Raw genomic sequence first — 54796 nt, forward strand, 5'->3', positions numbered from 1 at the left:
CAATGTAAGTCTTTTAGGGAAACCATGTTTTTAATAGCCTTCTTATTATATTGAACTTGAGAAATATGACCATTGTAAAAATCCAGCTCAGATTTTTCTTTTTCACGCTGAACATTGCTTTAATGTAACGATTAGTAATCACGACCGCGGTTGAACGGCAAACTGCCTCATGGCATGAAGGGATCCAACCGGAAGCGGCATCTGATTTTTAATTTAACAAAACTAACAAACTAATATGTATGTATGTATGTATGTATGTATGTATGTATGTATGTATGTATGTATGTATGTATGTATGTATGTATGTATGTATGTATGTCTGACTGAATGTATGTACAGTTACGTGAGTTGGCACATTGCTCCCTCTGGTGGTTAACAACATTTACGACCCACTTCCGCCTTTTCTTACGTAATTTCCGGTTGTGCAGCAGCCATTTTGTCTGTTCGGAGAAGTCTACCCCGACGACTGTGAACTGCAGTTCCACCTTAGGAAACAATTTAATGTGTTCCTGTGAAATTTTTATTTCACGCTATGTATTTAAGAGAACATCCAAAAATTTGAACGACATTATAACAAGTCGAGGAGGACCAACCTCTTCGATATTAATCTGTAATCCAGCGTGTAAAACGCGGCTCAGCTGAGACATGTCGTGTGAGGAGAGCTACTTGGCCATCATACGCTACCTGACAAACGAACGGGAGCCGTACGAGCGGGGGACTCCCGGCAACACCAAAAGAAAGATCCGGAAAGCGGCTGCCTGCTATGTCGTGCGGAATGGAACCTTGTTTTATCAGCGTCGGCTGAAGGGCCTGAATAATTTTACAGAGCTGGAGGTGGTGCTGCAGGACAGCCGGAGGAAGGAACTTATCAACGAGGCGCACATCATGGAGGGAGGGGAGCACCTCAACCAGCAGCTGACCTGGGAGATCATCTCCCAGAAGTACTGGTGGAGAGGTAACCCACCACACTCATGCACCGACACTTTCACAAACTATTCCAGTCGCTCTGGGCTGTTTTACTGCGGTTGAAGAGTCGCCGTGAAGACAAACACGAAGCAAATATTCAGACGTCATCAAACGTCTCCGGTTATTTACTCGTTGTCGCCATCTAGTGGTTGTGTTGAGTCATGTCCCTACAGAGTTAGCTCTGTTCACTAGTCTTCATCCCCATTGTGTGTTGTTTTTGTTCTTTTCCTAAACATATTACTTGTTGCATCAAGACATTTCTTGCAAAGAATTAACATTTAAACACTTTGATGCAGTCATAAACACAAGCACATAAGCACAAGCACAACTCGGATACATGCGACATACAGAAGTACTCCGATTACACTGTGATAGTGGCATGTACCCGGGAGGGTGATGAGGGGGGGTACAGGGCACTTCCTGAGGAGGCTGGCCTCCTTTAACATCTGTCCTAAGGTACTTCTCATGTTCTATCAGTCCGTAGTTTATACTGTTTATATTTGAATGTTATACTGTTTATATTTTAGTTATAGTTTAGTAAATACGTCCTGTTAATGCTACATGAGTCAGTGTAGTGTATGTCTTGTGGTATGTCCTGTGATGTCAGTGTTTTTTCTTTGTTGTTGTTTTTTCCTGGTGTTTACCCAGTATTTATTCATTTATTCATTATGTAATGCCTGAGCAGTGGATATGTGCAATTTCCTCCGGGATTATTAAAGTATCTATCTAAACTGATTCAGAATATATTCCCTCATAACTGACACATGTCGTTGAAGCATCGTGACAAGTTTTTTTTTAAGGTTTTATTTTAAATCAGGGCTTCAGGCCTAAATTCTCAGACCCTACCGGCTGCTGGCACAGTGTGAAAAGTTGGCTCCAGTTATTCAGAACCATCCAGAGAAGACACAGAACCTTGGAATTAAACTAGACCATAGCCTTTGGGGTCGATGGATGACTGATGTGTTTGAAGGAGGAAAGATTGAAGCTGCTGCTTCAATCTTTCCTGTGCTGCTTCCTTTGGTGCTGGAATGATGGGGTATCAAGGATCGCTGCCAGAAGTTGGTGTCTGGATATGAATCATGTTTACAGCAGCTAAAGGGTCCCTATGAAGAACTAGAGAACTTATAAGTCAGTGAAAGTATCAAAAAACACTTATAAAACTGTTGTATTGAGTATTTTGTAATAACTAGTAAATCTAATATTTTATCAGTAAATTTAATATTCTAAAATATTTGTCTTTTCAACTGTAAAGGCTGCTGCGCAAACAGGAAGTTGCCAGATTAAATTCAGTTCACTGTGTATCCAATTACGTGTGAATGTACCAAGTATAAGCTTCAAAACATTTCCACTCTGATAGGAAGAAAACATGAACACAAAAAAATGCACTGGAACGTGGGGCAAGTATAAAAGTAAAAATGTTAGAATAATCAGGTTTCTGTTCCTCCAATGTTTTTTCAATTGGTTTCTTTGATAACTCATTAGATATTATTTTATCTTGAGCCAAAGTAACAGAAGACCTTGTGGTTCTTTGTCTAGCGGAGCAGTCTGTGATTATAACCTCCCTCTTGTGACGCTCTCAGGCATCCTGAAGCAAGTCAAAGACTTCACCAGAGAATGTTCCCACTGTCAGAGCAAACGGAACGCCGACGACGGCTCCGGACCTCGGCTGCTCTCCCGGCCGGGGAGACGCAGAGCTGGTGTCAGTGATGACATGGATGAGGAAGAGGAAGAGGGTGCAGATGATGGTGTGTACCTCACTGATGGTCAACCACGACCCAAGATGACCAAGACAATGGCGGCCAAGCATGAGCTAGTCTTTGTAAGTTTCTGACATTTTTCTGCCCTGAGGTGTGAGATCTGGTTCCCCATAGCTCAGCTGTTAACGGTGGTCCCCCCCCCCTACCCCCACAGGTGGACAGCAAAGGTGTGGTGAACCAGTTCCTGCCAAAACACAGTCAGACGATGTTGGATAATCTCAACCAGCAGCGCCTCAACAACCACTTCTGTGACATCACCCTGCTGATTGAGGGAGAGGAGTACCGGGCGCACAAAGCGGTGCTCGCTGCATGCAGCAAATATTTCCACGAGCTTTTCTTTGAGAAGGGGGCCGTCGCCACCCATGAAGCCGTGGTCGACCTCACCGGTCAGATTTATTTTGCTCCGCACAGATTGTTTCCTGCACTTGTCTGATTTTAACTCTCAATCCTCTCTCCCTCTCTAGGTTTCACCAAAGACAGCTTCCTACCGCTGCTGGATTTTGCGTACACCTCCCTGCTCACCTTTAATTTTTGCATCATGGCGGACATCGCTAACCTGGCTCGTCATTTACTGATGACCGAGGTGCTGCAGATTTGTGAGTCCGTGCACAAGAAGGTGGAGGAGCAGAAACTGACGGTGTATCAGAAAGGAGACGTGCACACGGTGTTGGCGAGCCAGCCGGCGGATCAGGGGGGCTCTAAGGATGAGTCTGGAGCCTACATGGTCACCATTCAGAGCGACGGTGGGGGGGTGGTCACCCACCGCGCTGTTACCGTAACAGGCGAACCTTTGACTTTTGTGGCGGGCCCTGAAGAGGCTTACATTCAGCAGCCGGTGGCGGTGGTCACAGGAGCCCCAGAGGGGGACAAAGAGCCTCCCACCGAACCCGAGGCGACTGAAGCTGTGACTCTGATCGCTCACAATGGATTAGCCGAGCCCGGAGAGACCGTCACCTTCATCTCAGGTGGCGCAGAGGGACTGGAGGGGGGCGGCATGACTGTGGTGACACACAGCGGACAGGCGGGGGCCAGCGAGTCTCTGGCCGTGGTGTCGGCCTGTCTGGCAATGGAGCAGCCTCAGCCCTCTGAGGCAGGAGCCTTCATCATAAACGTGGAGCCAGACAAGGTGAGTTCCTCAGAAGTCGTTGACCTGGCATCGGCAGCTGCCTCCGAAGCCACGCCGCCGCCTCAGGAGCCCACTGAACCGGTGGCGCCAGCTGAACCGGCGACACCCGCCCCCGCACCCCTGAAACGCAAACGAGGGCGACCGGCTAAGGTGAAGAAGGAAGTGGAGGTTGAGGAGTTTGTGCCACAGGAAGAGGAGGATCCTTCTGCTGATGAAGGGTTAGGTGACAAGCAGGACCTAACGTCTGATGACCCCAACAAGAGACGACTCAGGCAGCGCTCGATTGCTGAGGGGGGGTACGCACGCCTACACATGGGGCTGGAGGAGGGAGAAGAGGAGAAGAAGGGTTCTACCCCCCCTCGTGCCGTCACGCCTAAGGTACTGCACACGTGAATGTAACTGCTTTCTGGCGTGTGTGTTCAGAGTGATGAGTTAGGTTGTAACCTGGTCGTTGCAGGCGGGGGTGAGGCCAGCTAAGAGAGGACGGCCACCAAAGCAGCCGCCGGAGAGTCAGAGCGAAGCGCCGTCCGATTTGGGGGGCGATCCAGAGACCGGCGCCGTGGCAACAGGAGAGCCCGTCACAGATGCCGCTGAGATGATGGAGGCGAAGCAGGAGGAGGCGACCAAAGAGGACCAACCACCAGCAGAGGGTGTCGCCGACGGAGAACACACGTGCTCCGACTGCGGCATGTCCTTCCCCAGACGCTACGCTCTCATCATGCACACACTGAAACACGAGAAGGCGCGCGGATACAAGTGCAGCGTACGTGTGAACATCAGTCAGCGTGTCGTGGGGTTGTGGCGGCGCTTTGTTCTCATCACACTTCTTTTGGGCCTTTTGCAGCTGTGCAGTAAGGAGTTCCAGTACGCCGCGTCGCTCCGCGCCCACCTGGCCCGACACAAGCAGCAGAGCAGCCAGCGAGCGCCAGTCGGCAAACGCTCCGGGGAGCAGAGCTCCGACGGGAAGGCCGAGAACCAGCTGGACGACGCCGCCGCGTTACCGCACACCAAACGGGAGTTTGTGTGCGACATCTGCGGGAAGACGTTACCCAAGCTGTACTCCTTGAGGATCCACATGCTGAACCACACGGGCGTCAGGCCTCACTCCTGCAAGGTCTGCCTCAAGACCTTCACCAACAAACACAGCCTGAAGATGCACCGGGCGCTGCACGACGTCACCAAACAGTTCCAGTGCGAGTTCTGCAAGAAGTGCTTCGTCAGCAAGCGGAGCATGGAGGAGCACACCAGCCTCCACACAGGTCAGGACACACTGCACACACACCTACAAGACTAACGGGTGTTTTTGGTCTGACAGCAGATTGAGCAGCTTTCATACCAGATAAATTAGTACCTCGAGATACGAGCCGTCGATCTGTCAATCCTTCTGTTCAACATACGAGAAAATTCCGAGATACAAGCTGTACTTCAGGACCCCATTGCTAGTTGGGGGATGGATACAACATCAGCTGAGCAGGGCTTTGAACAGGTTTATGGAACAAAAACGACCCAAAACAAAATGTTTTAATTTTGGTTTATTTCCCTCCTCCCTATGGTTACTATTATTCAAGTAATAGTAACCAATTAATACTGTTTTTTTCATTCCTTAAAAAAATATCTGATATCATGTTTCTCACTGTGTGATGCGAGCGGGGAGTAGTTGAGGCAAATCAAGAGCAGCCAAGGAAAAGGCAGTCTCCCTGCCTTGATTATATTAACAATTTTGTACACTCAGGAATCGGATAACATAGAAAGAAAAGGGAGAAGGCCAGTGTGAGTAAGACCATAGATCAAAGCTAGTTCTTTGATCAATGACAGTAGGTCAGAGCACTAGCTTTGATCCTTGACCTGTGCAAGTAGGTCACGGTAAAAATTTTGAATTCAGGGGTGTCGCGGGATGTTGCAGTGTCTGACTGCATTGGTTCTTGTTTAGACATGAACTCATTGCCTGCCAGTCATCTTCAAAGCAGAGTTCCCGGACTCTGCTCTGAAACTTTGAAGCTTTGAAACTTTGTTGCATTATAAACTACCACAACTTCTCCGTCTCCCTCTGATTCTACATCCTCTGTTCCATTACTGGAGGGACAGGTCTACAGCTACCTACCTATTTGTATTTACAAGGAACGTTATTAACCGGTTCGGGAACATCGGTTCATGGGTGGAACATAAAACCAGAAATGTTATACTATGTAATTTAGAAATGTAATACTGTTTCTATTCGGAACGAACCGACTGACAGAAAATTCTAGTTCAAAGCCCTGCAGCAGAGACCTGGATCTCATTCTTTATCACCTGTTGACGGATGGATATAACATCAGTGAGACCGGATCTCGTTCTCGTTGGTGAAGTAAAGACGTAGCTCGTGTGTTCTCCTGACTTCAGCATTTCTTTTCAATCTTTATCATTGTTTCCGTAACTTATATATAATTAATTGCACACAGGTAAAGTCTGCACGTCTATTGGTTGATAACAAAAATGTTTGTTTTTTTTAATTAGGGAGTGTGGAGCTTTTTTTCCAATGGTGTAACAGATTAAAATAATTTTAGTTTTTATAAATGGGAAAATGTTTTGACTAATGAGCTTAATCACGGAATAAATTAAACTCATATCTCGAGGTTCGACTGTATCTGTCTTTGAATCTCAGTGAAGGGTCAGCAGATTAATTGAGACTGGTTGCTCTTTATTAGCAGATGTTTGTGACGTCTTCCAACATAATGTGCTTTAACAGGCGAATCAAAGTATCTATGCAACACATGCGGAGCTACTTTTCATCGAGCTTCAGCGTTGAGCAAACACCTGAAGAAGCACCAGCCCAAACCTGAAGTCCGTCCATTCGCTTGTTCTCAGTGAGTAACCGTTGGTCCTGCTGTGGTACGACTGAAGGCCCCTGACTCACACTCATGAACACTGTTGTCTCCAGCTGTGATAAGAGGTTCTATGAAGCCAAAGACCTGCAGCAGCACATGAACAAACACATGGGCCTGAAGCCGTTCCAGTGCCTGCTGTGTGGGAAGTGCTACAGCTGGAAGAAGGACTGGTATTCCCACGTCAAGTCCCACAGCGTGGCCGAGCCGTTCAAGTAAGTCCACGCGGGGCTGGTGTGGTACCCAGGAAGTTGGCTGAGTGGGTTGTGTTGATGGTGTTTGTCTGTCAGGTGTAACGTGTGTGGGAAGGAGTTCTTTGAGAAGGCTCTGTTCAGGAGGCACGTGAAGAAAGCCACGCATGGGAAGAAGGGCCGCGTAAAGCAGAACCTGGAGCGGGAGTGTGAGCAGTGTGGAAGGAAGTTCACTCAGCTGAGGGAGTACCGACGCCATGTCAACAACCACCAGGGTGAGACTCCCCACTCGGCCACAAAGCAATGTGTGTGTGTGACAATCTGTTTCATTTAACGCCATCGTAGGGAGGAGGGAAACCAATAATCAGAACCTGTCAAGTCAAGTCAAAGCCTTTATTGTCAGAAATCTATGTAACAAGACTGTTAGCACAGACATTGAAATTTCGTTTCACCAGTCTCCAATGTGCAGATGAGATAAAATAATAATAAAAGGAAACAACAAATGGATGAACAGACGTTGATGCAACTCTGACAACCAGAAATATATATACCATGTGTGCACACACACACTCAACACACACACACACACACACACACACACACACACACACACACACACACACACACACACACACACACACACACACACACACACACAGTGTAGTAAAGTGACCAAAAATAAAAACAGTGTGCAATGGGATTAAAAACGGTGAATTGCATGACATGGTCTGCTAATAAATGATGTAATGTCCTGAACAGTGATCACGTGGGTTGCTTCAAGCTGTTGATTAGCCTGATGGCTGGTGGGAAGAAGCTGTTTAACAGTCTACTGGTGTGGCACTGCATGCTGCGGTATCGCTTCCCTGATGGTAGAAGGGAAAACAGTTTTTGTGCTGGGTGGGTGAGGTCCTTGATGATGTGAGGTGTGAACACCTGTGAGGTGTGAACAGACCTGCTGTCTCCTCAGAGACTCCGACACAAACAGATTAATGCGGTGAATGAATGCAGTGACCAAAACGGCTCAACGCGGGAGTCCCAACTCCTCAGGACAAGAATCAGTCCACTCCTCTGAGGACAGTCATGTCCAGGTTTTAGTCAGGGATGACAGAAGCGATTTTAGTCAACCTGGAGAAACATAGGAGGAGGATCAGACACCTTCTATCAGCCCCCTGATGTTCTACGGACCCCTGTCTCGTGTCTTTGTACTATTGACTTCTAATTTTACCTTTATATTTAGTTCCCCTCTGACTTTGGCTCGAGCTCATTTGTCTCTTTCTTCTAGGAGTGAAGCCGTTTGAGTGCCTGACCTGCGGCGTTGCCTGGGCTGACGCCCGTTCTCTCAAGCGTCACGTTCGGACGCACACGGGGGAGCGGCCGTACGTCTGTCCGATGTGTCAGGAGGCACACATCGACGCACGCACCCTCCGCAAGCACATGGCCAAATACCACAGCGACAATCTTCCCGGGAAGATTATGCTGGAGAAAGACACCCTCCAGTTCCACAACCAGGGCACTCAGGTGGAGCACGCCGTCAGCATCCTGGCGTCAGAGCTGCCCCCGGAGCTGCGTCCGGCTCAGCAGCAGCCGTCTGAGGAGATCGAGACGGTGCTGATCACGGAGGAGACGGTGGAGGCAGTGGAGGCGGTGCAGGCGGCGGGGGACAGCGCTGTGTCGACGCTCTCGGATCAAGGCATCATGCAGGTGGTGAACTACGTCCTGGCCCAGCAGGCGCTCACCGGGACCAAGGTGGACGAGACTCCAGAGGGGATCCAGACCATGGAGGTGGAGGTGGCTCAGGTCGCTGACGTGGAGTGACCATCAGACGTGTCACAATCAAGTATAACTCAGTGTAAAACTGGTTTGTTTGTTTTTTTTGTGGTTGGGGTTGGGGGGTGTAAATAGTGTTTGTGAAGCATGAGTGTAGTATTTACTGTACAGACAGGTGCTGTTGGACCCTTTGTGTGCAGTCATGTATCTATGTAAATAGCTGGAACCAATTCAACTGATTTGTTTCACGTGTGTAAACTCTGACACTCAGGAGAATGAAGACTCGACTTGTGCTGCACGTGTTTCACATCATCTTACGGGGTTAGGACTTGGGGAAACCTTGATGTGATTTTTGGTGAAGATCTTTACCACCACTGATGGGGAAAAATAAATAAAATACTACAAACTTGTTGGGCGCTTCAGTCTCATTGTTATTTTCACGTCTGTGTAGAAATCAGTTCTCCGCTCAGAGCTACTTCAGAGTCAATGTTCATAAACATGTTCTGAAATCTTAAATGTTCCACAGTGAACTAACTCATCTACAGAAGCCAGTTGAAATAATTTCACACAGAAGTATTGACATGCAATACAGCAAGTGTGGATATTTATTTCATATTTATATCAAAATACCCTTGGTATATTGCAACATATTTACAATACATTGTACAAAAATATGAAAATGCAGTTTCTGCTTTTTAACAATTCGGGCTACCTAAAACAAGGTTGAATGTGAGCTATGGGCTGGTGCAGAGACACACACTGCATGCATAGCTCTCTGGTGAAGAGACCGGGGAAGAGTTACATCATTCTGCTGTGTTCCATGATGACGATCATACTTTTTTTAGGGAGACTTTCAAAAAAGAGATCTATACAAATGTATATACATTTATATCATAGGTTCTGGCCAGTTATCAAATGAAATAAACCTCTACCAAAACACGGTTCATTATTTAAAAACAAAAAATACTTGTACTAAGCATCCAGCAAGAGCAAAACTGCTCTTTAAATGCAATCAACCACTTACGCGCGGCAGTAAAAATGAGCAACAAAACGACATCAGTCATCATAATTCACTGTAAAACACTGAGTCAACAAAATTAGGTCTATGTATGGCTACATCAAATGAAAGACCGTCTGTCACTTAAACACTCATACTTCACAACCTGACATGAAAATTTGATGCATTGGTCTCACAACAGACATTAAAAAAAAAGCAAGATACAGAAAGAACAGAAAACATAATACTTCTGACAGGAAATGTTTGAAATGTATACAATCAACTCTGACTTCTGCCACAAATGAAAACCAGTGGACTTCACTAACTTTACCAGCATAATGGTGAAAAAGGTAGAAGTCTGAAACACACCTTCTATGGCCCATAGCAGGAATATAAGCCTAACTACACCCTCTAATGCAAGTTTGTTTCCAGTCATGCTTTAACATGGGAATGAGTCGTGAGCACGTAAAAACAAAGCAATCTCGACAACCAAAACATTTCTTAAGTGCTCTCAAGAAATTAGAACATAATAAAATGCACCTTTGCTCAAAAGCCGTTTATTCGTCCTCGGCAATGACAACCAGAACATACAGGAAAATAAGTGCGGTTGTATTTGAATATGTATTTTTTGTTCTCAGCAGTATTTGCACTAATACAGTGGTGTCAAAAATGAAATGTTCCAACAGCAGGCGTGAAATGACGGGGGGTGGGGTGGGGTGGTGGGGAACACGGAGGAGAGCTCGTCTTACTCTCCTTCCTCCTTGATGCGTTGCTGTTTGTTACGGCGAGAATCCAGGTCAAAGGAGAAGTCAGACCACTCATCGCGTGGGGGGAAGGAGATGGTCTGGCGCAGGGTGAAGCGCACGGCGTCAATGACGCGCTCGCCTCGGGCCTCAGAGGAGCCCACGCTGACGGTGGAGGCCCCGCTGGTGGTGCGCACTATGTGGGGAGGAGGGGAAAAATCCATGGCCTGTCGGTGCTCCATGATGCCCTTCCAGATGATATGCTGGAACTCTGAGGGGATCTTCAGCCTGGACAAGTCCTAGTGGTCATTACACAGGGGGAGCGTTAGTATTCGCAGGAGGGGGGAGGCCACTCTTCTCTCTAACCCATCAAATGACTTGAGTTGGATAGGCAAGGGCTCACCTCCATGTTATAGTTCTCAATCTGGTAGATGTTGGTTAGGCCCTGTGCTGTGAAGTAGTCCAAGCAGCCTGCGCAGCCCAGCCGTATAAGGAAGCTGAGGAGGAGGAGACCAACACGCCGTTTAGAAGAAACCCACCGGACCTGAGCAGCTCAATCTACACATATGTGAAAACCGGCTGGGGGAGATGATGATGTCATCACAACCTCCTCTATTCAAAGGCTTTTATGAAAGCAAAGGCGTGAGGATTCATTTCAAGGTATATTAAACATCTTGTTCGATCAGAGGCGTATGTGGTACTGGCGTCTCGAGGATAAACTTTAAAATCGTATGAGGCGGTAAAATGTAAAACTCAGATTTATTTTCAGTGTTTTTGTATTAGGTGTTGTTTTTGTGTTTTTAATGGCATTTTCTTCTTTAATTTGGCATTTTCTGCCTTTTTCTTTCCAATTTTTTCATGTGCAGCCATTGATTATGGATCATGACATTTCACCTGTTGTGATTTAATACACATGCACAGTATTTTCCGCACTATAAGGCGCACTGGACTATAAGGCGCACCTTTAATGAATGGCCTATTTTAAAATGGTTTTTATATAAGGCGCACTGGATTATAAGGTGCACTGTTGGTTTTTGAGAAAATTAAAGGCTTTTAGGTGCACCTTATAGTGCGGAAAATACTGTACATATTGTGGTGATTGTTAGTGTTGGATCTGATGAATGGACACGTTTTGCAGCGACTGTAGAAACAAATCGCTGTGCATCTACATTCTAGTTCTACGTCTCCTCTTTGCTGACAAGGTTCATTTTCAACCTGCTGACTTTTGCCTCCAACATGTGACGGTTAATCCATCCTAACGGAGGAGGGGCCTCTGTGCGTCTATTCGGTTATACATTTAAATGTCATTATTATTGATTCATGTCTGCTGATTGGTGTGAAGTGGTTGATGAAGAGTGTTGTTTTCATACATTTCAAACTGAACTCAGGGAAAGATGCAGATGTGTCCCGCAGTGGATTGATGAGGTACCTGGAGATGCTGCTGTCCATTGGGTATGGAGGAGGGGGGGTGCAGTGGGAGGAAGGCACCATGGGTAGCTGTGGCTGCAGTGCGTGTGTGGGGCTGAGTGAACTCATGTCAGCGTTCATGGGGATGTGAGTGCCCATCATAGGAGACACTGCAGAGACAAAAGGAGCTACTGTGAGCTTCATCTTTCTGCTCTGGGATTTAGAGATTACGTAATGTCAAGTGAAACACACGGCGTGGAGGATTGTGAGGGTGGGGGGGGGGCACAAAGCGCATCATAGCAGGTCCTGCGACTGAGTCTCACAGGGATCACATTCTTTTTGAGGAGGAAGCGTTCTGTCACGGGGCCTGAGAGGCGTTCAGGTCCCGGCCTGCCTGCCCTGACACGCTGTCTTTAGAGCACACACTAAAACTGGGAGGGAGTGTCGTGGTGGGGAGGGGGGGATTGGGGGGGGAGACCAGCCTGAGACAGACAGACAGAAAGAGAAACAAAGGGGCACACTTACTGTCAGTCAGGCCTCCAGACATGCTGGATGGGGTGAGTGTGTTACGCTGCTGGGGGTTCATGAGCTGGCTGACGGACGGCAGCTTGTTGACTTTTCCGTGAGTGGGGGAGCAGGAGCCGTAGGAGGGCTGAGGGGGCATCGTGGTCCTGGGGAGGGAGAGAGGAGGTTACAGGCTGTTTCACCAGACAAAACTACTGTAATCAAATGATGCAGTGATTAAAGCTGATTTGAGGTCATCCTGGTTATGCTGTGCACACATGAAACAAAGCAGAATAAGAAAAGGAGTTCAAGCAGTTCAAACAGAAAAAAGCTGTTTATTATGTTCCTATGGATGAAGGTGCAGCTAGCCACAAACAAAACAACAAAAACAATCAAATCTGTTTCAAACAGAATGGTCACGGACAAAAAGGTTGTCATGAGCTCAAAAACAAGCAAACTGTCCTGCAGTGACGCTAGAAAACATGACCAGCATTAGCAAAAAGTTATCTCAATGTTAATAACAAGAGTGCCCCCCCCCAAAAAAAAACAAACCCAAAAAACAACAAACCCTACAACAATGGTTTCTGAGTCCAGCTCTAGGAAGATGCAAACACATGAACATTCACTAGATTAAGCTCTGCGGGTCGACTAAAACTGAAACATGTTGGAAACTTGAATCAGGCTGAGAGAGAGTTCACCGACAACCACCAGAGAATGAAAGGTCCCCTCATGGACACACAGCACACGCATCAGTGTCATCATCTGTCTGTTTGTCCAGCAGGCAGGAGCACAGCCTACACACACACTGATGCTGTCTGTGCGTCTGAATGAAATGAGGTGGTGATCCATGATGACGCAGTAATAGATGCGAAGGAGTCCTCAGTGTAGAATCCCAGAGAAAGAGAGAAAGGGAGGAGACCAGGAAATCAAAGGTGATGAAAAGGAGACAGAGAGGAGGTCCGTGTGACGTGGGAGGAGGAGGAGGAGCAGGAGGAATGTGGGTCAGTTTCAGGAGGAGCTGCAGCGTCGTCTGGGCTCTCCTGGCTCCATGAGCTGGCTACCAAGACGGGTTCTTATCAGACTGCGGGGAGGAACCAGAGAAGAGAGAGGACAGATAAGGGCTGGCTAAGGGAGAGAGAGGAGTGACCCCCCCAGAGAGGTTCAAAGGAGAGACACACTAAATCTAACGTCAGACGATGCTGCACTACTGATACTGTCCAGAAGATGTCTGTGTAGGTTCTCAGTCATCCAGGTCATGGTTATCCAAAAGCTGTTGAACAGCTTTTGGATGTCCAGAAGATGGCGGTCTAACACAACCAGCAGCGTTACAGCGCTGCTGCTCATCACTGCAGGAAAGAAACAGGCCTGAAACTTGAAGCTGCTGACAGAAGCTTTTATTCTAAATGAGTGAAACAGGAAGAAAATACAAGACAAGCAGGATAGATGAAGAAAATAATAACCTCACAGAGAGGAGCAGGACTTCTTTTTAATATCCAAACTGGACACAACTCTGACTTTAGATTCAGGAGCGTTAATCTAATCCTCCAAAATCATGAGTGCATCTTGACTTAAATATTTTTAAAAAAAAATTATTTAAAAAAAGATATGATAGCAGTAACAAGCAGAAATATAAAAGCATGAATCAGTAAACACAAGTTTTATCTAACTGCAAACCGTCTGCTCGTCTCTTAATGGGAAACTATAGCACAAGCAGTAATTATCATAACAGGTCTGTCAAACTATTATTTACACCCATCTGTGCTTTTCCATAGCTTACTGTAAAATGGGCGTGCAGGAGTAAAAGTGTATGTAGGTGTGTGTGTGTGTGTGTGTATGTGTGTGTGTGTGTGTGTGTGTGTGTGTCTTAATTATGCTGAAGCGAATAGATGAGGCTGACGAATGGATTTTGTTGAACGCTGTTGTGCAAAAACCTGGCAAAGCACCCAAAGGCGTTACCACAGATCTCTGGAAGCGTCTCCTTAACAAAGCACAGCCAGGTACATTTGCCACGATTCATCAACCCTGGCTCAAATCCCATGAGAGCAGAGGAGAGGAAAAAAAACAACAACTCTATTTCATGCTAGGCTCGCCCTCAGAATGAGAAGCGTTGAGAAAATTCTGGGTGAAACACTGAATAACAGCCATTTTTTGGAGCAATTATCCCCTGGATAATGCAACGCCTCAGCGGCAGCATGAGGAAACGTTATGCATAGGGTTTATCAGCTCAATCCACGGTTCAGCAACAAGTCAGTCATGTTAAACCAGTTAAATCACTGCAGCAGATTCGAAAGTAAAACAAAAACACTTGTGCGCTGGTAAACAAGCCTCTCAGGCTGAAGGAGATGTGACCTAACAGCAGAGGCTGAACCTGCAGCCACGTCTGAACAGGTACTCACTGTTTCTGGAGCAGGGTCTGCTGCTGCTGCCTGTAGGACTCTATGGTGTGCTGAGGCAAGAACTGCATGAGCTCAAGAGACTCTTTGATTTTTACCAAAATCTCATAAATTTCACGGCCTTTGATCTGAAAGAGAGGAGAGAGGAGGAAGAAGAGGATCAGCCTCAGCTCGGACTCACTCGGGACGACGAGCTGAGGCTGAGAGACTTACAGGCAAACAGAAAACCTCCTCATCCGTGGATCTTCTCTTCTTGATGGTGGACATCTGGATGCCATGGGAGACCTGGCGGAAGGCTGGAGGGAGGAGAGAGAACATCAGCACCATTGGCCATGTGCTTCACAGTTAGCCTAAAGCAGAGCAGTGGAGGGAGGCAGCGACAGCGGCAGAGATGAGCGGCGTTTTCCCACAATCGCCGGCGTCACCTGCGGTCTGCCAGGTGATGCTGAAGCTCGCCATCCCTCCACCAGCCCCGACCCTACTTATGGCGCTTCGTACCCTCACTGCTCTTTGTGGCGTCCGTTATGTGCTGCTTCCTGATGCTGTCCTCGTCCGCCTTTCGGTCTCGACCCGGACAGGCACAGATCCTGGCCTCAAAACACCGGCGGCCTAAAACCTGACCACTGGGAGAAGAAAACACAGAGGGTCAGAAACCCCCGCTGACGGACAGGAAGATGAACACCACATGAGGAGGAGGGCTCTGTGTCTTACTCTCTGGTTTCCAGTGTGACAATGATGAGAATCGGACGTCTGTTCATTCCACCGACGCAGCTCGAGTTGCACATGAAATTGTACAAAATTGTGGTAAATTCTGTCCCCACCTGAGAAAAGATGAAGACACATATGATGAAGGACATGCCTGGAGGACACAAAGAAAAATAAAAAGATAAAAAACTGGTTTCTGCTTAAATCCTGTTTGAACAGCCATGGCCCCACGGGGCAGAATTTATTTTAGAATCTACTTTCAGACTGAACCTGTGCTGGGAAATGAATTTACTGAGATTGAAATCAAATTCACTTTGTCAGCTCCTTTGTCAAATGTCTTTGTTTAGTTTCAAAGTCACTCATTTTTAAGTTGTTTAAGTCATGCTTTAGTCAACTAAACCCGAAAGTTAAGTAAAAGTTTAATACAAACAATTAAATCAACTAAAATTTAAATACGTCAACTAAACATTGACTGAAAAGTTAACTAAAATATTTTTTTGTAATCTTTTACAATGAATTTGCTGGACATTGGTTTTTAAACTACATTTTGTCTCCTTGTTGTGATTTGGATATGATTTCCGTTTAACATGCGTGTTGTTGGGTCATTGTCTCATTTCAGACTTCAGCCCTTCCAGAATCAACACTCCTTTGAAAAAAGACCTTTACATCACGGTGTATGAAATACGGCCCATTTGGGGTTAAAAGTGTTCAGGGTGTTTAGAACAGTGACAAAGCACACATCCTTCAATCAGCACTGCCCTCTGGCTGACTGGAGAACACAACGCTACTCACTGCTACACACAACCAGACAACCAGGTGTTGGTCTGCTGCACTATTCTGTCCTGCAGTTTAACACTGGAGCTCTTTCCTTCTTCCAAAGTACAGCTTACAATTTATTCATCCGTTATTTATTATATACATTATAAAGTAGTCGGAACTACAACCAATAGAGCTGATAGAGAAAAAATGTAGGATAAATCTAAATTCAATCAAAACAGTCATGTAAAACCCTCAGCTGCTGTTTTCCAGTCTGTTCACTGACGCCTATGGTGGTTAACCAGCGACAGGCTTTCCTACTGCTGTCAGTGAACGCATCGTCTGTCCTTGATGCCTGATATCAATGCACTTCCTGTTTGTAGAGCAGAATTTGCTAAACCATTTTCCTGATGTTTATGATTGTTCATTGCTATATTCATGTTATCTTGTTAAATTAATTTAAATCTACGACCAGGATTATTAATTTCACAGTGAACCAAAACAAATCCTTCCTACATTTTAAGTTAAAAAGCTCATTTTATGATTCGCTTTGGAGTTTTGTGACATTTGCTAAGCTGCCATTTGACGTCCAAAACCCACGTGGGTTCCTGCGAGGCCTGTATGCTGGGGGGCTAAAGGGGAAGCAGTTGCTACGTGTCAGGACTGGGGGGCACTCAGAGGGGTCTGTCACTGATCTGTCAGTGGAGACTTGGGTGTTGAGGCGCTGCTGACAGCATTCAGCTGGCCTCGCACCACGATGACAGACAGCTCACCTGGGGAGGTTCGTAGGGAACTAGTACACTCTGTCTTCCAGTGATGGTGTCCTCCACGTACTGGGCGTGGTTGTTTCCCTCCACGCGGATCAGGTGGCTGGGAGGGGCTATCTGGCCTGGAAGCACCACCAGTTGTGTCATTAAATATGGACAGAAAAGATGGGAGATGGGAGTTTGTTCGTCAAGTGATGAAGACATCTCACCATCGTTGAACTCGCGGCTGAGCTCGTGGTTCGGACAGCGTTTCACCACTTCGGTCACATGTTCGGCTTTCTTGTAAACAGGCATGGCTCTGACAACGGCGCCTTGCGGCGGGCTGGTCAGCACCTTGATCTGGATCGGGCAGGTCTTGGCAATTTGGCAGTATAGCTTCTTCAAGTCTGTTGAATACTGAAAAAGAGCAAATACAAGACACATATTATGTTAAGTGTGCAAAAACATTTACAAAAACAACTTTTGCAGGTCATGTATACCCACAAACAGTTTTAAGACTTTGAAACATTTTTGCCAAAACCTTAAAAGCGCAGATCAACCTCTGAACACCTGTTGCTGGAGTCTGCACTTCTGGTTTATCATCAAACAAAAAAGGGTGAAAGAAAAGACTGTGATTACGACCTGCTTAAATACACACACACTCACACACACATTTTGGTGATATTGGTGTGTATTGGAAGACCTCAGAAATGTTCCCCAGAGAGCCTGTGGGACTTCCGAGGGCCGCCATAAAACGGACCCTCCAGCAGTAATTAAACCGGGCCTGGCTTTCATCTCCTCTGCTGCAGCTCATGGCCGCTCATCATGAAGGAGAGCAATCCAGAAGAGGCTGGAGGCCAACGCTACCGACGGTGGAGTACAGCTTTTGGATGCAAATGACTCCGTTCTGAAGAGTTTAGGAGGATCCATCAGTGACTGTTGCCAACATGTGATGGATGCTCCCACAAACTGGCTCCCGTTCAAGATTTCACGCCAGGAGTCACGAACGATGAAGGAGTCTTGATCCCTGGCGCTGTTACTATTGATAAGCCACCAGAAAGACTGAATTGTCACTAATGGGCACGACACAACTGTGTCAGCAAGCCGTTCACATCAGGGCTGTGTGCAGAAGACACTGGATGGAGGTTGAAGGGGAAATTTCCCCGTCAGGTTCACCGCTGAGTGAAGTAAACCGAACATTGTGAAAAGCGCTCGGGGCTTTGTTGGAGAACAATACAACATTAAATTCCGTCTCTTCTCCGTACCCGTCTGCAATGATGTTGAATATCACACAAGCTTGGCACAAACGTTTGTGTTTTGCTCCCCAGGCACAACCTTTTCTTTCATCAGGACAAACCCATAACATTACATCTCTTTCCCATACTCCACACACACATTATCTGTCTGCATTCTCCGTCTCTTTTTGCACATGCGAGCTCCTTCCTCAGAGAATCAATTATTATCAAATGTCTATGCAGAAAGTTGAAGCTAATGATGAACATTAGAGCACGCAGTCAGGTTCTAAAAATAAATCCTGTTTGAAATGCTGTGATTTGCCTAATATACTTGGGTTAACATGATACAATGACTGCTCTGGGACAAGTTCATCAACACGACGAATGAACCGACTCTTCCTTTAAAATCAAAGCCACTTTCCAAAAGCCCTTCTTAAAAAAGGCCTGTGATGAATGGCTGAAGCAGACCCCCCCCCCCGCTTCTAACTTGATACTCCCCGTACGCCTCTGTCAGTCAGTTAAATGAGGTGGAGAAGCCAAGCAGAAAGATGTGGGGGGTGGAAGGGGTGGATAGAGAAGGGGAAGGGAGATGTGCTGTGTAAAGGGACAGAGTGTTTTGAATAATTAGAGGGTGTTGGTTTTGTGTTTGCTGAATGTGAAAACAGTACAACGCCAAGCAGGAAGATTTAATCAGAGATGATGGAGGCAGAAAACCAAAGTTTCTTCAGATCACACACTACGGCCCTCCGCAGACACAGGAGAACCATTCCAGCCCTGAAGCTACAAACTTTAAGAGTCGAGCAGAAGCTGCTGTGTTTGCTCAGCAGTGAGAGCAGGAGCTGCCGCTGATCGCTGAAAGCAGCTCGTCTAAAAGCTAACACCGTTCAGGGTGGAGGACGGCCAAGTTGACGGATGGATTCAGTGGCTCACACAGGGCGCGGCGCTCAGGTGTTAACATGCAATTATGAGCCTTTCATTGGTCACAATGTGAAACACAACAGCTAAAAAAACACAAAGTGCATGATCCGGTGCGGCTGAATCACAATGTCTGATTCTGACTGCAACGTGTCAAAGTGAAGGAAAACACTCAGTGACCTTAAAAAGTCTGTGAGCCTAAACTCTGCCGTCGCAATCTTAAAAATATGTTTCTAACGTAATCTTACTTCGTGCAACATGCAATTTGTTTTAATATTTGTACAGCGCTGCCATGTGTGCAATTACTTTCTAACGCATGCAACATTTGCACACACAAACACACACTTCCCATTGGGCTCAGGTTGAGGCAGGCCCACAGCTGTAGCGTTCTTTTCTATCTGACAGGCGCTGCGGGCGCATGCAAAAGTCAAGTCCTGACAAACATCGGGCCTTAGACAAGCACTGTTTGGCGCCTCTGGTCTTGTCTTCTTCATACCTGACATGTCATGTCATGCCTGCAGCTTCTCCTGAACCCGTTTGATTCAACAATAATGCGAGAGTTTTCTTTCTTTTTTTTTGGTAACTCTTCTCTTTTCTCTGAAACAAAAGTAAAACACCTGCTTCTACGGGATCGATCCACTATTTATTAGAAACAACAACAGCAAAAAATCTTTAAAAAGTGTAAGTTGTAGTTGTCATCTCAGTCTTGACCACAGGGATGACACCTGTCCTGAGGCCAACCTGTCCACCAACATGTAGCATCACGTTTACTGAAGGAGTTCGCTTTGCATCTGTCATTCTTTTGATGAAACACTCAAACCCCCTTCTGTACCATTGAATGATAATGACTGAACCATTATTGAAATAGAAAATTAAAGCTAAAGGTTGGGATGCTGTGAAACAAAAAAACTCTTTGTACTCTTTTCTTTCCAAGTTGTGAAGCATTTTTAAAATCTAACCATTTCTATTTGTGTTTCCCTTAAAAGAGGCATTACAGCTGTGATCTTGTTTGTGTTATTCTCAAGCTATTGTTTATTGTGTGTGTGTGTGTGTGTATGTGTGTGTTTGTGTGTGTGTGGTTCTGATGATCACTTGATGACAGCCTAATATCTATTTGGACTTGTACATCTTCATCATTATCCTGTGTTCTGTTGGGTTAATCAGTGCTGCTGTCATCCACTAGAATTGTTTGCCCAGAGCAAGAAAATAATCTCGTAATCTAAATTTTGAAAGAATGGGCTTTCCACACAGTGTATGAAAAAAAAAAATCCCACAGCTCATGTCATAAAACCTTTTTAACTCTGCATTTCTAAAAATTTCCCCTCCACCTTTTCCCATCTGTATCTTTCGGGCTTGTCTCCTTGTGATGGGCGAGTCGTGACAGGCTTCTTGACACAAACAAGTCTCGGCCCCATCTCGTGAGGCGTGGGACGGGCCCGCAGATGTTCCAGGGGCAAGCTGCGTCTTGCTTCCTTTCGCTAAAACACTCTTCTCTTTGAGCATTCAAGGGCTCTCCTCCTCCTCCGGCGCAATGTGAGATGCAACCATCAAGCTTAACTCTCTCAAAAAGACAGAACCCACTCCAGGAGCACAGGGTTCAGGAAAGAGGCACACAGTATTTACACAAGTATTACCTACAGGCCCTCAATCCATTACTGTAATCCTCCCAGCTCCACAGAGTCCCAGTGATACCTCAAACTGTGACATTCTTCTCCATTCACTGCTATACATGGTGGCGGTTAATACACACGGCAAACACAACCAATCTTCAGCTTCACAATACTTGCATCACGCGCCCACAATGGTTGCCTCATTTGCACCGCTCCATTAATTTAGTAAAGCAAAGGCAATGAAACACCTCTATGACGTGTTTTCACCTCACCTTTTCAAACTAAATGATAAAAGACACGGCAGGAGTGCCAACTAGGAAGTCGCACAGGAGCAATTCTGGGAAAATGTTGACGTGTTGCTCTCCTCAGTGTGTGTCACCATCGTCCTAGACAGGAAGAGGTTACGTTGTGGGTGAGGGATTAGGTGTGTCTCCATGAGAACAGTCATCAAAAAGCACAGTACACAGTCCACTAAGTCCTGTTGAGGATCCCACAGGCCTTCAAAAAGGAGGCATTAGTAGATCTATGCGCAGCAAAGCTGTGGTAGTGACACGCTATGCTAGCTGTCCTCAGGTCCAACAGTGGAGCTGCTGGCTCATATTATGGGAGATTTGTGACAGATATCCTGAGATCAGCTGAGGGAGCCTCCTACAGTTTGGGAACCAACTCTATAATCACAACCTTTCAGACTTTATGGCCAAAATGAGTCATTGGAGTCATTACGGAAAACAGGCAGCAGCACAACTAAACAAAGTTCAGGTAGGGCGGGATTAAGGGACTGCAACCTGCCGTTACATCTTTAGGGAATGATGATGCACTGACGTACAGGGGAGAGACTTCATTAATGTGGTGCCTCATCTGTTGGGATGATCCTTGTGCCATCGCCAGGAGTCTCTTCTATAGCCTATCTATTAACACACAGATTACCTTAATAATAAATGCATTGTTCTTCAGTCCTGAATGAGCATCAAACACACATTCAGCGCTTTTAATCCTCTGCTACAATAGGATTGAACCCTGTTTGGTCACGCTGGTTTGACCAGATGGAGGTGAAACTGCTTTTTCCATCTGGTAATTATCCCTTCAGTAAATATAAAGTTAAGGTATCAGACTTCAGTCAGTAGAGTGATCATCATGAGTAACAATTCATTGCGTCTCCATGTTAAATCAGACCAATCAAACCAGTCTTACATCATGTGTTATGACTCTGGGTTGGGGATGTGTTTCGTACCAGATGCTCAGGGGAGCGCCTCTCAAAAACCACATTCTAACCTGCTCCGTTGCACAGCAAACAAATACTTTTGTTATTTGACTGTGAAAATCAGAGGGATAAGTGATGCATTGTGGGACCTTGGCATTGCACTGGAACAGGGGAAGATCTCCCAGCAACTCCCTGATTTCCGTCTGTTTGAAGCCACAATGAATTGAAATCAGTGCAACCAGTTCAGCAGCTTTAACAGCAGAACCTTTGGACAAATGTAATAAGAATGACTCGATGCACTTCGTTATCCATCAAACATGGACCCTAGATTGAAATTCATGTTTACTTATTAATCAATCAATCAACTTTTATTTATATGTCACAGATTTCTTACGATGGAACTCAAAACTGACATCATGATTATCAACCTACAAAAAAATAAGACAGGAGGGGAAGTGACACTTGGATGAGCAGTGCCGTCCACCGACAGGCATTAATGCTGCATCCATGTGTGTGTCACAGCGCAGCGGAACAGACACACAAACAAATGAGCAGGTAGTGCTTTGACACAACAGCTGTCCCTCAGTCTTGTCATGCGTAATGACAGAGCGGGAGGAGCTGGTAAAGTAGGTTTATGCAGCGTCACATGGTGACATCTAGCTGCGAGTACATCACCACACCTGGACCGACTGTTGGGACTGTTTACTGGTGTCCTCAACAACACACCTGAGAAATTCACTTAGACTCAGGTCGTAACTAAAGTGGTGTCGGTACATGCCTAGAAGATATTCACAAGGAGTTGAGTGTTGGTGTTTTTGAGTGGAAGAAAAGTAAGCACACACTGAATCTAGGATTACATCTAAAAGATAAAAACTTGGTGAATGGCTCAGCTCTGCAGTTTTCCTATTTTGCTTTAGTGTCATGTCACAGCCACAGCTAGAAATGCCTGGGGATTAGTCATGATTTGAACCCATACATCTCAGGAGAAATTCTTCTTTGCCAGATGTCGTTGTGCAACACAGGATTTTCACATAATGTGCACTTAAATCTGCCTAGAGCGCCGATCGTCAGATAAGGAGTTCTTGGTGAGAAGAGTCTCCCTCACCTCCCCGCTGACAAATCACTGATGATGGCCTGATGATGACAGCTAGCTTTAAGGGTCCTGATTTATAATGATGATGTATACACCTGTTTGTGTGACACCACGTGTAAAAATTTATTCATTTCATGTTTGTTTTACTAATGTCAAAGCATATATTTATTTATTATCAAGTAAAAGCACTTAAGTCATTAAATGAAGATAACAGAGGGCCAATTCACCATGTTGGTAAAAGTTAAATTTGAAGAACAATGCTCTGGTAAAATCAACAATTCAGAATTTACCCTGTGTGGAAAATGTTCCTGAAGAAGTCAAATTCATTTGTGCTTTTTCATTAATTCAACAACCTAGATCTAACACATGAATTAATAATGAACTTCAGGGATGCCGGGAGGTGGGTTTTATTTAGTAGAGGTATAATCTTATGGACATAAATTGTAATGATTAACGGTCTAGGCGGCTTTCCTGGTGGAATGAATGTGTTAGAAAGTTCTTAGAAAGGCTATCTAGGAGAGAAGAGCAGCACACGCCGTGTCTTACCGTCCAGGTGGCAGACTTTGCTGTGCTAGACTGCTGGAAGGACACGTCAAAGGTGTGAGGCCCTGCATAGTCTGTGTTGGAGGGGATGGCTGGTGAAGGAGAAAGGGCATCGAAGGTGGAGCTGGGCTGGGCGTAGGGTGACGGGGCTGTCACGTTGTTTTGTGCATGGTCGTTGTTGTAGGGGCTGGTGGAGGTGGAGCCGCCGTTCTGAATGTTCTGATCCATGCTGTTCAGGAGCCCCAGGTTTGTGTACTGCGACTGAAGACGAGACAGAGGGGAGGGGGAAGAGGTGGACAGAGGAAAGTCTCTGGTCATCATCCAAGGACTGGAACATACTTTCAATCAGGAAGGAAATAATTAAATACAAAAGGATCCTGACTATACAAATAACTGTCAGGTGAAACTTGAATTGTTTAATTTATAGAATCTGATATCAAAACCATTCCAGTTAAATTTCTGATTGAATTCTGGAAAAAAAAAATCATAGTGAATGTTTTTATTTATGATAAAAAGCTACGACATGTGAACGTGTGCTTATTAGAATTAAATAATTTACTGAAACAACACAAGAAATTCATTCCAGAATATTGTATGTCAAGTGAGGAATGGAATGAACATGGTGAAGGCTCATGAAAAACGGCCCGCTAGAGGAAGTGGAGATCTTGTTTCCATTGTGTTTTGTAGTCTTGCTCCTTCCTGAACAAAGGTGTTAACATGCGTGAGATCAATCATCTCAGAAATGTCTGCATGACTGAAATACAAAATCTGATTTCATAACTCACTGGATCATAATCACTCAAATTACCAGATGGGAGCTGCCCTTGGATTTGTACTGCCGGGGCTTCTCAGTCTGTTCTCCATACCGCAAATATTCAGGCGGGAGGAATGGAATTACAATACTTTTATACAGGACGGAGCGTACACCTGGGTCACAGCCATCCCCTCCTGCTCGGCTTCCCATTCACCCCATTCCTTTCCATTTATAAACGACACATTCCTGGACCAGGTTCCATGGCTCTCACCCTTTAGACAGTCATTAATCTCTCCAGGGCCTCTTGTTTATTTCAAGCGTGGCTGACCACAGCTGTCCAGCTCACACCCGCTGCATTACCAGGTGTTAGCGGCGTGGCAGATTACCAACAAGACATAGACGAGGTATGCTATTTAACTATTAATCACAGCAGTGAGTAACGAAACAAAGACACTTAAATACACAGAGGTGCACAAACACACGCACGCACACACACACACACACGCAGATTCATTCAGACACACCTGAAAGAGGTCATCCAAGTCAACCTCAGCATACCTGTGCAGCAGCGCCACAGGCTAGCTCGCAGTGTGGATGAGGCTCGCTGTGTGAGCGGACACATTGCTGCTTAACCCCTCGGAAACAATGACACCGGGCTTAGAGGTGCTCCACTGAAGAACAATTATGTTGGGCATGCAGGTGTTTGCAGCCAAGTGTCTGTGTGTGTGAATGGAACACACACACACACACTGGTGGAGACCCTCAAGCCTTTAGCAGGGACAGACTTCCCTAAGCACACTCCCTCAAAATGCACTAATTACACACATATAAAGATCTGAACGGGCTAAGGAGATGAGAAATTGGGAACGGCGTAGAACAATGGAAAGTTATCAGTTTATATTTATTTATTTCACTTATAGGAATGAAAAGGAGGTGATATGACCTATTTTTTATTTAAAGTTAAAAAAAAAAAAAAAGTGGCAAAATTTCCTGTTTGTCTTCCTGCATGTGAGGAGTCAACGATCATGACAAAGAGTTCTTTTGAACTGTGGTGGAATCCACTGCAGTCGCAGCGAGGCGCTCAGCCATTCAGAGATGACACAGCCTCGCCCGGTATCTGATGCTGGTAGCTGCAAAGGTGGATGTGACAGGCACCAATTATCAATGTCAAATTATTGTTCTAAAGAAAAGGCTGATGCTGGCCAGAGACCAAACATAGATAAAAGCTGGGACATAAAGCAGAATGCCTGCCATAGAGCACTTAACATTAACTACAGGGCCCTGGGCAATGCTTCTCATGCCCTGGATGAATGTAAGGATCAAAGATGGGGTAAAGCCATAATTGACCAGATAGAAAATCTCACATAAACTCATCATGTTTTTAATGTTAAATTGACTGGAAGTGGAATATCAGCCTTTAGAAAGGTTGAGCAGGGGGGTTTCAGACCTTCTCTTCATTTCCTTTCATCAGATCTTATTCCACTATAATACAGCAACCATTTAATAACTACTTTAGCTGCTCTTAAAAATTCCCTCTGTCTACAGCAGTCGTTGTGCTTGCCCTTTATGATGTCAGGCAGCTAAGCAGGAACACAGTAAATCTGCAGCCTTGACATTCTAAACAGCCTCTAATAAAGTTTCTGAAAGCTTTTGTTACCTGCTTCATTTCTTTTCTGAGATTATCGCTGGGGTAAACAATTCCAAAAGAAAGTAATGACGTCTTTAATATCAATGGAAGAGTATGAATTACCGAGAACACAATAAATACATGTGGCTCCAGATGACAATGCCATTTCTCTGGTATACTGACAAATGTCTTCTTGTGCGGCAAATACTACATGGCCAATGGCCAAAGTATCATTTTAGTTTGAACATGTGTAAATCTTTACATTTTTATTTTATGGTTCACAGCTTGTTGAATGTGCAGGAAAAACATTTTCACCCCTGTCAGTTCAGGGATGAACACTGCTTTCTTTCTGACTGAGTAAAAAATGGAAAATCTGTCAAAAATGGACATATACTTATAAAAAACTTTCGCGCTGCAAACATATTGAACACTGATGGCAATGCTGTTGCATAAACTGTGAAATTGCTTTGAGTTCAAAGCCTTACACACAACTCAATAATTTATAGCTTAAGCGACTCTCCTCCAGCTGCTGCTGTGAGGTGGTCTTTCAGCCTGAGTGCGGATAGAGCCGAGGCCTGGACCAATGGCTGACAGGAACCGGAGCAGACCCGGCCCCAGGGGGAATAGCTCCCATTCCAGGCTCTCTGCTGACCTGCTCTATGCACCTTGGGCCGGCGTAAGAGCGTCCACGGGACGGTGATGAGTGACCACAGGGGAGGGAGGCATTAAAGGCTCAACGGGGTTGGGGGTTTAGGTGGGTCTGGGTGGGGGTCTATCTGCACGTTATACCTGCTGGGCTGGGCAGAGTAGGTGATTGTATCTACATCACACCATTAAAGCAATTACGATCCTGGACTAAACAGCAGGGCCTGGCCAGTCGTATTCTAATGCTGCAGCGGCTCCCAGCAGGCTGGGGATGGGGGAACCTGATACCTCACACACGGGGGCAGTTCACTTGGACACCACTTAAAGACACCCTGCTCAACAACTTAAAAGACAGTGACCTGACACACCTGCTATCTGCAACCTGCAATCTGAGAATCTATCGCCGCTTACAGGCTCAGCATTTAGTTTGGGTGCAGGATTTGGTTGATAACTCCTCAAAGAAGCATAAAAAGGTTCATCACTATCAAGCAGCCAATGACAAAGAAAAAAAAAACCAGGAGCCTGTTTTCCCAGAACAGACACTGATGGTTCTAAAGGTAAAGGTATGCACACAGGTTAGACTACCAAACAGTTCAGTTTTAATTTTGAACAAACTAAGTCTATTTCCCCAAAAACTACTAAGAATAAGACACATCTGAGGGAGTGGACTATGGTTCAGCCCAGTGGAGCTGATAGGTTGTCATGTTCACTGATGAAAAATAAAGAAAAGTAGCTGATAGTGCCTTAATTACAAATTACTAAACAAACAAATAACTAAGTACAATTAATTTTAAAATACTGTTATTGTTTACCACTGAGCTCTGAAAAAAGGTAGATCATTTAATCCTCACACATTTTAAAAATAGAGAACAGAACCTTTTGTTTTTACATCATTTGGACTGTGTCTTTACGAGATTTTTGTAAGATTTTTGATGTGAATAACAATAATGTTTTGTGTAGATGTTAGACAGCTCAGAGAGAAACACACTTCACGGAAACCAAATCAATTCTCCTGGTTGGATCAGTATCCGTCTGTAAATTTCTATTGAAATGAAGTACAACATCTTATTAGTTTCAGTAGTCTGCTAATATTCGTATTGCTTACTATACCTGAATAAGTTTTTTCTGTTTATTTCATACTGGATTTTCATAAAAGGAAGGAAACCTCTTGGTAGTAAATCATAATAACTGTTGAAATGTTTGATATTCTGACAAGCAAAATGCTGATTCAACAGCGACCAGTAAAATAAATCACATCAACTGACTAACCCCGCGCCCAGGAAGATAGCAGCCATTTCACAGTTTTCAAAGGGATTCTGTGGGTGTTTACATTCCCTCGCTCTCTGCCTCGTGCACGCAGATGTGCACGCAAGCACACACACACACACACAACCACACACACACACACACACACACACACACACACACAAACATTGTTTGTGTGTGTGTGTATGTTGTGTGTATATTGTAAAATATAATGAAATAATATTTACCCTGCAGTCGGTATCTCTAGAGTAATTCTTACCCTTGTTTGAGACAGGATGATTACATAATTTAAATTAAATGCAGTGGTCACACCAAATAGCACCCGGTAACAAATAGCAGACATAAAGCTTAGATTATGGATCATTTAGATGGATAGAAGGCCTTCAGATCGAGTGTGATAATTTGTTAGTCTCATAGCACTCTGGGCAACAAAGCAAAGGGTTTGATGGCAGATGCCCCATCACCGGCTCTGCCACTGGTCTTACCTCACTGTATGATGTCGTGGTCCCCGTTTCCAGATACAACATGTTGGCGCTGAGATTGAGCAGAGCTGCTGCTGTTTGCTCCACTGGCTCCAGGATTCCACAAATCTCTTTTCCTCACTCTGAGGGAGTGATGTGGACTACAGATGCAAAGTAGGCAAGTAGAAGCTTCTATAGGAATCTAAGAGAAGACCATATATACGGAGAAGAGGGGGAGGGATCTAAGGAGCTACCTGGCTAATACCTGAGTCCACACCCATCTGCAAAAGAAGCCTTGTCTCCTTGTCTTTCCTTTGAGACTTCTGCAGGCCTCCCTAAACGTATTCATTGAATAACGAATTGCTATTAGCTGGTTTATCTTTGTACTACTGTAGTACAGTGCTTATTATTTATACCTGTGTAGTAAAATTAGAGTCAAAAAAGTCACACAAAAGACAACTTTAGTTACTTAAGTAGATTTTTCTTCTAAAATTGTGCAAATTACACCGATGTGGATGTTACTTTATAAAAAGATGAACAGATAGACGTACTGAATAAGTCCATGAAGTCAGCCAGCCACAGACTGGGAGAGCGTCTGGCTTTGGGAGTGTATGCCCACAGAAGCTACTTAGCATAAGAATTGCCAGTCTGCATCCCTCGAGCTATTCCAGCGTTGAGCCCAGAGGAGAAACAACACGACTCCTGTAGATTACTTGTATCTATCAGAGATGACTGATGTAGGTCTGTTTTGGAAACATACATGATAGATCAGATAACTCAATGCTGCTTGTGCTCCGAAAATTAAGATCTAGTTTCTGCATTCATTCAAATCAATTTGACTTCAGACATTTATTTGCCACATTTTAAGAGAGCAACAACACAAGGGGGAGCATTTTGCAATGGATTTTGCATAGAAAAGCTTTAATATCTTTTAGCCTCCTGCTGATATTACAGACGTTTTTGGAAATGGTTGACTCCACTCATACTTATGGGCCTGGCAGAGACATTTATCAAGCAAAGAAAGAATCACTAGGTCTTTAAATTTACCCAATGGAAGTAAAACTATTGCAATAATTGCAATTCCGCTCATGAAATCAAGAGCACACAATATTGCACCGGGGAATATGACACAGACTGTTCAGATGGGTGCAAATTACTTCTATTACAACTGAAATGTTGGCCAAAACTCCTGCCCTGCTCACAATAATTTGAAAGCTGAAACACAGCTATGACCTGAGGTCAGTGTCTCTACTCAGGAGTCACACCCTCCTACTGCCTACAGGTCAGCCTGCCACAAAGGAAAATCAACACTTTAAAGAGCCCACCTCAATGGCCTCCCAGGGGCCCCGGCGTCAGAGAAGACCAAAACCTCTGAGTATGATAATTAGTTTAGCTAAACAAACTTCTAATTATGTTCAACCACATTGGCATGTGAACAGAAGTTAGGGCACTCTGTTGGGGTGAAGCTGCAGTAAAATATTGAACAGCAATATATTAAGCAGGACAGGACAGTTTTAATAAGCGGCAGAAGCATCAACACTGGAATAAGAGGTTTCAATACTGAAAACCATCTTTACAAGGAAATTACTCTGTGTGAGTGTAGGTGATTATGAAGGACCAAACAATGTAGCTGACGGGTGACATAATGCCTCATAAAGTCAGATAACACAGTCACATTACTGTTCACAGCATCACCTCAGATGCTGCATTTCTGAGGAACTAAGGAGAGAATGGAACCAGGCAGCAGCTAAAGATCCGCAGATCCAGGGCTCAGACAAAAGAGGCTTTACTTAAGTTTTTCCCTTTAAAGCGCCTGTCCCTTAAGTCAGATAGATTAGTTTAGTATCAAGTGTCAGGCTGCAGTGGCAGCAGAGCCACAGACACCTGCCCTGAGAACAGTGGAAGCTACCATCCACACTGACAGATGCAAGAGACAGCATCACTTGGGTGGCAAGTCTTAAACCCTCACAATCAACATCCATTAAACCAAGAAATACAGAGAACCACACTTAAGATGCCATTAGTCAATTTAAATTGTAGACAAGTTGTTTTGAAAAGAGGGGAGTGGGGGAGAAGAAGAGCAATTAAAGTATTTAGTATACGTTGTGTGAAAACTCTAATGAAATTGCAGTAGAGCAAAGTCGTTATTTGGAAAAGGATCAACAGCAGTTTTGTGCAACATCGTTCAGCAGGACAACACCGAATCAATATACAGAATATTGATCGGATGCTTAAAAGACAACTGTGGTAATGATATCCTATGATTTAAAATAAGAGATGAGAATAAGAGAGAAAATGAAAATTTATTTGCACCATCGTTACAGAAACAGATATTTTCCTCTTTTAACAACTGCCTTCTGATGCAACAGTACTGTATGTGTGACGAACATCAGTGATGCTGTCTAGCTGCATGCAAAAACTACTCATCCCAGAACCAAATCAGATTTTCATGTAACATGGCCAGCATAACATGGTTCTTTATGTGGAGTGGAAGAACAAAAGAAAAACATAAAAGTCATGTGTAGATTGTTTTATAACTTCACTGCAGCTCAACAGTTTCTGGTAATCTTAAATCCAAGAAGTCAGAAACAAATAAATCAAGGTGAATCTTTTAACCAGCTTGTGTCCCATCATGTCATCTCAAATCAGTGAATTTTTATTCTGCATTTACAGTTCTGGTTTTATTTTCTTTTTAAACTAGGATGATGTTTAAAACAAATTTATAGGGACAATAAATGGTGTTTAATGGATGCCTCTCTCTCTGAGGACTGGCCCTCTAATCCTGATCTAACCTGTGGGAACGACGCAAGAAAATTTTAAATAAAACCGATAGAAGTAACAGTAATAGAATCTGTCAATCTGTCAGAGTTATTGTGGTCACACACACACGCACGCACGCCCACACACACGCACGCACGCCCACACACACACACACACACACACACACACACACACACACACACACACACACACACACACACACACACGGCTCCAGTAATGCGGGTCCACTGGTGCCGTTGTTTTAAGCCTGGAAGTGCACCTGGTATCTGGTTGTTTCCACGGGTTACATCATAAAAACAAACATGCTGCTGAGCAACTCTGGAAAACAGAAATACGGATGAAAATATGAATTTCTTCTATTTTCTAAAGCATCCTGCTCACAGACCGGATGAGGCGATCCTTCATGTGTGCAGCCAGACAACTGAGTTGTAACTGTGTGGTTTACAGGAAAATCAAGGGGTGCAGATTAAAGTTGTCTGTACTCACTAAAAATTATATTTAATAAAAAGTATTAAACAACTTACTACAAATGGGGTAATTAACGTATTTTTCCAAATATTTTCAGCTGAGATTATGTGTAGACACCACTGCATCTAAAGATAGTCTGTGGGGAAAACTAGTGCTGCAGGCAAACTAGTGGAGCATCAAAGGAAGATTTAAAACTTATTATGGTTAAGTATTATGTACACAGGCTTAATTTAGATTTAGTCCCTAATTATTAATGGGAGCAAAGCTTTCAGAAGGATTTGTTTTTAATCAAATTACATAGAATTAGGACCACAGTTATAATTTGGGACAAATGGTCGCCTAATAGAAATCGTAGAAATAGTGATGCAGGAATCGTAACAAAATAATTGCAACAGATTTTTGTAGATTTCTTAAATTCAGATAAATTGGAAAAAAAAATGGGGAAAACCGATCAGCGGCTTGGAAACTGAACGAAGGGGGAGACACACAAGGTTCGATGGAAAAACTGTGAATCCAAAGCAAACACACACAGGTAACTAGATCCTGGGGATGCTGTGTGTTGATGGAGTTACTCTGCAGCGAAGGTGTTTAAACTCTATCCTGTGTCAGAAAAGATCCGCTGCCCCTCTAATCAACATTGTGTCCTCCACGCGCAGCTGATCAGACCTTTATCTGGGTGTAAAATCAGCTGTTTAGGGTAGAATATAGAGTTTCTCCTGCCACTATTTCTGCTACATTCCTTAATGTCATTCAACCCTCTGCTTGCTCCTCTCATCCCTCTTGCTGCCACGCCCCCCCCCAGCCCCCTACCTTTACATTGAGAAGAAATGTACTGATAGACGAGAGCTGGGACCTTTGCAAGAGGCAGGTGCTGCGTTAAATTGTTGCCCTGCAGCTACAGAAAAAAAAAAATCCACAAGAAAAAAAGGAATTTCAGATTAAACATAAAGCCAACACAATGCATATCAGCCCTCTAGGGTACCAAAAAGTGAACTGCATTCTAATAAAGAAGACACCCTCCCTCACCGACGACAGGGGGAAGGGGTGTGGTCGCCCACCACCGTCTTTCATAAAAGCACAGACTTGGCCTGGTTGACTGGGACTCGGTGATGTGCATGCTGCTGCAGTCGTCCCACACGTTAACTACCTGAGGAGCTGGCGTGCCAATCATCACAACACACCCCTCTCTGGTGTGCAAGAGAGTGGGTGGTGGGGGTGGGGCCATTAATTACCAGTTCAAGAGAGCACAGCCACCCTTGGGGGATGCAAAAGGTAACATTATTCAGCTCCTTGAAAAAAGTTTATTTGCCATTTCTTTCCACCTTGGCTGGACAACAGCATTCCTGCACTGGGAGGGGAACATGCACATTATCCTCCAGGCAAAGATACGTCTCCAACTACAGGTCAGACATCAGGGATTTATACCCATCCAGTATCTAAACAGCTTTGTCATAAAAGTCCACTTCACTGCACTATATGTTAGTGAGCTAAATCCTTTTTATTTCACTAATCTTACTCATGCTCTGGCTTATTCTGGGCACAAAGATGAAAAACAAATTAAGTGAAATTATGCTACCTAAAGCCGATCACCACACAGACTCAGACTCTAAGAGCAACCTGCCTCAGAGGGGCCACCCGGGTCAAACACAACTCAGGTCAGAGGAGATAAAATCATCAACTGGCAGCCAACATCTCACCACAGATAAACCTGCTGCATTCAGTTACTGCTCTACTGCCCTGCACTATATTTTCACAACTGGCCCGGGGAAGTTCCACAGGTAAGATGAAGATGAAAAAGTACAATCATCATAGCACACTATAAAATTAACACTGGGAGTGCCGCTGTCTCAAAATGAAACTGATCAAATTTCAAACATTCATTTCTTATATGACTAAATGCACAAAAGTAGCCCAACTAAGGTTGATAAACAATACTTGGAAGCGATTTGGGGTGGAAAGTATTACTCCAGCAGCTATTTAAACACATAAAAAAACATTACTTGTCATCCGTACACAACACCTTGATGACCCTCAGAGGAAGAGTATTCTACGGAGTAGTTAGTGAGAGCAGAAACTGTTTGAAGACTTTGGGCCTGTTACGTCTGATCCAAACCAAGCATGGCATCGCACATAAATAGCAGTTTACCCATGGTAGAATGTAATGTACTGATGATGCTTTCCTGCATCAGAGTCTGGATAACTTGAGGAAAAAAATGCATTCTGCTCTGCACCAGATTAAATGCTGATGGTTAACATCAGTCTGTGACTTGAAGCTCTGACACAACTGGGTCTTTGATTAAGTATAGCTGAAGACTTGCAGTACTCCGGTCAAAGACTGGACCTGAACCTCATTGAGAGGCTGAGGCAGAACCTGAAGAGCAGCTCACGCTCACAAACCCTGCCAAATAATAAATACACATTACTCAAGTTATCTACTCAGCGTATGCAATTAATACATCAATTTTCTGCTACTATTAACTTCATGTGACAATTTTTGTTTCAAGTTATTTTGCAGATCCAATATATTATGACTGATGTGTGACCAGTCAGAGAGTTTTTAACAGACAGAAGATATTAAATAAATTGTTCTACTAGAATAATTGTGTGAATGTAGAATATAGGAAGCGCGTGTCAGTCAGATAGTTGTATGTCTCAAACTGTCTTTCAGGAATAATTTGGAGACGTGGCATCACGTCTGTTCCTGGCTGACAAAGTGTCTGAATGCTTTGGGGAAAAGGACAAAAAGGACAAAACTGATGGAGTTCTAATAACGTTATTTTACAGCTAAGATGATGACACACAGCACATTTAATTGGCATGCGAAGTGTTTTATAAATACACACTCTAGATTTGGTCTCACTTGCCCCCGTTTCTTGCTACTTAAAAGAATTTTTTATAAAATTTAGCAAGGTGGAAGTGGAAAGAGAGAAACACTCCTCTGATGGTAACGTGCTTTTCTTTGTGCAGCTCATGAGTGCAAACGTTCATCAAATAAACAGACGATCTAGATTAAGTCGTTGACATGTAAATTTCGATATATGTTAATCACTCAGTCTGATGTCAGGGGTGCTGACTCAGCACGTGTATCATCAGTGCCCTAAAGTTCCTCGCTTAAGCCTCGATGTTTGATGAACGTATAGCTGATGTGGACACTATAGGCTTTAGGTTAACAGCAATGTTTAGCGATTAATGAGTTTCCGGTTAAATAAATTAGGTTTTATTGACGTATTGAACGTCATGGAGAAGAACCAGCAGGAAGTATTCATCAATAAATGTAGAACTGTTTCCTCTGAACACCCAGCTTGCATACTTACAGCAAACGTCTCCTCCGGCTCATGCATGGTGATGCAGTCCATGCTGATCTGAATGGTGTTTCCTGCAGACTTTTCAGTCGGACTGTCTGTGAAGTTCAGCTCAATGGGCTGGACTGAATGAATGGCAGACCTAAAACAAAAAAAAGCAGGTGAAAGGCAAAATAGTGAGCAAAGTATTCTTTGTAAACGACTAATATTTATTCTTTTTTTCACTTACTGGTCCAGCATATCAAACAGCTGGTTGAACACATCCTGGTTGAAGGAGTCACTGGTCTGTGATGACTGGTTCTGAGACATGGTGGAGAGAAACGTGTTCTCTCTCCAGGACAAACGAGATGAAGGGTCCCTGTGTCTGCAAGTAGGATGAAACAACCAAAGTCATTTTTACTATGCTACCAATATTCCTTACAAGCAATACTTAAATTACTCATAGTATTTTTCTAAAGAATCATTTTAATTGGTAGTTTAAAAGTAGTATCAATGTCAGCAGACATTCGGTGTAGATGTTGACATTCGGGGCTGAGAATTGGCCACCCAGCCAGTGGAGGAAAGGAGGAAGAGGAGTTCTGCTGGCAGCCATTCATGAAGGGCGCTTCCATTGTTAAGAAGTCAGCCTGCATAATGCAGAATATTTGTACTGCACATAATGGTGATTATGCACCATTCAGACAGAGGCACTTTGACCTGCTCCCCTGAAACATTACACCTGCTTCAGAGCTCAGCCTGCCATTGTTCCTGCTGAAGTGGCGCACGCTGAAGTCTGAGAGCAGCGGAATTCCCCCCACGGTCTATATGATAGCACTGCAGCGACTTCTGGTATGTGTACAGCTGGATGGGTCTGGATGGGGGAGGGCAGGGAGATGGGGGGGCATAATCTGAAGCTGGCACTATTTTAGATTTTGGAATTCCCCAACTCTCTGTGTTGAATGATATTAATACCTGACTTACAACCACAGAGACATTTAATGAAGCAAATTATTTCAGTTGTGCAGGAGGCAGACGACTAAAAAGGAGGTGCTGCATTTAGAAAAAAGACTGAGTTTGCAAAACACGACAAACACCAGAGACTTCTGGAGAAATGTATCATTCTACTCTTGGTTAGCCTGTTTATTGTCTTGAATATTTGCGATAGCGAATATGATCACTGCCAACACAATAGTCAGCAATTTATTAATCTATGTGCAAATATTGGTAATGCAAGAAGAAACTTTATATGTGCTTTAGACAAGAAATAAGACAAATGGACAGAGTGAAATGTCCCACTAATTTTATTTTTCATATTACAGATCGTCAGCGCAACATGTCTAACAATCAGTGCCTGCAGTATCGTGCCGTTTTGATAAACGAGATTTTTGTAAAATACAAATTACACAGGTTAAATAAATTGTGAACAAACTACAAAATCAGAAACCAGTTTGAGGCCAAACTTAGTGATGAACACACATTGATGTAAAGAACAGCAAGCAGTTTTTCTCCACCTCTATAAATCATAAAAAACATATTCTCTTACAATTGTGAGTAGAGGTTACTTGTATTGAGCTGTTCTTAATGACTTCAGTTTTTTAGAAGATGACTTTACACTAGTTAATGTGAACTATTTTCAACACTGCTAACTAGGTGTCTAACTAGATAACTAGAGGTTTAACTATGATATAAATCTCAAAATACTGAGAATTTCATTTATTTATTTTGACATTAATTAGAAACATATATTAAGGAAAAAAAGCTTTAATGAAAAAAACTTGATTGCTTCCTGTTTTCATGTATCAATGACTTGGCTTTGCTAGTTAAAATTCTGGTCATTTTTTATGTAATATTTTTTTAAAAACTGTATTAATCCTGTATTTCTCAATCAGTGAGACAATTGTCTTGTTAATTCTACATTTTGGAATGGATGAGATAAATATCAAACATTTTTCAAGTGAAAGTATTCATTTTGATGGGACACATTCAATAATGACATCACTACTGTCTACATTTGAGCTTTGAGTTGCGGAATTATTTATCTATTGCCGGTTCAGAATTCACATTATAATAAACATAATGCTTCAATAAGAACTCATGATTTCTCTTCCTTCTACTATGTTTACAGTTTTTACTGTTTTCTTGTTTTTTATAAAAACATACTAGAGTTTGTTGGAAACTGCAAATGAAGAATGAGGGCGAAATTTCTAAATGAACCTGGTAAAATTGGAAATAAAAGTGACTAGTTAACAAATTTTCAATATGAAAAAAAATAACTGCAAATTGACAGCATATTTTGTAACTTCACTTTGGTCTTTTGATTAAATGCTTGTGTTCATGAGCCAATTTAAAAGTTTTTATGTTAAGACGGCTCTGAAAGACAGGTTTATCCCAGTTCTGTCTATTTGTCTTCTATTTGGTGTCAAGTTACTCAGTTTTTCAGTTAGCCTGAAGGGAAGGCTGTTCAGCATCCACTTAAAGACAGTCCAGCGCCTCCAGACAAGACTGGGTCAGAGGTCAGCCCTAAACAGGGATGGCCATTGTCTCTTGGCAGGTTGGGCACACCAACCGATGAAAATGCAATCAAAACAAACAGCCCAGCCGATCGGGGCCCTTCTCCAGTGTCTTATTAATCACTTGTTCAAAGGCCTGAGACCTTCTCCCCCTCATCTGTCAGCCCTGGCTGGAAGAGGGACATGACTGCAAAACAATAGAAAGCCTCCAAGTTTCTCCTCCTCTTATCCCCGTACTTTTATAGAAGTGAAACAGTCTGAAGTCAAATCCTTTGGGGCAAAACGACAGAAATTCCTCTCATTGTTGGAATGCACAAAAAACAGGAGAGAAGGAAAGAAGTGGACCAAAAAATACCTTGATCCTTGAAAGCTGAAAAGCAGTTTCATAGAAAACCAAAAGTTTTCCAAATTAGGCGAGGCCTGTTTGAAAGTTATATTAATGTGTTTTACACCTGTCACAGTACCTTTATCAAGTCCCAGTACATGAATTATTAAACCTCAGACAAGCCTTTTTGATTAAAGCGCAGACCAAGAATGTTAGAAATGAATAGTTTAATTTATTCCAATTATAAAAAGATATAAAATGGCATAATGTCACCTTTTACCATAACCGCAACCTTCATATAGACCATGCAGCATTAGAACTACACAAAAAGAATAAAGGATCAATTTATTGTATGTTCTGTATTGATTTAGATGTAAAGTCAAATAGTAAATGTAAAATATATTAATATAGTAGAGATAGATAGATAGATAGATAGATAGATAGATAGATAGATAGATAGATAGATAGATAGATAGATAGATAGATAGATAGATAGATAGATAGATAGATAGATAGATAGATAGATAGATAGATAGATAGATAGATAGATAGATAGATAGATAGATAGATAGATAGATAGATAGATTACCTTTTGTGTAACACATTTTTATAGCCTTATGGATTCAGACACGTGAGATAGAGTTTTACAGTGTGCCAAAAGGAAACGAATCCCATCTGTTAAATGCTATAATACTGCTATGTGTCTTTTTGGATTAAAGCATGTGCAAACAACCAGTTTGACATCTGTCTGCCACTTTGCCATGATGTTCTTTACACATGCACTGTAAACATAAGTATGCCACACTTATAAATATATCAGGACAGAGCAGCAGCTGAGGATTCAGGCAGACGCAACTGTTCTTGGTGAACTTTGGACCTCCAGACGTTATGAGTGGCAGTCCAGGTCACATAAAACGGAGGGAAATTCCCATCTTGATCTAAGAATCTGTTCATTTACACCATCATATATTTGCTCCGTTATAATTGCATTACGATTAAAGTTTAATCACATGTTAAATTCATATATTTATATATATACACCCGCACATATAAAAACATAGCTTCATAAAATTGTAATATAAAGGAAAGCTACCACTCATCAGTGTTTCTGTACTCACCGATGACAGGGGAACTCTGGATAACACTGCACAGCTGTGTAAGGTGAATTCATGTTGACATGCCAAACTTTACTTTGATGAAGTCTTCAGAAGTACTATCTTGTCATAAGTACACATACATCAGTGGCTGTGCATCAGCTAGAAGAATAAATACGATTAATAAAAAAATAAATAAACACACAAACAGGCCTGGATTAAAGTGCTGGAGGGTACAGTGCAGAGTGGAGAGAGCTTGAGAGATGTTTTGAATTTAGATATTTTTTCTGAGGTGACCCTACAGATGGGAGGGGCTTGTGCCAGCTCTCTGACCAATCCTCAGCTACAGGTCGTACTCGGTATCACTTGCTCTCAGTTGCTAGGATATACACATATCAAGCAATTACATTTGCCCCAACCTCCCTGACCCACCACACATAGCTAGCCACCATAAGTCATTAAAAGATCACCTATACTCTACACATCTATGGCCGGTCCTGACATTTCCTCCAAGATTCCCATATGGTTTTGTGAGATGGTGACACGTCTGTTGCATCATGCTCCTCAACTGAACATGCTGAGTACAAACATTCTGAGCGCCTGAGAGGGTTGATTCTATGCCGATTCAATGAAACTCAACTATCGCAACTAAAACCGAGGAAGTGAAACACACTCCTGTCAGATATATAGCGAGAGGCCCATCAACAGGAGTGACACACTATAAATTTGAGAGAAACTTGAGATAAAAAGACACAAGTTAGAAATACTGAAGTATAATCTTCCGTGCCAGTTGTTGACATAAACTCAGATTTCAAGCAAACACTCACTTGGTATCTTCCCACTTCCTGATACATTCCTCCATCAGACTGCCAATCTACCTCTGGATGTGAAGCTAGAGGTGTGATGGTGCTGTGTGGTTTTCAGAGATGAACGGCACATGATTCAGCATGCTAAAATAAAAGGAAGGGTCACAGCGAGGGGAATGATAATAAATAGATGTGGTGTATCCAGGGAACACAAACCTCTAAGCTGCTCTCTTGTACTTCTAATAAAGACATACAGTCTCTCAATCCACTCTGATTGCCTGCTGTGCACCTATAAGAGACAGCAGACATGTACACTGGGCCAAACTGGTGACATAATGCTTTGGTGACATAGCTGTTATTTATAAGATATACTGAGGTGCAAGTGCTTATGCACATTGAAGTGTACTCACAGGTTTTCTTGGGTTTTAAGCAGCTCACACGGACTAAAGGCCAACCCTGTGATTAATTTTTCTCACTATGAATGAAATTTTGAGTTGCTTGTCAAACAAGAAGGAAATACTCAGGATACCCGCCATGAGTGATGGATTGATAACGTCTGACGACAGCAGCTATAATCCCATGTGCCTGGGCCCTGTTGCAGAATGTGTTCATGAGCATTTTACTAATTTAATCCTGACTCAAGTGTTATCTTGAAAAGGCATAGAAAGTTAGTCAACATAAAATAAAGGCAAGAAATATTCATATTATTACCGAAGTATGTTTCATATGACGTGGAAATCTGAGGGGTTTCTTTAATTGTGATTCTTCTTTATTAAATTGTGATTTATTTATTTTTTGTGAGAAAAGAGGATGCAGAAGACAGGGTTAGATGGAAGCAATCGCTGTGGCGACCCCTCAAGGGAAAAGCTGAAAGGAAAAGAAGAATTGTGATTTGAAAACAACTAATGATACATTCACTAGTGTATGTACAAAATCATATTAAAATAATTAGTGCCATACTTAACCTAAGGATGCCAGTATTGCCCTGGTGTCAGCACAATCTCAGTTGTTTAAATAAAATTGTTGAACAAGTCACCTGTCCAAGTTATTTACAAGCAGCTAGTCCTTAGACATAAGGGAGAAGTGCAGCAATCAATAGTGAATGTCACAGCTGGACATTTAAAATGAACCCTAAAATCTATTCAAAAAATAAAAATCTGAAGAATATGTTGAATAACTAAATCCCTAAAAACATCCAAATGACCAGTGTGTAAGAGACATGTAGGTAAATATATGTGAGAAGTTTTTGAGTGACTCATCTGAGACAAATCTCACTCATAGCATGAGCCAAAAGGAAACCGTTTGGAAAAGTAAGGTGTGCCACAGGGAGACTGAAGTGACATCAGTTTTAGAAAGGTCATGAGCCACCACCACCACCAGAAGTATTTAGAAAGCATAAGAGGATTTCTCTTTCTGCTGCTCAGGACAGATGCCTTTTAAATGCAATCTCCCTATAGATAATAAGCAATTATCTTCATTCACTTGCCTCAGCTTTACTACATTAATACAAAAATGTTTATCAATTTGTGAAACGCACCTGTCAGACATTATTTTCTGTCAGAAAATGTTGGCATACAGTGTAGGTAAACTCAAAAACAAATGGATGTCAAACTTTGAGGAAGGAATCATGTCTTTTGCCGTGTCACAACAAGTGTCACTCAACTGTGACTGACTGACAAAGCAACTATTTCCCAAGGCCACCACTAGAAATATCAGCTTACTCTCTTGGATAAAGTAAAGCAAATAAAATTTAATCACCTCTCTCCAGTCAAAACTTAGTTGTAAAGATCAGGTGATTATTATGTTATTAATCAAAAAAACAGCCAATAAATCTTTCACACACTCTATAGCTGTCGTTCCTCTCAACATCAGGAGGACAAACCGACCTCAAAACGTCATTAAATTTGATATTACATCAACACCTGATACCCTTACATCATTGAAGTCCGCTAAGGCTCTAATGCTGGGCACTAGTCACCAAACCCCTATTACTTCATTTAGGATGCATGCCTGTGTTTATGAGATGGCAGCTACGTCAGCGACAGCTCTGTCATCAGTAGGAGTGCACATATGTCTAATGTGACTATCATCCCATCAGGGCTCTGATTTGAGAGCGCTAAGCTACCTTTAATCTCTACTTGTATGAGCAGTCAAAACCATAGATGGGAATGGGTCAGTACCACTGCAGCCCACTATCTCATATTCATTCTGGTGTATTCATTGTCCTGAATGCATGAGAACCAATTCACACAGTCTCATTAATAACAAGAGTTTACATACGGGATGCCAAAGAGCAGTTGGTGGAGCAGCTGATGAAGTAGTCCCGACGTTTGCTGCACTATGGACAGACGTATTATCAGTGTCAGACACACACACACACACACACAGACACACACACACACACACACACACACACACACACACACACACACACACACACACACACACACACACACACACACACACACACACACACACACACACCACACTGTAGCGAATCACTCTCACACCATGGGGGGGCTGTGTGGGCATACTTGTGAGCGTCTGTGTGTATATTCCAGTTGGTGACTAATGCAGGGGAAATCCAGATGAGTCAAAACTACCAGTGTCCGGTGCAGTGTCTGAGAAGTGTTAATTTACAGCCTATGCACTAAACTGCCCAGCAACTTGGCATTGTTCACAACATCCCTATAGAGACACCTCTATTTTAACTGACAATATGTCGAGGGAGGTCAAAGGGGTCATCAACACAACAGCAATCTGCTCTCTATATATAACAAAATGAATCAAAGAAAACGTAAACAAATTAAGGTCCTGGAGCATGGAATATTTTCATTCTCATACAACCAGTCTTGCACTTTCATAATGGCACCATCGACAGAAAGCCGTAAACCAAAGCGAGCTTTCCTATGTGACCCGTAAAACCTGTATTTCCATTGACATTTGTGGTAAAATTCAGACTCCCAGATAATTATTGATGCTTTCCCACGGTATGGTTCAAGTTTGTTGTTTGTGTCTTTTGTTACAGTGACTTTTACATGTAATATCAGGTGCTGTCACCTTGGGAAAATCTGTCTTGCCTGCAGCAACAAAAAGGCTGTGAGCCAGACTTGGATAATTCAGCCAGTATAACCAGTGTCAGTTGAGACCAGATTTTTTTGATGTTTGCACAGCACAATATGAGCGACTGTTACTACTAATTGACTTTACCACAGTTGGAGAACAAAAGGTAATGACTTTTTGAAAGACAAATAATTGGTGCCGCATTTTGAAAACAAAAATAAAGCAGTGGGGTTTTTTTTACATGACCTTAGCTACCAAACAGAGGAGGTTTTGGGGTTGTGTTTTTCTTGTTTATCAAGCTTTATATTTCTGTTCTTCACAATATAAATCTGGACTTCCAGAAAATAATTTCATTAATTGTGAAAAAAAGTTAATATAATTTACAACATTTATTTTGTGATACTTTTATATGTGAAACACGACATGTACATCTTGTATTTAGAGTTCTTATCTGCTGATTAACATGAGACAGTTATGAGTGTTACGGTGCAGCAGCAGAGCAGGAGAACATGATGTGACTGCGGAGCGTAGAGTTGGGTGTGAACTATTTGCTCATGTATGTGGATTAATAGCTGGTGAACACAGTGGATTATACCAGCTAATCATTAAAATATCTGTTTGCTATCTTGTTACAGGCTAGATACTGTATGTACTGTCTTCTAGCTTATTAGAGGTTTCTTGCTGAATATTGATGGACACGGAGGGATTGACCCTTGGCAGCTACAGTTATGAATAAATACTGCAAAATGCCGTGCTGATGTGTGAATACAGTTAATAAAACATGAATCTCATAAGACATGAACATGAATCTCTCCAGGGCGCTTTTCCATTGAAGATGCAGGGTGCAAAATACCATGCATGCGATGTTTTGTCTTTCAGCATTGCCTAATTTCATTTCATTTCCTTTAATGTCATTTCATTCTATTTCATTTAAAGTCTACCACTGTTCTGAAAACAGCTGCCTGCTGAGGAGGAAGGTTGTTGAGTGTCTGTCTGTCTGTCTGATCATTGTAGAACATTCCTACAATCGTTCAACTGGTAATTATTGTTTTTCAATTGAATCAGTATTTCCATGAACAAAATTATAATCTCCCAGAACATAGATGAAACACTCAGATTTGTTGGTTTTAAAAAAAGTAATACTTTACATCAATTTCTCACATTTCAGATGCTGGAACCAGTAAAGTTTTCCATAAATCAACACTAGTTAATGCATTATGAAAACAGGTTTTACTTCTTGTGAGTCATTGTTGCGGCTCAGCAGAAAAACAAATCCACATCACACCCCATAATCTATGGTTGATTTCCTGGGAGAATTTTTTTTTTTATATACCTGATCTGTAATTATAATATAAATAGGACATGAATGTAGACAAAAATCACTGCCACTGGGTGGGCACGCTATCAAGTCAAGTCAATTTTACGTATGTTGTGTCAAAACACGAAAAAAGTAAGGACTATACTCCAAGGAATCTCCAACCAACCAGGTGAAGTCACTTAAGAAAAAAACTGCCTTTACAGTGATAACTCCAGCAGAACCTCCAGTACTGATCTATTAGAGTATTAGAGATCTGGATGATCAGCAGGTCAATATTACTGTAGATTAAGTATAATATAAAACTATGGATTAAAACACACCCAGATTTAATGCACGTTTCAATAGATTGTTCTGTTTTCTCTTCCCAGGGGTACAAAATACCATTTAGTTATGAAAGTGGGTTCGCACGAACACACGATGAAATTTTTTCCAACAAGTCCTGGATCTGAGAAGGGAACAACCAGTAGGCCTCAAACCATTATTCACCTCTGATCCAGCATTCAACCAGTCGTTAGATGTCAGTCGACATCACTCGAGGAGTGGGGTTAGCAAAGCATGGTAGAATTTCAAATTCACAGTAGAGAAATGAGCCGAAACAGCAAACGCATCATTACATTAATAATAATCTTCAACTAACTGCTCCATCTTGATCAGTAAAGATAAATTGCAGCTGACGCATTAACACCGGAGACGGCATCCGTGGAGCTTAACTTAAAATGTTCATCACTACTAAACATGTCTGTCTGTTACTAATCGCTGTGCAGATGATTTATTAGGATTTGGTTGGTGATTATCTCCATAATGGAGAGCTAACATGAAATGAGAAAATTGTCTGGAATTAGTCTGAGTGATGATATTTTACCCAGAAAGAGCAGGTGTTCCTGGGATCTGCTTCAGCACTTCTGTAAGGTAATACAATAGTTCATATTCTAACTTTCAGAAATATAGTTCATGATGTAAAAGTTATGGACCGGTGTTTAGCAACCACACCGCCTGTATCCCGGCAACAGGTTGACAAGTGTGATTGGTCTGCCCCTCAACCCATTAAAAAGCATGTATGCATAGGACATAATGATGCCTGGGGGCAGCTCAGAGACACATTACCCCTCATCCATGAGCTTACACTCGTTCACATGTAATCTAAGTGAGGGGGTTGAAGTGTCCTTTGTCACTGGATACGCTTTAAAAATAAAACACGCTGTCGATGTTCTGGGATGCTTCGATGAAAGTGGATCTTTCAGAGGCATTTCTGAGAGTCTCTGATGAGTAGATGGATATAGTTCAACTGTGACATACCAAAGCTGTCAAACAATTACACATCCAACATCGTAACACCATAACGAAAAATATCCCCGTACCGAAAAGTTGGAAAAATCACCATTTTCTCTTTCGTAGAGAAGAAAAAATAATTTAATGTTTGCATAATTCTGAGATAATGAGAGCATATAGTTCTGGCAAAACAGGACAGAGGCTTATGTTTACTGGGGCTGATTCCACAGTTAAATTTGAATTATGAGTCACAGTAAATAAAACATGATGACCCCCAACATTAAACAATGGCTTTGTCTTTATTAGTTTTGTCATTGTTGTTTTTTTATGAAGTGAGATCCTTCATGTACAGGAGGTGACGTTAGCTCAAGCGTGGACACGTGTAATCCTTTTCGCTAATTGATAGGCTTAGAGAATCTACAGAGGAATGGCCACATATGAAAGTTGATCCAGGAAGGCAGGGGGACAGAAATGTTTGCAGTGTCAGGTAAACCAGGTTCCAGCAGGATAACGTCACACTTCAGTCTCTGCTAGTGAGAGGGTTTTTGTGATCACGCATCTGTTTCGGCGCTGTGTCAGGATTCATGTAGGACTCGAGGCCGGTTACGCTCTTCTTGTCTTACTGTAACCAAAAACAATGTCTTTATCTGCTCCCACATCGTTTCACCAGCATTACTTATGGGCTTCACAGCAGGTGAGACGATGCCTTCAGGATATAGATGCAGGTCATGGAGAACAGGCCTCTTTATGTAATAAGTCCATAACTGACTAGCGTAACATCAGAAAATCAAATCAGGGTCTGAGTCATTTCAGTCACACCATGTCAAGCACTGATAGCAAATTTAAATTCCTTACTATCCTGAGTTTTGATTTTATTTCCAGTAAACTGCATGTTGGGGCATTCGTGACTCTGTTTGTGTGACTACATTACTTTTTTAGCAAAAAGGTAAAATCATGTATAGTTTTACATCTAGTTTAATTCAGACAACATTCTACTTAAATAAATATCATCCATGTGATGAAACTAAGGAGCATACATTTAATTTAGATGCTAAAATAATTAGTATAATAAACTTCTTGCTGTGTATTTGATGAGAAGATAAATATCACTGATGTTTGCAAGGTAGGCCTGAAGTTTGAACCAGCAGCTAGTTAGTTTAGCACAAAAACCACAGGAAAATAAGTCATCCGTCAATATTTTTTTTTTTTTAATGTTATGAGTACTGTTGTTGCAATTATGTAATTATGTAATGTCTTTTGTCTGTGTCAGTCACTATTATGTCTATTTATTTGTATTTTTTGTGGGAAGAATTTCCTTTGGGATTAATAAAATCTGTCTGTCTGTCTGTCTGTCTGTCTGTCTGTCTGTCTGTCTGTCTGTCTGTCTGTCTGTCTGTCTGTCTGTCTGTCTATGTATGTATGTATGTATGTATGTATGTATGTATGTATGTATGTATGTATGTATGTATCTATCTATCTATCTATCTATCTATCTATCTATCTATCTATCTATCTATCTATCTATCTATCTATCTATCTATCTATCTATCTATCTATCTATCTATCTATCTATCTATCTATCTATCTATCTATCTATCTATCTATCTATCTGTCTACCTATAAGAAAAAAATCTATCTCTGCTTGTCCCATTCTTCATTGTTTGTCCAAAAACCCTGCACACCCTGCCATCCCTCTAACCCTACCACCCTGGTATGTTTTGTGAAGGGGGGTTGCTGATTCATGATAACGTTGCTGTATGTTTGAAATCGAATGTCCTACTATGTTTAGCTCCCAACACGGCATACACTGCAGTGTTCTGTCATAATCTATTTTTTAAAGGTTTTTTTTTTAAACTGTTTGAATCATGCAAGTTTGTACCTAACAGTATTTATGAAACCTGGCTGAAATGCACAAGAGTTAGAATAAATGGAACATTTCTCTACAGATTCAAACAGTTTCATTCAGTTCACTTTGATACAGTCCCATGAATTTTTCTGCTGGTTGCTTACATCACCATTTAACAACTAAAGCATGAACTTTACAACTTTAGAAATGTTATTGCTTTTCCTGCAACACAACTCTTCTTGCAAAATCAAAGCTTTCAATTTACATGCTCACACTGTATGGTTTAATATTCAGGCAATGACCTCAGACACTGGCATATGTAGACTTGCAGGTGGGTAGGGAGAGGTGGGTTATATGGCTCATGGTGTTTGCAGAGGGATTTGGAGTTATGCTCACTATGCTTGCTATTGTTTATGTGACACTTTTCAGATGTTGTTTGCCACTGTGTGTGATTGCAGTTAGAAGAAAGACATAGAATCTCACTCCTGGCTGTGTTTCAAATGTGCAATAGTTCAAATCATTTAACTATATACCCAGGTAAGCCTTTGTTCTGACTGTATATAATTATGTAACCTCAATAGTTTGACAATGTCCTATTAGATTGAAGACCCATTTGTCTGACACCTATTATTCCAAAAATACTCACTGCTCTGTAAGCTGGTTGTTTCAGAAAAAAGCATTTTCTCTGTAGTAGTTGGTTAGAGGAGTGCTTGAGTCTGCAGAGCTAAAATAAGTTAACATCCACACATCTAAATATTGATTTTCCTATGAGAAACCTCTATTTCAATTTTAATGTGGGAAAAAAAGACAGATTCTGTCGAATGTGTCTACTGGTGTAGCACCTGTTATCATTGTAGTTATAAAGGGAATGATGCAGGGGATTTCTGCTTCCAAATGAAACTGTAAGAAAAAGCGGCTGAATTTAATTTTTACTGTGTGTAGATCTGTTCAGTTGTGTTAAGTGTTAAGAAGAAAATTCACATTTATAAATATATGGGAACTGTGGACTTCAGAAAGAACACTCAGTGTTTAGGAACAATCAGACCAACAGTCAGGCGTGAACAGAAATGAGTGTGAAGTCAGGTTTAAATTCCTCAGCAAACGTTTATCTTGGTTGTAGTGACAGATTATGCAAACACCCACCTATCACACAAAGTCACGCATGAAAAATCAAGGTTTATCAGGGTAACGATCATTCCTATGCCTACATTGTACTGTTGTTGTTTGTGTTTGTTTTTACTTTGTAATATAATCAGTCAGTTTTAACCAAGCAGGAAAATAACAGGTCTGAAAAACAAATCTGTACTTAATAAAGTGAGCTGGCTGAGGAGGTTGCAGGACAGGTTTGTTGAGCCTGAGGGGCCTGCGGATCCCATTCTGATCCTCTCCTCACTCAGCTCCTACAGTATAGCTACTTACTTCTGCATAGAGCCCATAAACCATTTGAAATATGTGTTGGCCTGACAGATCCTCATATGCAGCTCAGTTAAGTGATCCCCATAGATCTCACAGCTATGCCATTCTCATTCTGAGTCTGAGAAAGTCCCACCAGATGACAAATCTCTGAGCTGTCTCTGTCAGAGTAAATGCATCGATCTGATCTGACAAATTGAGATAAATGCGTTGATCATGCATAGATGTCCACTGCTGTTTTGGGCACAGTGCAACATATGGAATTTGGATCAGTTTCTTGTCCTGGTTCTTCTTGGACAAAACACCACAAAATGGGTGAAAATGTTTTCAGTCCTTTTTGCTCCACCCAATTCTGAAACACACACACACACGCACGCATGCACAAACACACACACACACACACACACACACACACACACACACACACACACACACGCACGCATGCACAAACACACACACACACACACACACACACACACACACACACACACACACACACACACACACACACACACACACACACACACACACACAACACACACACCTTCAGGTGGATTGCACAGAGCAAAGAATGGGAAAGAGAGCAAGTACGGGGCGATAGAGATGAACGGATCACATGTCAAAACTTAACTCAAAATGATTTTATAAAAGTAGTTCCATGGAATAGATGTGATAAGCGTTCACACACACACACACACACACACACACACACACACACACACACACACACACACACACACACACACACACACACACACACACACACACACACACACACACACTCACTCACTCACACTCACACACACACACACACACACACACACACACACACACACACACACACACACACACAAACCAAACATGTAGGGAGGCGTCACCACACCTCTTCTCCCTCTGTTAGCATTAGTCACAGCAAGACGTTGCACAAAGAAAAGAAGCTTATCTATCTTTCACCATGTGAGGCCTTTCAAAACATCGCACTATTCCACTTATCAAAACAATTTTTAAAACAGTTGAATAGATCCCAGCAATGCCAGGAAGTGTAGAAATGTAACCGAAGTGATTCAGGGTTGTTTCAAATCACGTTGAACTGAGTGGGAAGCATCTGTGACCAATCTGCACTCTGTGCCAGAGTCAGAACTGAACACACTGTGGCACAACAGGAAATGCCACAGCCGTGTCGGTGGCACCGCGTGTCTCATGCTAGACTGAATGCTGCTGGAATGTAAACTCTGTCCACACGCAGACATCTCACTCCACAGCGCTGTCTGACCAATAGGAAGGCGTCACAGTGCCTCCAGCAGGTTTAAAAACAGATGACAGAAAAACATTTGTGCCCTTGAGAATGGACCTTTTCCGTAGAATCTCTAGAATCGACCAATGAGGACAGGGGCATGTAGAGCGGACATACGCGGTCCCGTCCATGATTGGATTAGATACAAAACTTCCACCTTGTGTCAGTCTGTGCCTCCAGATCTTATAAATCAGGACACTGAAGGCTGCAGCCATGTGAGTCGTGAAAAACTAATTCTGGTTTGCACCTCCTATGAGCTTTATGTTGAGAAAATATTTACTGTGCATGTGGAGTTGGTGGGGGGGTAGTGGGGGATGGCTGGTTCACGTCGACTAAAGGTTAGCAACGGCAGACATCTGGTGAAACTGTAGCTCACAGCTGTCACCAGCCTGACATCTCCTTGTACTCAAATTTATCTCCCGCCATTGGGACATCTGCGTACGACATACCGACCATATCAAGGACATATCTGCAAACTGTGAGGAGGTTGCTGGGGACACAGTGGCTGACACAAGAGGCGTGGGATCGGGGGGGATGTTGCTGCTGCTGTAGGGTGGAGGGGGTCAGAGGGAAGGGAGAGCAGGGCCAGTCACTTAGCGTCAAGCAATCACATTCCTGCGTCCTGCGCCGGAGGTCAGGCTGGGGGACAGTTGGAGGAGCGCTGGCATGAAGCAGAGCCCACGCTGACATCTTAACATTACTCATAAACTGTTCCACTTGCTGAGGAAACAGGCCCTCCGGGCAGAAATGGCCACTGCTCAAACCCATGTGATTAACATTCTTAGAGGATAATAACACTATTTTGACATATGGCTCGTGTGTGGTATGTTTGCACACTGATAGACTTCAAATCGGCATGGTGTTGTATTTCTGAGATTTTTAGTTTTCATTCATTACTTTCTATACAATTGCCCTAACATGCAGCAGTGTTAAAAGAAATACGTGTCATTAACCATAGTAAAAGTATGTGTATCATACGTATTAATGAATACAACTACTGATGTATTGACAAGTGTGTTTATCTGTTTTTTTGACATGTCTGTACACTTCTGGGTTAATTTTTTGGAATTGTCGTGTTTTGTAGCTTAACCTCAAAAGTAACACCACAGCAGTACGATAAATGTAGTGGAGCAACTCCTGGGAAATACTTCCTCCTAAAAGTAGTTACATAGCTAAAAGGGCAACTAAAAGTAAAAAAAAAAAAATGCAGCCAAAAGTTTAATTAACTAATTTTAATTGACTCCAACTGAAAAAGTTTACTGAAAGCACATTTTTGGGGATCACAATGGATGGACAATAAAAGGGGCCTTACTGACAAAACATTTTTTCATGATGGGCTTGAATAGTGTTGAAGTTGTATGAACTTCTATATTTTAAGGCAAACTTGTTAAAACTATCATAGCATTCTAATTTTGAATTCATAAAATTGTTTTTTATGAAGAACAATATATGTTTTCCCCCTTAAATGTTTTGCACCTCTTTAAGTATAATTTGAACCTTGGGTCACTACTAAGAGTCAATATGTTAAGTACTTCAGACAAACAAATGCATCAAATATAAATAATTCAAATGTTTTACATACATAATATACTAACTAAAAAACATTTTATTTGAGTTCTCATTGGAACATCTGCTATGTTTGGAAACTTTCTGCTGGGATCTGGTCAAAGTGTGTGATTTAAACCTGATCTAGTACACATGGACTGATCACTGGATCTGGTCTCAGATAATCAACTGTAGAACATAAACTCACCTGATAGGTCTCGCTTCAGTCCCTGATGACAATAATTACACCTTCAAAATCTTAAAAATTAAGACTTGTCAATCAATTTGTGACTTTTTGCAACATAATTTATTAGAGTATATTCAAAAATATGCTATGACAGCGCGTAGCCGAATGGCTGCACTTACTGCTGTACTGTACATACGTAGAGAAACAGACTATTAAATACAAAACCCAACACCTGAAGTAATCGAATTTAAGTAGATTTGACTTAATAACACACAGGTTTAAATATTACCTTAGACATAAATCAAATGTTTTTCACTGGTGTAACACAATATTATCACAGGCATCGGCTTGCAGGCAGCTATGATATGCACGTATATGAGGATTTAAATATTAATGTTGATATACTGTAGTATGTGTGTGTACATATCTGAGGCCCCGGCCGGCCCCTGTGCAGGCTCTACTCCGAGTTCTCCTCCACTGCAGCCTTTCCAGCAGTTTGTCATCAGCTCTTAGTGTTGCCACTGTCAACCGTCTGCTCAGCATCTAATGCGGGCAAGGAGCTGGATGACTGACATGGCAACGCAGACTTACTCTCCTTTACTGTCTGACATGTGAAATATGACAGAGAATGCACCCATCATCCACCCACTGACAAGCACCCGTCTGGTCTTGAATACATGCCAGTCTGGTGATTTTTATTGGTCACACCAGCTGGGTGTTCAAACTGGAGCTCCAGTCCCAGGGAACATCATCTGCTCCATGGGTTTGTTTGTCTGTTAGCAGGATTGCACAAAAAATGTTTTCTGGATTGACATGAGGGAAGTAAGTAGCCACTATATAGAAATGGATGCAGATTTTTTTCTTCTTCTTTTTTTGTTTTGTTTTGTTTTTGTTTTTACTTTTTTGACATTTCACCATTTCTGTTGATTTTGTAAGATCTTGGTTAAAGGCCTGGACAAGAGCGATCATAATTTTTTAGAATTAATCCAATCAAAGGAGTGAATTCAGAATAATTTTTTCAATTTTTTAACAATGCGAGATAAGTCTTATTTGACAATGTGGTCATGACTTTAAACACAAAATATTTCTGTTTGAGCACAACACGCAAGTGGTCTCACTGAAATAGAGGATATCTCTTGTTTAAATAGGGTTGAAAATGTTTGGGATAATGTCTGAACAAAACCCAACACAGCATCTCGGTACTCCTTAAAAATTAATATTATGGGAGTTTTTCTCAGTTATTTTAGAAAGTCAAAACTGTGTCTATTCTGGACTCTCCACATGAAATCTAAATTATTATTTTAATGACTGCAGTCTACAGCTAATACAATTTTAAAAATCTCAAATTTTCACAATATTTCATGTCAAGTTTGAGTAGACTATTTATTACTATTTATGCCTTATAAATACCATGGATCTCAGTTTCAGTACATACTCCTCATTGGGGGGCAGACTGAATTTGAGGATTGCTGGATGGATATTTCTTTTTTCAAACCAGGTCAGAATTATGTTAGCTATGTTATTATGTTAGCTGACTGCATTAACTGCAAAAATACCATAGACACTAATGATATGATTATCCCAAGCATGGTCATGGTCATATATGGCCATTTGGGCTATGGAATCTGGCCCGCCAACCTTGCTTAAGGTATATAATTAATTTAATGAAAAAAATGCAGTTGCAAAAATGTTTTTACAATAAGCCTCGAATATAAATTCTTTACTGACTGTTAAAGGCCAAAACCTTTTATATAATGTTTTTTATATGTCATTTGCATTAATACAAACAAACACTCCATCCATTTGCTTCTCAGCTGACCCACCCATCAAATTTTTAAACTCTGTGTGGCCCTCCAGTCAAAATGTTTGCCCACCCCTGATCTTTGCTCTCTTATTAATCTTTTGGTTGTGTTAACTTTGACCTTTGGTTGACAGGAAAAGAAGTGTAAGTAGAATGAGAAACGACAGAAAAAAGAGGGTGGAAAGAAGGTGAGAAAGTTTGCTGTCCAACCCATGTTAGTGCTAATATACTTAGTGTTACATTTTTTATATTTAAAATACCAAGTCATTCGATCAGTCGATGTTGCTGAAGAGGGGTGTGTGTTCCTCTCTCTGACTCCTCAGGATCCAGTTATTATCCTGGCACCAAGACGCCAGGACTACGTATTCACCTCTGTGGTGATCAGGCCACTGATGGTCAGCAAGTCTAACAATGGTGTTGGACCTGTGTGTGGCAATGCAGTGTGTACGCGCTTTGTATGAACAGGGCCTACAGGAGGGGACTGAGCATGCACCCTCGGGGGGCACCAATGTGGGGAGTCAGGGTAGAGATGTGGTGGTGCCTATAACCTGGACCTACCCACCAAGAAGTTCAGGATCCAATCAGAGGGTTTAGAGAGAAAGGAGAGAGATCAGTCAGAACTAGGTAAGAAAAGTGATGCACAAGACACAAAGATAGTTAGAGCAGTAAAACACTTCATGCTATTCGTTTATGATAAATAAAGAATAAAAAACCCACAAGCCCTAACCAGTTGCTTTCTGTTTACTCACAGTGTTTGGTTAAAATCTCAAACAGGAGGAATGCTGGCATCAAGAATTGGAAAAAGGCCTCAGTATCTGTTCCATACAACAAACAGGCACTTGGATTTGAAACACTTTTCATTATTTTAGCATTGTCAAGAGGAAGATGAGACACCAGACCCACAGAAAATGGTTCTAAACTGACACAAACACTAAAAGACTTCCATCTTATGTCACCTACATGTGGTGACGCTTGGACTACTGCAGGTTTAGGTTTATTACATGAAAATTATCCATCATTTACCTCATGAGTGGGATGTGTTCTTTGAATATACAAAATGAAATTCTGTAAGAAAGAATCTAATTTATTTTTTAAGTTTAAAAGATATTAAAGGTAGGAGAGTCGACCGAAGACTGAACATCTCCTAAATGTCCCCCTCTAGTTTTGTGTCCCCTAATAAGAATCCAGGGTGTGTTCTGGGCTGTAACATTCTGCATAGTTGGGAGGGTTAGTGGATTTGACAGTTCTCCAAGTGTTCCATAGGCCTGAGTTCAGCGAACTCACTCCAGACACAACAGTGACAGCTGGGGCAGGAAAAATAAAAACAGTCTATCTCTATTACAAGACAGTGATCCAGACAACAACCCAGTAGCTTGTGTGCATGCCACCACATCCACATACAGCAAGCATGAACACACACACACACTTTTCCACACATTCTCTCCTTCACACTTACTGGAATTGCTGCTGCAATGGAAACCGATGGAAAAAAGGAGATAGGTGAAAAGAGGAAGGACAGCATCATC

The 54796-nt window shown here is 42.4% G+C and overlaps 2 protein-coding genes across 5 annotated transcripts; one reads left to right on the forward strand and one right to left on the reverse strand.

The window, feature by feature from the left end:
* The first annotated feature begins 453 nt into the window (after nucleotides 1-453).
* On the forward strand, nucleotides 454-9078 carry zbtb11 (zinc finger and BTB domain containing 11). The gene is made up of 10 exons (XM_068320495.1): nucleotides 454-955; nucleotides 2547-2785; nucleotides 2878-3109; nucleotides 3188-4227; nucleotides 4307-4612; nucleotides 4694-5108; nucleotides 6575-6692; nucleotides 6767-6925; nucleotides 7001-7176; nucleotides 8184-9078. The coding sequence occupies exons 1-10, from the start codon at nucleotides 646-648 to the stop codon at nucleotides 8714-8716; spliced, it is 3528 nt and encodes a 1175-aa protein (XP_068176596.1). The 5' UTR covers nucleotides 454-645; the 3' UTR covers nucleotides 8717-9078.
* A 142-nt stretch (nucleotides 9079-9220) lies between these two features.
* Nucleotides 9221-38949, reverse strand: tp63 (tumor protein p63). 4 transcript variants are annotated; one of them, XM_068320496.1, is made up of 14 exons: nucleotides 38753-38943; nucleotides 35050-35184; nucleotides 34833-34962; nucleotides 23520-23777; nucleotides 17150-17336; nucleotides 16947-17062; nucleotides 15424-15533; nucleotides 15211-15335; nucleotides 14926-15008; nucleotides 14716-14840; nucleotides 12341-12486; nucleotides 11838-11985; nucleotides 10812-10905; nucleotides 9221-10707 (listed from the first exon to the last, which is right to left on the reverse strand). In XM_068320496.1, exons 1-14 carry the CDS (start codon nucleotides 38803-38805, stop codon nucleotides 10411-10413), a joined length of 2007 nt encoding a protein of 668 aa, XP_068176597.1. In that variant the 5' UTR covers nucleotides 38806-38943; the 3' UTR covers nucleotides 9221-10410. The 4 variants fall into 4 exon arrangements, with proteins under 4 accessions (XP_068176597.1, XP_068176598.1, XP_068176600.1 ...); XM_068320499.1 differs by lacking the exon at nucleotides 11838-11985 and having other exon boundaries at nucleotides 10569-10707; nucleotides 38753-38946; XM_068320497.1 differs by lacking the exons at nucleotides 34833-34962; nucleotides 35050-35184; nucleotides 38753-38943 and adding an exon at nucleotides 28294-28444.
* Nucleotides 38950-54796: the final 15847 nt, after the last annotated feature.

Source organism: Antennarius striatus, chromosome 7, assembly GCF_040054535.1.
Source record: "Antennarius striatus isolate MH-2024 chromosome 7, ASM4005453v1, whole genome shotgun sequence".
Classification (NCBI taxonomy): Eukaryota; Metazoa; Chordata; class Actinopteri; order Lophiiformes; family Antennariidae; genus Antennarius; species Antennarius striatus.

Bases quoted from the DNA above. Each gene is read 5' to 3' on its own strand.
- tp63 (XM_068320496.1), bottom strand. From the start codon at position 38,805: ATGAATTCACCTTACACAGCTGTGCAGTGTTATCCAGAGTTCCCCTGT. The intron at 23,778-34,832 runs GTAAGTATGCAA...TCTCGTCTTCAG, and splicing joins AGCCGGAGGAGACGTTTGCT to TCGCAGTACACAAACCTGGG. The intron at 10,708-10,811 runs GTGAGCCCTTGC...AATGACCACTAG, and splicing joins TTGAGAACTATAACATGGAG to GACTTGTCCAGGCTGAAGAT.
- zbtb11 (XM_068320495.1), top strand. From the start codon at position 646: ATGTCGTGTGAGGAGAGCTACTTGGCCATCATACGCTACCTGACAAAC. The intron at 4,613-4,693 runs GTACGTGTGAAC...GGCCTTTTGCAG, and splicing joins CGCGCGGATACAAGTGCAGC to CTGTGCAGTAAGGAGTTCCA. The intron at 7,177-8,183 runs GTGAGACTCCCC...TCTTTCTTCTAG, and splicing joins CCATGTCAACAACCACCAGG to GAGTGAAGCCGTTTGAGTGC.